This window comes from Eupeodes corollae, chromosome 1 (assembly GCF_945859685.1).
Source record: "Eupeodes corollae chromosome 1, idEupCoro1.1, whole genome shotgun sequence".
Lineage (NCBI taxonomy): Eukaryota > Metazoa > Arthropoda > Insecta > Diptera > Syrphidae > Eupeodes > Eupeodes corollae.
In genome coordinates, this window is record NC_079147.1 from 86,636,170 (window position 1) to 86,708,258 (window position 72,089).

At 31.3% G+C, this 72,089-nt stretch overlaps 3 protein-coding genes and 1 non-coding gene across 4 annotated transcripts; 2 read left to right on the forward strand and 2 right to left on the reverse strand.

Annotated features, from left to right (window-relative positions):
- Positions 1-2,520: 2,520 nt before the first annotated feature.
- LOC129943617 (U6 spliceosomal RNA) lies at positions 2,521-2,627 on the reverse strand. Its single transcript, XR_008781329.1, has one exon. It is a non-coding gene; the product is annotated as a U6 spliceosomal RNA (small nuclear RNA).
- A 22,455-nt stretch (positions 2,628-25,082) lies between these two features.
- Positions 25,083-26,244, forward strand: LOC129941963 (uncharacterized). Its single transcript, XM_056050744.1, has 4 exons — positions 25,083-25,173; positions 25,239-25,425; positions 25,488-25,681; positions 25,744-26,244. Exons 3-4 carry the CDS (start codon positions 25,507-25,509, stop codon positions 26,121-26,123), a joined length of 555 nt encoding a protein of 184 aa, XP_055906719.1. The 5' UTR covers positions 25,083-25,173; positions 25,239-25,425; positions 25,488-25,506; the 3' UTR covers positions 26,124-26,244.
- An 8,817-nt stretch (positions 26,245-35,061) lies between these two features.
- LOC129941104 (formin-J-like) lies at positions 35,062-44,510 on the forward strand. Its single transcript, XM_056049655.1, has 2 exons — positions 35,062-35,172; positions 40,555-44,510. Exons 1-2 carry the CDS (start codon positions 35,062-35,064, stop codon positions 41,539-41,541), a joined length of 1,098 nt encoding a protein of 365 aa, XP_055905630.1. The 3' UTR covers positions 41,542-44,510.
- Positions 44,511-45,368: 858 nt separating this feature from the next.
- Positions 45,369-47,424, reverse strand: LOC129941111 (uncharacterized). The gene is made up of 2 exons (XM_056049664.1): positions 47,371-47,424; positions 45,369-47,276 (listed from the first exon to the last, which is right to left on the reverse strand). Exons 1-2 carry the CDS (start codon positions 47,422-47,424, stop codon positions 45,369-45,371), a joined length of 1,962 nt encoding a protein of 653 aa, XP_055905639.1.
- Positions 47,425-72,089: the final 24,665 nt, after the last annotated feature.

The following is a 72,089-nucleotide window of genomic DNA, read 5'->3' on the forward strand; positions in this document are numbered from 1 at the left end:
TATCCATAACTTATAACTAACTTAATGGTCCCATACGGACACTCTAAGTTAAACTATAACACTTAAAACTAATGCCTTTCGGCCCTAAGATATATTTTAATTCATTTAAATTTTATTTATTTTTGTATTTATTAGAAAATTTGAAAAAAAAACCAATATTAATATCCTTTTTTATTTTTACTTACAAACTACTTAAAATAATGTCCTTAAATAAAACTTAAAACTAACTTAAACTACCTATTCTACCTATAAACTACTTAAAACTAGAACAACCACAGCAGCAAATCTAACTATCTAACATTTTTGTTTTTCATATTTTGTTGTCTTTTTTTTTTGTTTTTATTTATTTTTTTTTTAAAAGTTTTTTTAATATTTTTTTTTTGTTTTTTTTTTCGTATTTTTTTTCGTGCCACCATAAATATTCTACTCAAAACTAAACCCTAATACTATTAAACAAGTATGTAAGCCGGCCAAGGCTTAAAACCCCATCCCGACTACCCACTATCAAGTGCCGATTGAAGCCACCAAAACTGGTTCTCCTGCTTCACCCTATCAGTTCGGTCCCGCTCGGACACAGCCCTACTGAACCGAAGGAGCTCTGCCCCGCCTTGTGCCATGACTCCCCGAAAATTAAATTGTTGGTCGAAGACATAGCTCTTGCAATGTGACCTCGAACGAGTTTTATCTCGAAATTGTCAATTCTATTGATTCGAGCCCCGTTGTATAGGACCTCGTTAGAATAGTAATGCACATAAGAAGACTCGGCTGTTCGAAATAAGCCGGTACAGCGTCGTAAACACTGCCGCTCGAACACCCGAAACTTATCCATCTGGGAAGGGGCAACGTTGAACCACACAGGACAACCATAAACGATCATTGGCCGTATGAGGGCCATGTAGCAAATTACCTTCACTCTGGGGTCAAGCCGACTGCTAAAAAACAGCCGTTTCGTCAGAGCGAAGGCTCCTCTGGCCCTGGTCAGAGCAGCATTTATATGTATGTTGAAATATAAACACTGATCTAACCAGATACCGAGGTACTTCACTACACTTTTGCTCGCTTATGGCTGACTGTAAAGATCATCGATGACCATCTTGCGCCAATTCTTACACGTATCCCTCGTGGCCCTGGCCAACGGAGTCCGGAACAGAATTGTCTCTGACTTCTGGACATTTATTTTCAGTTTCCAGTCGTCGCAATATCGCTGAATCTTGTCGAAATCACGCTGCAAGAGAATTCTAATAACCTCAACCTTTCGGGCCGTTCTGTACGCAATTAGATCGTCGGCGTACGCAATTGCCTTTGTAAGACTACCTATCAGATCGCTGGTGTAAATGCTGAAGAGAATCGGCGAATTCACCGCTCCCTGTTGAAGACCATTTTTAATTAAGAATGTTGTGGTAGAAGTTACATTGCCACTTTTGACAACAAACTTTCTACTGTTAAGCATATCATAAAGTATGTACAACAATGGCTTGCTAATGCCAAGCCTGCTTAGTTTTAGGTAAAGACCCTCTAACCATACGATGTCAAAGGCCTTTTCCAAATCAACCAGAACAGCACCTGTGCATTGTTGTTTTGATTTATTCCATTTGATATCAGAAACGAGTTTAGACGCAGCATGAATTGTGTCATGACCCGCCTTGAACCCGAACTGATTATCCGGAATAATTTTGTTGTCCGCAGCCCACTTAGTCAGAGCCCTATTAATGATCTTTTCGAAAACTTTGCTGATGCTTGGAAGAAGACTTATCGACCGAAGATGTGACGGGTTGGAGTTGTCCTTTCCCTTTTTCGGGAGAGGATGAACCACAGCGGTCTTCCAATGCACTGGATAATATGCATTATTCAGTGCATTATTGAAGAGCGTGGTGTATATGTCAATTGCTTCCATCGGTAAATGTCTTAGTACAACGTTGGATATACCGTCGACACCTGCTGACTTTTTATTTTTTATTGAATTAAAGATGAGCTGAAGCTCAACCTTCGTCACTAACAAGGGACTTGGTCCCGTTTGCTCGGCGATTGTGGCATTTGCCAAGGAATCGTCATTGAACCGCATGAAACCGCAGTTCTCAGATCGCCAATGTGTGATTTCATTACGGAGGTAAAAGTGATTAAGTATTGCTCTTTTTTCCAGGTCACCTTGTACACTTGCTGGAAAGCAGCTCCCACAGCCTCCAATATTTCCTGCGGATCTTCAATTATCTAAAAGTCATCGTCAAAGATGACTTCTTCTGGATCTATTTGCACTGTCCTAAGTTCGTCTTTGTTCTCTTCGGTTCTTTGGAGTTTCAGACTCGGAAGGTCATTGTCGTTCTTTTTCCTGAATTTCTTGTTGATTTTACGAAGCATACTTAGAATAAGATTCACAAATTTGGAAACTTAAATGTCGAATATTTGGGATATTGATTATAAAAAAGATTCTATTCAAATATTTAGAATAATTTCTTATAATTAAAAATATATTTGAATTTTATTGTGTTAATCAATTTGTCAGAATGAATAGAAATTTCAAAAAAAAATGTGGAACGCTTCACGATTTTGCGTGTCATCCTTGCGCAGGGGCCATGCTAATCTTCTCTGTATCGTTCCAATTTTAGTATATGTTCTGCCGAAGCAAGAACAATGTTATATAGTTATAAGTAGTACTGGTTCCAATCTTTATTAAAAATAATACTGTGAATCATATTTATTAACTGCAAAATTTAATATAAATATTTTCTTCTATTCAATACACAAACCATATATAGTACTGATGATATAAAATTTAAAATCCCAATTTAAACAGTTTTCTCGCTTAAGGAGGAAAAATGTCAATAATTGCAAAAATGTAAGAATAAATAAGTTGTGTTTCTTTATTTTGTATTTAAGTTCGATTTTTGTCTTTGTCAAATTTTAAATCTGCTGTCCAAGCAATGTCCACATGTACACATAAGAGGAAAAAGGAAACCATAATGGTGGGCCTCAAGCTAGACTCGTTCACAAGAGAATGTAAGAAACTCTTTGACCGAGCCCATGCCACAAGCCTAGGATTCTTATAAGGGATCCTTAAGAAGTTATAAGAAGACGCTATAGAAGAACATTTCGAGGCCGCCGTCGCAATGTTTTAAACCGTTCCACTGACATCACGTTTTGATCATCCAATTATGTCAATATCATCGGCATATCCGAGTAATTGGATGGACCTTTGGAAGATTGTGCCTCTAGTGTTGACGGTTGATTTTAACACAATTCTTTCCAGAACGATGTTGAAGAAGTCGCATGACCTCTCGTCTAAAACATTTTTTGACATGAAATACGTTGAGATCTTTGATGACCTTAATCCTCATTTTGCACAAACGGATAAGTTTGACCGGGAAGCCAAAACTACACATTGCTGTGTAGAGCTCTTCCCTATAGATGCTTTCATACGCGGCTTTAAATTCGATAAAGAGATGGTGGGTATCGATTTAAGGTTTCTGCGTTTTCTCCAAGATCTGCCGTAGTGGGATTATTTGGTCGATAAAGGACTTTCCTTGTCTGAAGTCACACTGATAAGGACCTATCAGGTTGTTGACGAACAGGTTTACACGCTCACATAATACGGCAGAGAGGATCTTATATACAATGTTAAGGAGACTGCAGCGATGCTGTCAGCTCCAACAGCTTTAAGTGACTTCAGTTTAGATACAGCTATCTTCACTTCGTCAAGGTCAGGTAGGTAGAATCGCCTAGGTCGAGTGGTTCTATCTCCCTTGCAGCCGAATTGGGTTCGTCATCGCCGATATATAATTTGGAGAAGTGGTCTTTCCATGTTCTCAACAAAAATACTCCATTACCAAGATCGGAATCTCAGACTGACATTTCGGTTTGCCAACAAGCTAACTGCAAACTACATGTGAGAAAGTGTGCGTGAAATGATGCAAAAACCAAACACATTCTCACATTTAGTGTTCCGGTCCATCAAATGTTTTATTTTAGTCCTCAGGCACATCTAAATGCTCCATTTTGGCCTTCGTTAAAAAACGAAACAATCCCAACCAACAAAATGTGAAGTGCAGGTTGAAATTGAAAGATTTGTGTAGCTTTTTAATTTCAATCCAAATAAATGTTGCAAATGTATATTAAATAAAATAAGATTGACCAAATACATATTTAATGATTTATTAGTGCTGTTTTTTGTTTATTAAGTATAAGTGGGAATGGAGAAAAGTGTAACTCAATACTTTGTAAAACAACAAACATAACATTTTTTCAGCGGTAGTTTGCTTAAAGCAGCTTATAGCATTTTTTTGCCGAAGTTAGAAGTTCAGGTGGAAACAATAGGCGGGTGCCTCCGTATTTTTTTGTACAGACAATGCTACGAGAAACATACTTGTGAAGTTTCACTGCCAACTTTAGATAGTTCAGATTCCTCAATTAGATTAGTATTTTCATCATTTAAGCAGTTCGGTAATTGCAAGACCAAATTTTAGTTTTGTCTGTTGCAGAAATATTCCTGAAAGTTTCTTTTTGAGGGACTATGTAAGAGCAAGAATTTTATCTGTAGTTAGATTTTGGAATACAAATTTGAGGGAACCAAGTTTTAAAAATAAGTTGCTTTGTGTAAACCATCTTTAAGGAATAGAAATAGGCAATATGGTTACACACAATACCAACTAAATGAGTGCAATAAATAGATTTAAGTTACTTTTCTTATTCCAATATGGGGAAACCGAACACCCAATAATTGGCTGCAATTAATGCTAAATTTTTTTCTAAGAAGTTGATGAAGGTTTTCCGAAGCGGAAATTTCTTTAATGAACATGACTTAAATATTATTGGCTTTCTTAAAAATGTTTTTCTAAGCTAAACTCTACTTTATATCTGAAAACTATTGTTTATGTATATTTTCTTCGATGTTCTGCATTTATAAAAAGTAATCTACGGTAGTATTCATTATAATTAGGAAAAACAAAAACATATACGTAAAATTCATTAATTTGTTTTCATTATTAGCAGCATTTTTACTAAACATTAACTTTAAAAAATAAAAAGTATACTTGAACTTTGGTAACTTAACATTTTTAAGGAATGAATGAAAATTGTATTTTGCGTTAAACTGTGGGAATTCGCTAAAAGAAAGTTTTGTGCTTCAACAATAAAACATTCATGTCGATTACATGATCTATTGAATGAGTTGTGCATCAATTCAGAACGATTTTTTGACGTTTTCATTTTATGATAAACGTCAAAATTTTCATTTTATTTGCTCTGAATTTATTGAATAGGTTCGCTATAATCGTTCTGACTATTTTTTTTTCAACATTGGTGTTCCTTTGATGCATAGTTGTTTTTGATAGCAAAAAGATGTATGCTTCCATCAATCAAGAATGTTATAGATGAGGTATTTCTCGATTATAACTCTTTTTTTAAATTTAATATTTATTAGTCAAAATGGAATTGGAAAATAGTTGCAAGCTTAAACCACTAAAAACAAACTATAAATATACTTGAATTAATTATATTGATACAGTTTTAAATTACTTGCAAACAAAATATTTCAATTCAATAAATTGCGCTCGCACCTTTAACTTGATGGTTCTTCGAACGCATCTTTGATACAATAATCCGAAGTTAATTATGAAATTTAAATAAATTTCGTAGTGATTGCTGTAAATGAGTGAATGATATTAGACTGAAGTTGCACATGCTTTTTTCAAGAAAAATTTACATTATTTCGCTATCAAATGAAAGCTTAAAACTGACTTTTTCATCGGAAAAAATAAAAAGAAAAACCTGAAAAAAAACTTATCAACCTCCCCATTTTGTCGATAGCTTTCGGCGCCTTTTTTTCACATCTATTCATGGACTAATAATTGTCAAAATTACAAATCCAAAAATGTAAACAAACGGGTTTTGGAGATTGAAACGTGCGAAAGGTTCCCATCTTGGTAAATGGAGTACTTTTGCTGGTATATTAGTAGTACCAGTGGCATGATGGTAGTGCGTTGGACTATCATGCTAAAGTTTTTTTGGGTATTGTCCCTTGCGAAGAATTGACAAATCCTTCAAAAGTAATTTTTGTCATAAAAAGTGCTTTCCCAAGTTATCCGTTCGGATTCGGTTTAAAATTTTAGGTCCCTTCCATCCCTGACAACAGTACTCACAAGAATGGTTGAGATATATAAGTCACTAGGCCCTAGTTCTCAACGGACTGTTGATCCACCTAATTTATATATTTCTTACTTGTATGTTGGGAGCTTAAAAACATTCAATAATAATGCAATATTTAAAAAGTATTGCTGAAATCTATTACTTATACTTGGGGCTGGTCACGAGACGATAAAAGTCTCGGCCTCGTCTGGTGAAACCGAGAAGACACGATCCTTCTTAAAAAGTACTTTAGAAATGACTCGTATTTTAAGGTTTAATTGCTTAGTTTTAGTATATACATACATTATTTTAAATGTATTGTTAAATTGTTCCTTTATTAACTTTCCATAGGATGTAATCGGATCATTTGGCAAATTGAAAATTTTGACGTTTCAACGTCCCTAGAATCTAAATAAAAGATTTTTAAAGAAATGTCTGCGTGCCAGCCTTAAATTTTGTTAAACAGATAATAATGCAGAAAGATGTAGAAAATACTCTCAAGAAAATTAAGTGATTTTTTTAAAAAATTACTTCATCTCCAAAATAGTTTTACGCAACGAGAATAACGGTTTTGATATCTGGTAAAGTTTTGAAAAAAATCGAATTGACATTTTTTTTACAAACAAAATTAAAAACCTAGGACTAACAGTTGGCCAAAATTGATATTCATCATCACCTTAATTAGTTTATTGAAGATATAGACTTCAAACTTATTTGCTGTTATAAAAATATAGTTTTCAACATTCAGTAAAGTTATGGAAAAAATCGAATTGACAATATTTTTTAAACATAAAAAAATAATATACTAAAAGTTGGTAAAAATTTATTTTTGACTCATATTTCTCTTCAAAATATTAAGGTTTTTCACGTTTCACGTTTTAGAAAATAATGTTTTCGCGTTCAGTAAAAATTTGTATACAAATCCAACAGTCGGTTTTTCATAAAAATTAAAATCTTGAAATAGTTATTTTATTCTCGATATCTCGTGAATAAATGACGGTATTGCCTTAAAAATGATTTCATTCTGTGCTAAATATTGTTGTTAACGTAAAAAATTGGTCTTAGTAAAATCTAATGTGTATTTATTTATATATAACAACTAAAAACTTTCAAGAAATGCTACTAAAATTGGTGAAAATTGCAATTAAACTATTTCATCATATGCAAAATATTGAAGGTAATTTTTAGTTTATTTCTTAGAAAAATTCAGCCGATAACTTTTGTAAGAAAACACGAAGACCTACAAAAATAATAAAAAAACAGTTTTCTAATTAATTATTGAGATAACGAACGAAATATTGACTTCAAATTATTTTACCTGTTAGAAACATTTTGTTAAAGTTTCAAGCAAGACAAGACGACCGATGGGTTGAAAAGTTATCAGTGTAGGTTGCATCTGAGTCTCTTTTTTTTTAATTTTTTATTAAATTATTCGTTTATAAAGTGTCATTTTTAAAAGCTATAGGAAATTGTTTCCAAAAAAAGACATACAATTTATAAAAATGCATGAAATCTTTATTTGAATCGATAGTACGGTCCATATTATTTAATTTTTGAAGATTATTTAATGCAAATGATGACCTTGACTGCGCCTTAAATGATCCATCCGCTTATAGGTTTTTCACACCAAACCCAAAACCGGGTTTTCTTCAAAAAGTTTTCAAAAATACGAAAATCGTTCACACCAAACGTTTTCATTTGACATTAAAATTTGTTTAACGCCGGCCGACTGTCAAATTTTGTATTAATAAAAAAACATTTCAGAAAGAGCCGCAGAACTTTCGATATTACTCTGCAATGAACTAAAGTATCTGGAAATGTAAGATCTATACGAGCACCAAAAGAACGAATGGGATCCAGTCATTGAGTGGTTTTACAAACGTTTCGATACGAACATACATAAAACTCCCAGTATATCACCACCCACCGTCTGGGAAGCGGATAAAACGAAAATATCCATGTACTTGCTTTCACACAGTGAAAATGTTCTATATGCTATGTATTCTCTCAAGATTCATTTTTTTTTAATTCTCCTAAAGATTTGTCTTTGCCGTCAACACCCTTTAATCAATAATCCTTTCCTGTTCTTTGATAGAGCAGAAAAGGTCAATTCCTAGTTCCAGATTGGTACCAAAATCATAATCGCCTATCTTGTCCAAAGCACTGAGGATCTTCTTAATGTTGGCATCGCTGTCCATCAAGGGGCGACAAAAAGTAATAATTCTGATTTTGTAAGGAAATTGTATAAATAATATTACTTACCACGACGAAATTTATTTTAAAATGAAATACATATTTGTTTTGACAGCAGCCAACAACTGTTTTGTTTACATTAATTTGAGCGCTGAATTTTTCAAAAGGTTTGTTTGTTTAGTTCAACTTTAAATTGCAACTAGTTTTTGAGAGGTTTTATATAAAACTTGTTGTTTACGAAAACTTGTGGTTTACCAAAAATGTATGGGAAAACTTGCGTTTTTGACGTAGGTTTTCGGCCTACTAGTCCAATTTAAATTTATATGCCTCAATGTTGTCTTCCATGCGTCTATTGAAGCGGGCTTGTCTGTATAGGTACACTCAGAGAAAAAAATAGTTATGCCAAAAGTTTTATACTTTGTCTCAAGAAAATATGTAGGTTAAAACTTGCCCAACAACTTTTTATTTTAACTTAAGAGAGTAAAGTGTTATTTAAGTCTTAAAAATTTTATTTTAAAACCAAAAATAAGGTTCTCAAAATTTAATAACTTTGCTATTTAAAACAAGAACATTATTTTCAATACACGAAGAATAAACATTGTTGGGCCAAAAATTAATGTTATCGGTATCGTTACGTTTAAAAACGTACATTGTTGTCGTAAGAACCATTTCTTTCAGAATAGTCAAAGACCTATACAATTTTCTCAAAACCTCAAAATATTAAATACTCACCTGAAACCAAAATCATTTAGTCTAAAAACAAGCCCATAAGTAAGAAGAAATCCTATCCTTAAGAAGTTGCTGCAATTGGTCTTGAAGGAATAATGTTAAACACAAATTTACGGTTATTGTAAAAGGTATATTATTTATTGTCAATATTGTTTTTTTTTTATAAAAATGTTATTTACATATTACAGGTTTATAATACATGGTATTTAAACATTTTAATTAAATTAATAGATAAACAATCTTGCGTGACATTCAATCTCTTACTTGTGCCTGCTTCGCAAAGGGATTTTTTTCGCTTGTGCGCTACATTTTAATTCCGATCGAAAAGTTTGCCTTATGGTTGTTTCTTTCCGCATCTTGGTACATAATAGGTACGTTCGTCTTCAGTGGGGAAATATTTTTTGATCTCTTTTGCTGCATTTTCCATTGTTTTTGGACACATTTTCATATTTTTTAGAGCGAAATGGTCGACAATACTTCTTGAAATTGAAGTTTGGTCACTACTAGACAACATTACTTTTTTTCTACCTTTCTCCACCAATTCTTCTGCGAAGACCGTGCCTTTCAAAAAAGTTGCTAAGTCAAACTCTGAACTTGAAATGGCAGTGATGCTATCTGCTTTAGAAAGGCTCGACAATAGAGTTCCAGATGAAATCCAACTCGAAACCATGGACAAAGTACGGTCGTTTGCACAACATGCCACTAATTCACACTAAAATGACAATTTTGTATAGAAGATAATTTGCTTAAAATGCTTCTTAGGCGAGAAATTTTCCAAAAAATGGATTATCTTTTGTTTTTTTTTTATTCTACAATTTTATACAATAGTCACTTGATTTGGTATACTTACATCGTTTTGTTCTCGCCATTTATTAATATTATATATAAGCTTTATTTTCTTCGACAATAATTCCCTTTTGTTAAAATTTTCGATTTCATGAATTTTTGAAAAAGTTCTTGTTTTAAGAAAACGTTCTTGAGTTAAAAATTAAAATGTTAACATTTTTCAAGTGCGAGTTGTTAAGTTACCAACAATGTTTTTTTCTCTGAGTGTATGAACCTTAACATAGCCCCACAAAAAACCGGTCCCGAACGTAAAATTAAATGTTCACCGAACTCGCCTCTGAATAAATGGGATCATCTTTGAAGGATTACTATATAATGATGCCTATAAACCGCACCAAACTGTGACTTTTTCTGGATGCATTGGTAGCTCTTGCAATGCTGCTGGTTGATATTCACCTCCAAATCGACAATTCTGCTAATTTACGTATCCATTGAGGCAAAAAAGGGCTTAGTCGCTGAGAACAATTTTTCGGTAAAAAAGTGGATCTTCGTCCAACTTTCCAAGAGCCCATTCACCAAAAATTGTCCGTTGCAGAGTTTGTTCGGATTCAATTCTTGAACCAGCTGTATTTTGAAATCCTAAATCCTATCGCAAAATTTTCAACAACGTGCTGCGAACGGTGACAAATCGGTAATTGATGATCATCATTAAAACTGGTACAGCTGGGATATTTTCTTCAGTTCGAACTCTACGTAAGCGTGTCAATGGTTTAATGTCCAACAGTGTAAATTCGATTTGAAATTTAGTCACAATAGCACGAATAGCCACTTCAGTGGGTCGATTAAATTGACCATAAAATGCAAGAATCGCGCGATGAACTTTCTTAACAAAGCACGCATTTTGATAGTAAAATTCAATAATTTTCAAGCGTTGTTCGTTTGACGATTCATGGTTAAATTATAGACCAAACTGAAGATGTTTGACAGTAAAACAAAACACGAAACGTGCGTCAGCTATTTAAACCAGTGTTGCCAAAAAGATAATAGTAAAAAAATCACCCTTTATTTTAATAGTACCTACACAGAAAAAAAAGTTGTCATATTAACAATCGTCGATAGTCAACCTGAAATTTCGCCAAATTGTCGCATTGACTACCAAAATAGTCCATATGACAATCATTTTTTCAAAAATTGACTACTGGATAGTCAATAGAACAATTTTCGATTGTCAATTTTGGGTAGTCAATATGAAAACAAGAGTAGTCAATAGAACAACTTCGGTAGTCAATATGACAATTTGGTTGTCATATTGACTACCCAAAATTGACAATCAACGATTGGTATATTGACTACCCAGTAGTCAAATTAAATTTCGGCTTTCAACAAAAATTGTCATATTGACTACCGCAGTTGTCATATTGACTACCGTAGTTTTCATATTGACTACCGCAGTTGTCGTATTGATTACCAAATTAGTCAATATGACAACCTTAGTTTCAATTTCCTTCAACCAAAATTGTCACATTGACTACTAAAATTGTCATAATGACTACCAAATTGTAAAAAAATTTCGGATTCCAAAATTGACAACCGAAAACAGTATAATGACTGTTATCGGCTGAAAATTGACTACCAAATAGTCTAGTCATATTGACTACCAAAATAGTCATATTGACTACCAAAATAGTCAATAGGATGACTGTTTTCGTTCTGTGTATTAATTTTAGAGATTATTTACGGAAAGCTCTGCGTCCAGAGCTTGGGCAATAATTGTGAGACAACTTAGGATGTGTTTACTTACGTTTTTGCAGAAACACAACTTTTTCTTTTTCCATATTCAAATTTACAAACCATTGGAAATAATTTTCAAAATAAAACACAACTGATCGAAATGACATTTATGCCTGTTTAGTAGCTTACAAGTTGCACCATATCTCCCAAACTTGGACAAGTGCTACAAAGCTATGTTAAACGTTTTGTGATCACTTTACACAGAGCAGAGCCCCAGAAAATGTCTTATTTTTTTTTTATTTTACTCAACCAACAACGAAACGACTTTCATAGTCGTAGTCCTCGTCGATCCCGATGTGCTATGTTTGTAGTTCTCTTAACCCAATATTAATTCCAATTTTTCGGTGACAACTACCGTTAATAAACCAACGATGATTTATCGCCGGAGTCGTTTCGATAGCAATGTTGTTGTTGTTATTCTTTAATGTTTGTAGAAGTCATAGAGTTCATAGAGTCACATTCGACGGTGGGTATCATTTAGCCTAACAAGCTGTGATATTGCAATTTTTGAACCAACATAGCATATGTATTAATGCCATATATAAAAAAATATAGTAGTACCCGTGGCATGATGGTTAGTGCGTTGGACTGTCATGCAAGGGGTCTTGGGTTCAATCCCTGCCTGTGCAACCTTAATTTAAAAAAAATTAATTTTCGCGGGTAATGCCTCTTGCGAGGAATTGACAAATCCTTCAAGAGTAAATTCTTGTCATGAAAAAGTGCTTTCTCAAACTAGCCGTTCGGATTCGGCCTAAAATTGTAGGTCCCTTCCATTCCTGACAACAGTACTCGCACACAGGAATAGTTGAGAGTTGTAAGTCACTAGGCCCTGGTTCACAACGGACTGTTGCGCCACCCCATTTGATTTTTTGATAAAAAAAATATGTAAGAAGATGTGCATACTCACCACATTTAAAAAATATCAGATGTAGTCAGCTGTTTGGAGTTGTTCAAAGAATATGGATTGTGGATGATAAACTTTTTTAGTAACTCTGAATGTGTCCGATTTGTAGTTGTTGAGATCGTTCAAATCTTTATAGAAGAGTTCTCCTAGGAAATTCTTGTATTTTTAAGCTAGAGCAGGGCATGTAAGGATGAGGTGAAGAACTGTTTCATCCTCTTCCTTATCCATACAACTTCTACAAAACTGAAAAACTATCAGTGTGAATTTCTTTCCCAATAGAATCTAGTGTAGGCCAGATTTTTTGTGTGATATGACCTTTGGTGATGTTAGACATTCCACCTGATATTTGCATTCTTCAAAGCGTCTTGCATTACCAAAAGTTTGCAAGTTACGATTGGTATTTCAACATTAACCAAACGTTGTAGAATGGGTTGTATTGTACCATTTCTGGCGAGGTCTTTGTCCTACAATTTCCTGAAATGATGATCGACAGTTATGGAATGCATTAAATTTATCAACTCACTAGACCGGAGCGATTTCCAAAATTTTGCTATGAAATAAAAAACGTTCGATTTAATGACATTTTTTTTCAGCGTAAAAGCTGTTAAATTACGGTCCCATTTTTACTACCAACTATTTGGAATACCGGTGAAACTTAATTTTTTTGTAATTTAAAAATGCTTATATATTTTATTCGGCCCTTCTAAAAAAATTTCTTACTAAATTAAATAATTTAAAATCAACCATTCATTAATTCAAATAAATGTTTAAGATCTTAGTAGGCTCTGCATTTTGTGATTTTAAATCAAATTATTTTATTTTGTGGCTCTGTTTGGTTCTTCAACGCTTGTTTGCCTAGTGTTTTGTTCAAGACATTTTTATATTGTTTTTAAATATAATACTTTCTTTGTTAAAGAACTTTCGTTTTTGAAAGACCAAAGGTTTCAAAGAAAAATGGTTACCGGGAATATCGATGTTGCGGAATCCACCATGCTTCAAAATTCACTTAAAAGAAAATTTCCATGCCTTAGCCCTTCATCTTCAAGCACACTTGAAATTTCGAAATGTATATCACAAACGCACACGCACACACAGATAACAACGAACAATAATATATCTCTTCCGATGCCGATGAAGACATTGATACTGAAGCTACAACAAGATTACTTAAAAAGAGTGAATCCTCCAATGCTTTTCTTGGCCCAAATGCAAAATCCCTATTTAATGTAACGAAGGTAGCAGACAGATTCAAAATATCGGAACTGGACTATTTTGGTCTTTATTTTGACGGCCGCAAGGACGTTACAGAAAATGCACAAGGCTTTTGTACTGAAGAGCATATTGTCCTGTTAACAAAAACTGACTCGCGATACCTCGGGCATGTAACACCACCAAATGGGAAATCAGAAACCATAGCAAATACTATATTTTTTTTTTTTTACAGAATCTAAAGTTTCAACAAATAATTTAAAGCTTATTGGGTGCGATGGTACTAACGTTAACACCGAAATTAGAAATGGAATCATCCGAAAAATCGAAACAAAAATTAAACGACCTTTGCAATGGTCAATTTGCTTGTTCCACGCCAACGAATTACCATTACGACAAGTTTTCGAAAAATTGTATGGAAAAACATCTGGTCCAAACGCATATCCTGGTTATATTGGTAAGGATCTTAAGAACTGCCGAAATCTAACAGTGGCTGATTACAAAACCATTCAAGTGAACCTACCTGACATATCTTTACAATGCCTGAGTTCAGACCAAAAATATCTTGACAATAGCTAACCGCATTTTAAGAGTCTATGTTTCTAAACAACATCCATCAGAAGAGCCGTTACAACATATAGTTAAGTTTATTTGCCAAGTTTATGCAGTGATGTGGTTTAAAATCAAATCCAAGTCGTCATTTGTCTACGGTGCGAAACATTTTCATAAGGCCATTCAACTAACAAGATATTTGCCAGATGACCTGAAAATAGTAGTCGACCAAGTTTTCGCTCGCAATGGATACTTCGGACATTGTGAAAATATTTTGGTAGCCATGCTGCTGGATGATCGCCAAAACATAAGAGAACTTGCTGCTCGGCGCATTCTAAAAGCAAGGGCATTAACCACTAATGTTGAAAATCAGAGACAGTTTGAACTCCCAAATTTCAATTTTGAAGCCTCTGAATATTTTGAACTTATGGCAGATTGAGAAAAGTCGTTTAACTGAACCTCCGTTGGTTATGGATTTTACGGCAGAAGAGCTTTGGGATATTGTCAGCCAAACTAACGGTAACAAATCAAATTAGTTGGCAAGTTTCACATGCCACAGCCAAGCAGTAGAAAGGGAAGTCAAATTGGTCACCGATACTTCTCAAACTTTATTATCGCGAAAAGAACTTCCAAATGTTGAAACCAAAAAAGTTTATATAAAATAAACTATTGTTGGTATTCAAAATAAAAAAAAAAAAACAGTTAAACGAGAAAATCTGTTTTATTATAATTTTTTTTAATACAATGTGGATCGTTATTTGTATTTTTCGCTTGGTGTTATTTTTCAATTAAACTTGCAATTACGAAAAACAAGAGTTGGGTTTTAAGTAAATATATTTTTAAACATGTAAAAATTAAACCTACTGAGTATCTGCAACGGATTAAAAATCTTAAAATTCATTTTAGGGCCCAATGCAAATTTTTCGGTGGGTAGATTTTCCATTTTAGCAACTTTATTTTTTTCCGTACAACTGCGCTTCGCCCTACTACTCACATCATAACAGATGTTACCTTTTTTTTGACCAACTGGTGCAATTGAGTGTTTTTCGTTAAACTGACAAATGTATTGAACTTGATCAACTTAAGGAAATTATAAATTTAAAAACTTCAATAATCAGAAACTACTTGTCAAACTTTTGTGATACTCAGTTAATAAGCATTCCGACTTGGCTATTAATAAATTATAAAATATTATCTTCGTGAAAAGTGGTCGAACATGTTAAATCGAATGATTTGCTCACCTTATATGAATTCAAGGCATAAGTAGTTAATTGTCACAATATATCATGATATTAAACGTTTAAACAAAAAATATCAAATAAAAACTATCAGTCAAAACAACACACTGTAGAATAGGTGTAGCTTTCGTTATTGAGGGAAAGTTTGTAAACAGTTGATAGCTTGATAGGCCTAGGTAAATGAGCAATCAACCCATTAGCAAGTCTGAGCTTTATAAGAAAAAAAAATGTGTTTATGATCTATCCACCTATGTGCGTATATAAATTACATAACATGTTTTACCTTCCAGCTTACAGAGTGACTTCAACTCAAGCCATGGACCACCCAGAAGTATCAGCTACAGCATCTCATATGAACCGTCACACCTTCCTCTTGATGATTGCTTCCAATTAAACTATTTATATCTCCACTCAAGTCAAGAAGTAATTTCCTGCTTCGAGATCTGAGCTGCGATGGAATATAAAACAAAAACTAATTTTTCCCTGGAAAACCCCAACAAAATAGAAAAACAAAAAAGACGAAACAAATTTCATAGTGAATATACGATGACAATTAGGACAACCCAAACAACAGTAGTTCACACGACAACATTAAGTTTCTCCTCGAAGTCATAAAAAGAGGATAGTCTCAAAGAAGTAATGGAAATTCCAGAGTCGTTGTTGCCATCCCCCCTCTCTGATGTGGCTACAGTTTTGCACGATGATAAAGGTGCATTTTGTGAATTCTTTATGGAAATTTCATTCAAACCAAACCAAACTTTAAGCATTCAAAAGGACATTTTCTCCTCGAAAGATTGCCACAGATTCTACTAAATTCACAATTTAATAACAATAAATTCAAAATGTATACAACCACCAAAAAATGTCGTCTCGCTTCTCGTCCTCGTTGTCCAATAATAAATAGTAGTGTCGCCGCCACAACACAGGCGACAGGCCCTGGTAATCGGAAAGGCAATCGTTTTTCCTTAATTAAATTAAATATTCCACTTTCGTGAAATCAGAGTTAAAACCGCATGTATAGGATTTGAGGTAATATTCAAGGATTTAACTAATTTTGCGCTGCTCCTGATGCTTGTCTCATACTTTGATTGTGATGTGCTATGCGCGGTTTTAATTACATTGAATCTTATAGTGAAATATAATAAAATACAAAATTTGATTGTAGAAGCCTTTATATACTGACTCGTTGATTAGATTCTTAAGGAAAGTCGCAGATTGATTCAATGGGAGTTTTAGTTCATTGATTTTAAATAGTCTCATTTCGGCAACGGAGCAAAATTTACTACAACTCATGTAAAACTGATTTTAGGCGTTTTTCTTTTTAAGCTGTGGAAAGCTGTTTTTAATATTATAACAAATAATATTTTCTTATATCAAAAAATACGGCCTACCAATTTTGTTTTTTTTTTTTTTTTTAATCCATAAAACGTTAATGAACACATGTCAGAAATTCATTGTGGAAAAAATATTTGAAAATCGGATCCGATATTGACTTCTCTAGCTATCAGAAACTCAATGCTATATCATTGGCCACAAGCCATAACCGCTTAAGTCGATTTTTTTAACTTTTCAGGAGAGCAGTTTTAAGATTTAAAATTCCCCTGGAATAGGAAAATTTCAATTTGTAGGTTTTTTAAATGCAAAAATAAATAAAAAATACTCCTTTGTCGTATGTCAAAAGCAAATAATATGTTCGACTTTTTGCTTAGGATTTATTTAAGAAACAAACACTTAAGTTGTTATGGATTATTGCGAATTAAAAAAGATAGGTTACATATTTTTTTTTCGGTTATGTCGTTTTGGTTTATCTATTTTTTTCAAAATAATTTCTTAAATCGAGTTAGGTTGTTATGGCATATTCAATTTATAAGATTATTTTTAACTTCCCATAGGAAGTTATTGTAATGGGTCCGATTTGTCAAATTGAAAATTTTGACATTTCTCGACGTTTCAAATCTTTCCAAGATTTTTGGAAAGATGTCTGTGCGTGCGTGTGTACGTACGTTTGTACGTCCGTACGTTCGCGACGTTTTTTTCGTCGTCCATAGCTCAAGAACCAGAAGAGATACCGATTTCAAATAAATTTTGTTATACAGATAAATAAGGCAGAAAGATGCAGAAAGGGATCTCAAGAAAATTGCGTGGGTGTTTTTTTTACCATAGCAGTTTAAAAAAAGGTGAAAATTTTGGTTAACCTTAAATATCTTACGAACAAAAAACGCTAGAGACTTGAATTAAATTTTATATAATAAACTGTAATGTGATACCAAACAAGTATATTTTTTGGAAAAATTCCATTTAACGGCTTTTTTTATAAATCGAAAAAACTGAAAAAAAAAATTCGTACCTCCAAAATTTTAAGACTAAAATATGATTTCATCTCCAAAACAATTTTGTACAATGAAGAATAATGTTTTTGACATCTGATAAAATTTTGAGAAAAATCGAATTCACAGTTTTTTTTATAAAAAATAAAAATAAAAAAAAAACATACTAAAATTTTTAAAAAATTGAATATCGATTCAAATATTTTTTTAAAAACTTAAAATTTGGGCTTCAATCTTATTTTGTCTTATAAAAAATATTGTTTTTAACATTCAGTAAAATTTTTAGAAAAATCTAATTGACAGTTTTTTTTACAAAAAATAAAATTAATAAAAGTCGGTAAAAATTGATTTTCGACTCAAATATCTTTTCAAAACTTTGAGATATTAGCTTTAATTTACTTTTATCTTTCAAAAACTATTGTTGTCAACATTCAGTAACATTTTGAAAAAAATCGAATTGACAGTTTTTTTACAAAAAATAAAAAACCGAAAAAAATTAACAAAAGTTGGTAAAAAATGATTTTCGACTCAAATATCATTTCAAAACTTTGAGATATTCGCTTGAAACTACTTTTATATTTCAAAAAATATTGTTGTTAACATTCAGTAAAATTTTGAAAAAAATTGAATTGACAGTTTTTGTAAAAAAAAATTAAAAACCTAAAAAAAATTTACAAAAAGTTGGTAAAAATTGATTTTCAACTCAAATATCTTTGCAAAACTTTGAAATATTGGCTTCAAACTAATTTTATCTTATAAGATATATTGTTCTCAACATTCTATAAAATTTTGAAAAAATCGAATTGACAGTTTTTTTACAAGAAATAAAACTCTAAAAAGAAAACAATACTAAAACTTGGTAAAAATTTACTTTCGACTCAAATAGCTTTTCAAAAATTTAAAATATTGGCTTCAAACTTATTTTATTTAACAGAAAATATTGTTTTCGATATTCAGTAAATTTTATATAAAAATCCAACAGTCCGTTTTTTTACTTATTCTGTCCAGAACATGAATCGCTGTAAAATGTTATTTTCTTTGTTTTTTCTGGAATTGTGGCCAAAAGCTTGTAAAGACAAGATGAGATTTCATTCCCACCACGGCGACGCGCTGTCCCTTCATGCCACATAAAACATTTTGCTGCATTTGTTTCTAAGTCATGAATCGTTAAATTAAAAGTCCAAAGTTGGCGTTTGAAACTGATTGAATTTCTTAAAAACGGGGTCGGTAGGCATTGCTGGAGCTCAAAAGCAAACGTTTCCTCGTTCTCCGCAACTTTAATTTTTGACACGTACGCATCTTAGGTAGAGCATGTATCTATGTAAGGGGCTTTAAATTTTAATCCTATAGTCTTAAAAATTTGGGAATATTTTATAACACTTACAGTATTTTCGGTGTCTAGGCTGTATAAGCGATGCATAAATGCTAAATAAATGCTATTGGCCAAGTATTTTTGACACGTATCCCTACGACTGTAGTGACTTTCGTATGCCGAAAATTTTGAAATATGCCACCTTATTTCGTCTTCCTGAGCTGTAGAGCATTTGTTGGCAAAAGTATGTTTCCCTCTCATATTTTAAAAAGGAATTGCTGGAGAACCAATTTTTTTCTTTATTACATTTTTAACGGAACTCTCTGTTTCGTCAAAACATTGAAGGAAATTGTTCTTACATGTATTAACATTAATTCCATTGACTGGCAATGAATACTTCATGGAATGATCATGTTTCCTTTTTCTGTTCACGTCATTCACCAAAGTGTCACATTTTTTATCCCCAATGGTAATCAAGAAGCTGATATACAGGATTCTTTGATCGTAACTTCCCAGCGACCAATATTGGTTGAATAAAAGTTCAAAGTTTCCATGATCTATCTTTTCACTGCACCGGTTTCTGCAATTTTCAAATGTCTTTACAGTTCTAGCCTTAACGGTTTTTCCATTGATGGACTGGGACTTACCTAGTTGTAGAAAAATAATTCTCTAAGTATTTCTCAATAATATAAATATTGCTTTAAACTAATGTCTTTTAAAAGTAAATAATATAAAAATAGTTTTAGAAATCAAAAATATAATTTTCCACAGCAGCTTAACTCAAGTTTCGAAAATGTTGCATCTATTTTGCATTGGGGAATAACAGGCTAACTTGAGTTAAGAAAATAGAAAAAAAGAAGACAAAAAAATTCGTAACTCGTAAGATTTTACGAATTATTTTTTTTTTTTTCAAAAAAGTAGATGAATGTAGTTTATCTTAAGATAAGTTTGTATCTCAAATCAAACTATAGGTACTTAAAAAACTTAACTTAAGTTATGAAACAGTCGTTACAAGAAATCATAAAATGTTCAAGTTAAGTTTTTTTGGCTAATGACAAATCCAAAAATTAGGCTTAAGCTGTATGGTTTTTAACTTATAATTTTCGTTTGAGAAGAGATACAGATCTAAAAATTTGAGTGTCTATAGATCCTAATTTTCTGAACATACAAAAAGTTATTTTCGACTTAAACCGACTTAAGCGGTTATGGATTGCGGCCACAGATATAATTTGTCACCTTGTATTACTATAATTAGATTTGATTTACTTAAGAATGCATTACGTTTTGAAAATTGGAAAGAAATCTAAGAAGAAGATAATGCTTTTATAGCGTATGATCTATTTTTGTCATTATTACTGAAGTACATACGAATGTTTAGCCATAATTTTGTACTGATAAAGTAAGGCTCAAGCCATGGATTGATCGCAATTTACTAAAGAAAATTAGATTAAAAAATGAATTGGGAAAAAAATGTAGTAAACATCCACTTAATCATCAACTTAAAAAAACGTTTTAAAATATTAAGTAAAACAGTTAATAAAGATATTAGGTTGGCTAGAGAATGATACTATTACTCCAAAGTATACGGAGCTCTCGGTGATCCTACAAAAGAATGGAAAGCAATAAGTAGTATCATTGATGGCAAGTCTCAACGTTCTCCTAAATCTATAATTCGTAGAAATGAAAGTGTTGTTATTGATGGTCCCACAATTATATCGAATGTATTCAATGATTTCTTTTCTATGGTTGGTCAAATATCCCATGAGAATGAGTAGGCATTGTACAAGGACTCAACTAATGGCAGACAGTATGAGTAATGTAAGTTCCTTCTTTGAACAGATTTCTGGCCTTGAACTTTATAAAATTATAAATTCGTTGGATAATTCCTATTCCTGCGGTTGTGCACTTAATAATGTAGATATACTAGCACACATTTTTAAATTGAATATTCTCCCTGGTAATTTTCCTGACAAATTAAAGTGTGCTTATGTAATCCCTTTTAGAAAAATTATATTGCGTAGGTTTCCGGGATTTTATTTATGATTGGTTTAAGTCCTACCTAAAGGAAAGAAATCAAAAGGTTAAAGTCGGAGATATACTAAGAAACTCAAAGATTATAAATCAAGGTGTGTCCCAAGGTTCAGTCCTGGGGCCTTACTGAATTTGAATTCTAAACGAATAAGAGAAAGGGAATAAAGTGGTCGTTATCACTACAGAGTTTAGTACCTAAAGCCTTTTATATTAAACTTAAAGCCATTGACTTCCCACCCATTTTTATTTCATGGCTCATATCGAACCTTGAGAACCGACGATATAGAGATCTCCGGTCCCTCAAGAGAGCCACCTTGGTCCTATATTATTTGTCTTAACTATAAACGACGTTTTTAATGTCATTGATAATTCAACTGCCTCTATATTAACGCTGATGTCATGAAATTATTAAAGGTTATTTCTATTTTATCTGATATTCGTCTTACTCCAAAATGATCTTGACTCATTTCAGACTTGAACGGCAAAAATAGTTCAATGTAGCTTAATACCAATTTATAAAATTCACCCGTAAGCATTCACATCTTCCCTACCGAGCTTACAGTATGCACGATGTTTCCATTCATTCTTTCTTATCTATTCACGACCCAGGAGTTATTTGCGACATTCAGTTTTCATTATTAACAATTTTAACTCTTTCCTTGGCTTCATCAGAACCTGGTCTAAAGAATTCTCTTAACTTAATCCCTATCTTTGTTTATGAAAACCGTAGTACTCCCTTGGTGGAAGTCGAATAAGGCGGCATCTAGATATTTTTTTGTGGAACGTCTGTTGAAGACATTCATCGAGAAATCCATTTGCAGTCGGGAGACTTAAAAATGTTATACAGTAGTGGCCAAGTATAACGAACGATATAATGTCCAGAGTCAGTTCGTTATAACGAAACAGTTTTTACATACATTTGTATTTTTCATTAATTTATTTCAAACTTGTTGTTTTGGGCGTTGAATGTTATTATTGAATGCCTCTGCCCGTAAATTTCTTAGAACTAACACTTTAGAGTTTTCAATTCCATTTTGTTCTGCCCATTGGATGCAATTGTCAAAATTTCGGACAGCTTCGTGATGACTCATTCTTTGAACTTCAATTTCTGAGCTAGTATTTTCATCACTTTTATAATCCACAATTTCGATTTCTTCAACATTGTTGCAATCAATAATTTCGCTTTCAAAGATTAGGTACTCCATCTGCATCATTTCACGACTCCAAATCATGTGTAGTGAATTCAGTCTAAAAAAAATTATGTAAGACTTCATAGCTTACAATTTACAGTTTTTGCAATTTGAAATTGTGTTTACCTCTGGGAAAATATTTTTCATAAGAGCCACCGTATTTGCTACAGCGATCATATCGTCTTGAATACGGAGAGCTGATAGCGGAATATCATCGTTCTCATCAAATTTCTCATCTGAACTTGGAGTAATTTTATTTTACTTTTTAAAATTCGTTATTTTGTTCTTTGTAAAGAATACCTAATGGACTTGAAAAAAGTGTTCGTAATATCGATCATTCGTAGTATCGGCATTCCTTATACTGGACCACCACTGTAATTTGAAATAGAGAAAGACTATAGTGAATTAACGAAAGTCTGAGTGAATGAGGAAAACACATTTGTTTCTTTGTGTTTGTATTTTGGTCAATGGTTCTATTTTTTGGTTACATACTCAAAACGGTAGTCTTTCTATTCAAAGATGATAAGACAAAAGCAGATTGAATTGCGATTTCGTAAGGAATTTTATATTCTTGGTTGAGATTTTATATTTTTGATGATTTGAGGATTGTATTAGGGAATTATAACTTGAACTATATGTATAGAACTAAGGGCAAGTAAATATGTAGGTATTGTATTCTTATCCAATAAGCTTAATAAGTTTAAACAATTTGATCGCCTAAACCTCTCTTAAAATTTGTTTTCAAATCGAGCATAAAGAAGTTTAAATCTTCAAAGTCTTAGAACGATATTTTTTTTAATAAAAAAATTTGTCGATTGATACTAAACGCAATTGAAAAGCTGGTTACAAAATTATTGACAACTTATAGTAAAATAAAATATTTTGATGCATGTTTAATTTTGTACACATACATATATAATGATAATTAATATACGTTTTTTAATGATAGTGAATTTTTAAATGGGATGAGGATCGTTTAAAATCTTTTGTTTTAAAAATTAATACAACTCATTGAGTTTATTAAGTATGTAGTTATAACTTCCGGTCAAAAAAGTGTTTTAAGGACAAATTTGGAGACAGTTTTACTTAAGTAGGTATTTTTTAAAATATATCTACAATTGTAAGTTATCAAGGCTGTAAGGAAATGCTTTCTTTTATTTTCGTAAACTTATCTTTATTTTTAGAGAAATATTAGACTTAGTAATTATACTTACCTACATAAATTTGATAACTTTGTCTCAGTGGTAAGATATCTAAATTTTATCAAATGCAATTTTTGTATGTCACAGCAAAGTTTTTAAATTTGGGGTAATTTTTCTATAAATTTGAAATAAACATAAAGTTTTACTTCTGTTTTAAAATATAGGAAGGTACTAATAATAAAATTAAACTGGAGAGATATTTGAGAAAAAGCAGTTTTAAGCTTTTTAATTTTTAGACAAATCAAATTGACAGTTTTGTTTTTACAAAATATAGAAACCTACAAAAAATTTACAAAAGTTGTTCAAAACTTTGAGATTAGTGCTTTAAACTATTGTTTTTTTTTTAAAACAAAGCAAAATTTTGAGAAAAATCTAGTTGACAGTTTTTTCACAAAAAAACCTAAAATAAAAAAAACAATACTAAAACTTATTAAAAATTTACTTTCGACTCAAATAGCTTTTCCAAAATTAAAAACATTGTCTTCAAACTCTTTTATTTCAAAGAAAATATTGTTTTCAATATTCAGTATTTTTTTTATAAAAATACAAAAGTCCGTTTTTTTTATAAAAAAAATTAAATCTTCAAAAAGTATTATTCAAATTTGGTAAAATTTGATGTTCGGTTCTTGATATCTCTCAAATTAATTTCATTCATCCAACTTGTAAAAATTTAAGAAATGCTACTAAAATTGGTGAACATTTTTTTTCGACTAAACATTTATTTAACAAAACTAGATTTTTTAATAAAACTATTTCATTATATTAAAAATATTGGTTGTAATTTTGAAATTTTGAAGAATAATTCAACTGGCAACTTTTTTAACACAACACGAAAACCTACAAGCTTTTAAGCAAGACAAATCGGCAGACGGAATGGGAAGTTATCAGTTTGGTTTCATCCCAGCCACTTTTTTTTGTTAATAGCTTGCATTAAGCGTAAATAAAAAGATAAATAATGTACAAATTAAATACTAAACTACTTTATACGCTGATGAACCAACTTTAAGAAAAATGTCTCCATATTTTGAATTTACTATGAGCTAGGTACACACAAAAACGAAAACTGTAATTTTTCCATTACTATTTTTAGTTTTTATTAACCTGTAATATAAATAATACATTATGTCTTATTTCGAGAAACGTGGCCAGTATCCGCTTTTCAAAAATCCAGATTACAAAAATAATTTTACATCCAAAAACATTAAAACCAAATTGTTCTAAAGCTTATTCAAGAAATTAAAAAACACTAGCTCCTCACACGCTAGATCGCTTGTTCAAGCCCAGCTCGGGCAAAAGTTCTTCAAAAATTAAATTGAACAAAAAGCGATTAAGCACCACTAAAGGAGTCTGATGATCGGGTTGGCCCCCGTGAAATAGCTATAACTCCAGGGGTGGAATCGGCTAACGCGATTGTTGACTGTCGCGTTGTTGATAGTCGTTTTTGATTATCAACTCTGATTTGCTCTGTGTAAAGTGATCAATAAAACAGTTTAAGTTTTTGGCAGCACTTGCTGCGAGAAATGTCATTTTGCTCAGTTCATTTTTGTTGTTAAAATTGTTTTCGATTTTTAATTTTGTTTTCTATTAAAAATGTAAGTTAATCTTGAGAAATTTAATATTTGTATGCATAATAAAGAAATAATTGTTATTTTATAAGGTCGCATGCAACAAAAACACAAATTTCTATCCTCTCCACGCATATGGAAGCACATCCAGAGCTGGCGAGATCTTACAATGCCCTCTCAGCCACTGGGCGAACCTCCCAAAAGCAGCAATGGGAAAAATTGGCAAGATCCTTAAATTTGAATGGACCACCAACAAAATCCGTAGCGGAATGGAAAAGGGTAGATATTAAATAAATTAAGGAGAAACATCATTAGTTCTAAAATAATCATATCTTTATTAGATTTGGACGCTCCGTAAATATGCTACGAAAAAAAAAATTGACGGAAAATAAAAATTCCATAAAGAAAACGGGTGGTGGTCCATTTGAATCCAAAGAAATAGACGCAACTGATGAAGCCATAATTGCTGCATGCGGGATGGAAGCATCAGTGAGCGGTGTTGCAGGTGGTCTATCTTTCGGCAGTGAGACAAAAGGTTTGTATTAAAATACTTTTTATTGCTTATAGTATTCTATATTCGTTTTTTTTTTTTATAAGAAAACAGCGAAGATATTCAAGAAGTTGAGCAGCTTCTCGAGGATCTTATAAACTCACCAAACCGGGAGAGTCCAAAAGAAAATGTTTTTAAAAAGTTAAAAGTCAAAAATCGAAAAAGCATTGAGGACGATGCTTTAAAAAAACAAATAGATCTTCAAGAAAAATATTTTAAAAATCAACTTGAAGGTCAAAATAAAACAAACGAAATTCTGGCGGAAATCCGAGATGCTATTCGGCTACTTGCCAACAATAAACGAGAGGAAAACGAAGCTTCAATCTCAATGAAAAGAGAAGAGCTACATATGAGAAAAATGGAGCTGGAGGTGGCTAAGTTAGCCAATGAACTTAAGTTGATGGAGATGAACTCCAAATCCCAATAATTTGACTGATTTGACTGCAAAAAATGAAGTACAAAGAAATTTTTATTTTAAACGTTTAAACTTTTAATTTCATTATTTTTAAGAAGCTTTAGAAAAGCATTTTATTTTCTTGTGATTTTTATGTTCCTACAAACATAAATACAAAATATGTATGTATGATATTTTATAGTTATTTTTAAATAAAAAGCTAGACAAACAATTTGCTTTTTTATATTTATTTTGAGAATGAAATAATATTACCTACATTACGTACAAATCGTCTCTTATAGCATCACGAATTCTTTTAGCCTCTCTGGAAAAACTTTCTCCTGTTGGTGGAATTTCAAATCCATGGTTTCGAGAAGTATTAGGTATATTAACTTCAGGATGGGGCACATTGTGGGTACAACATATATTGTGCAATGCAGCACATACGTTTGCTATTTCCACAACTCTTATAGGTTTGTATCTGCATTTTCTTTCTTCTAAGATGATGCGCCATCGACCTGCACGAAACAAAAATTAGTATTTTTAAAATGTTAACTGTAAATAGTTACACAAACTTTTTAAGCGACCAATACATCGTTCTACGATGCATCTGGCTTGAGAATGAACTGAGTTGAAATTCATTTCTGGAGAATTTTCACTGGGGTTTTGTAGGGTGTCAAAAGGAAAGGTTCTAGGGGATAGCCACTGTCTCCTTGAAAAATAAGAAGGCGTAAATTACAAATTATGATATATTTGTTAAATCTTACCTAGCAGCCATGATGATGTGCTATTTGATAAGTGCTCTCTTTCCAATGCCACCCTTTCTTCACTTTGGCGCCACACAAAACTGTCATGTGCACTACCACCATATCTTGCATTAATAGCCATGATCTTTGTTTTTTCGTCGCAGATCTTAAAAAAGCTTTTTGAATTGTTGTAAAAAATATTTTTTTTTATAATAAACTCACAATCATGGCATTAAGGCTATGTCTTCCTTTACGGTTAAAAAACATATTTTCGTTTTCTGTTGGCCGGAGAATCATTATATGACTTCCATCAATGCAACCTATTACTACAAAATTGGAAAAAATATTGTTGGTAAATTAAGAATAAGTATTATTTACCTATGTATGTACATAGCCTCGTATTAATAAAGAAAACATAGTTAAAATTAATTATTTCAGATCCCGTGTTTAGGAAAACTACACAACGGAATACAAATATTCGGGACTCAAATGGAACAGTAGGCAACTGCCTTTAGTTTGAGTTCGAAAAATTCTCATTCCATGGTGTAGTTTTCCTAAAAACGGGAGCTGAATTAACTAATTCTAACTATGTATACTTTCTTTATAAATACGGGGGATAGTACATAATATTTATTATTATACCTCCAGGGATTCTATATTTTTCAAAAAAAAATTCCTTTGTTGACTCCATGGGCACAAACTTTATCATGAGCGGGCAAAGCACTGACTGCATTCTTTTAATAACCTTAAAAGTAATTTCGGCAATTGTACTTTGTCCCATCGGAGCAGCCCAATCGGAACCAACTTGTCTCTGGTATGCACCACCACCAAGAATGTTCAAAGTTGCAGCTAGTTGAAGCATAGGTGGAATATATGTCGACCTTAATCCAGACGGCAAGTCGAGTAACCTCAAAACAATCATGAAGGCTTCTTTTGATAGACGAAAATTTTTTAAGAATCTAAACAATGTAATTTTTAATAATATTTAGATGAAAAATTATTGCTCATATGTATGTACATACATTGGGTCAGGAAGTTCCAGAATATTTGCTTTATTTCGTAAAGAAGTTCTGAGCAATCGAACAGGCTCATAATTGTGTCCTTCATTTCTCCTATTCGCGTTATTAAATATTCTAATTGAAGTAAACATTCCGGTTCTCTTATTTACATATGTACTTGCTTTTATTTAACAATATTTTACACACAATTTATTTACTTTAAAAATGGAATCGAAACCAACGATTTTACTCACAAAAAATTAATGAAAACGATACCTAAATAGCTGTCACTTGAAATACAAGGGAAAAAACGATTGTCGATTTGATAATCACCTTACATGGAGCAAAAGTATCGTTTTTGATTATCAACAATCAACTATCAAGTTAGCCGATTCCACCCCAGCCTATGAACTAAGTGGTAGCACACACAAGTTGTTTTTGTTTCATTCTTATATTCGATATCCGTCATTGCCAGTTATTGTGTTTGAAGTCAATTGCCGTGGGTATCGTTTCGAACACTTTCCATCAATCATACATGGCGAATTCATATTTAGTTCACCGCAGGGACCATGTATCATGTTTTTAACGACAACGCGAAATAACTCAGGATCGACAGTTTGATCAGGAATGTCAGCTGATATAACGTTATCGATTTGATACGGAGTTATTTTATGTACCAGCCAAGTTAATATATGTGCGTGCGACAATCCCTTTTTTTGCCATTCGATAAAGTACATGTGGCAACGAACCTCTCCAAATACACATAATTTTAAAATTAAATCCATAAGTGCTTTCAATTTTTGCTGAAAAACACGTGCTGTGATGTCATGACGATCAGTTGTAGACTGTCCTTCAAATAAATTGTTTTTGATGTCGTCCCACTTTGGATTACATGTAAATGTAATGAACTCATCCGGTCGACCGTATTTTTGTACATAAGACATTGCGTCTTGTGCATATTCGTTCTTATGCCGCGCCGTGGGCTACCAATATACGACGATGGCAATATAGTTATACGTCCAATGTCGTTAGTTTTAGCATCATTCATATATTCCTCGGATCTTAATTTTGCTGGGTTGAAACGAATAAAATTAAGACGTTCAGTTTCTATTTTGGCATACATATCAACGATGTACTGATGATATAGTTTACCACATCTCAAGATATAATTTTGTTCTTATGGACGAACCATCAATCGATACGAATAAAAGTTCATGGCACTAACTTTTTTTCTGACATGTACACCTGAAAATAAGTGCAAAACCTGACATTAGAAAATTATACAAATGAAATGTTAACACACTAAAAATAGATCAATTATTCACCTGTTCGTGGATCAATCATTGTTATATTGATATGGTAGCCATCGTCACCTTTCCAATGCAATATTGGATCGAAACTGATCATCAAGGATAACAATTGCAGCCACATCAATTGTCGGTGCATTGAATCGCCTTGCATGTTCTCCAAAAGGTGTTCTATCAGCCCTTATTACAATTTTGTGGTCAGATGGCATACGATCAAGAGCAATTTTGAACAATTGAACTAATGCGTTATGCTGATTGAAAAACCTTTGTAGTTCACGAATAATTTCTCGTCTTGTATTTGATATAATTGCACAACGTTGAATTCCAATTCACGATTTTCATCACCAATAAAATAAATTTGCAAAAATTGATGATCAGCGTCGGGGTATGGCAATAACAAACCAGCTTAATGATAAATCTGGCCCTGAATCTGTAAAACATGTAAGCAATTTTAGGTAGATGTTGAATCAGAATTTTTAAGACTTTATGATTCAGATTGATATAAGCATGAAACAATCCTGTTCAGGTACTTACCTTAAAAGTCGGCATAATATTATCTCTAATAATTTTAGTAGCACCAAAAGAAGTCATTTGAAATGCCGAATTGAATTGCTGAATATTACTCAAAAACTATTTCGACGTTTGAGATGTCCCAAAAATAAATGAATACAATGGTTCGGGTGGAGTTTCTAACGGTGGCAATCTTACTTTACCATTAGCACAACACATGCCTGGCGTTTCACCTGGAAAGTTAGCCGCATCACAATGTGGACATATTGCGCCCATCATTCCAATGTATCCGTACATACTATAATCAATCTGACTATTGTAAATAAAAGCAGCGCGCAGCATTTCATCCAAAACAGCACGACGTATTCGTGATCGCCGTGCAAGATTAAGTACAGGTACAGGGTCAACAGATCTATTCTGTGCAGTACGTTCACTCTGCGATGCATTAGCTTGTGTGCGTTCATCTGTAGTCTGAGACCGTCTTAATAATGCCACTTGATTCGCATTACGCGTTCGCCGGCCTATGTTTAGTCGTCTTGCTCGTGGCATTGTAACTTCACTCAATAATTTAACAATATTTTGGAAACTATAAACCCAACAAAGCTATAATTACCGCTTATAAAATGACATATGATCACATTAAATTTGTTTGACAATACTAACATTATTTTCTTCGATTGTTTTTCCAAAGGTTCAAATTGGCTTTTAAAAATTAGTACAAATTGTTTGTATATGGGGGTATAGAAAGGCGTTGGTTTTACACTTTCTCAAGATTTTTTTTTAAATTTTCTTTACGTACAAACCTTCTCTGGACTTCCACAAATAATTCAAGACCAAAATTAACCAAATCGGTAAAGGCATTGTTGAGTTATAAGATTACAACGAAAAGTGGCATTGATTTTTATATATATATAGATGTATACATATGTATATAATAAATTGTCAATATTTATTGAAAATAATAATTGAAAAACAAAATAAATAGGTATGAGTAGGTATACTTTTGTTGATATTTATTTTATTGGATTCTTATTCATGATTGAAATTTTTCAATGATCTTAGACAACTCTACTCGAGCATATTTTTTGACGTTAAAAGAGTAATCCAAACTCTTACAAACATATTGACAATTTCCTTTTTCTCTGAAAGCATTTTATCTCCACTCTTCAAATTTGACATTTGACCAGCTTTTTGTGAGACAAATGTCTGGAACACAGCTAATACTACAAACTTTGTATATGAACACCATATACTCTCATTAGCAGAAGCTTTTAGGGCGACCACTTGCCGCATTATTGGCGTTGGTGTCGCTAAGTGGAGAGATACACGGAAGCGAGAGAAAATATTATGTTCATTCTCATAAGCAGCCAGTAGAGTAACCGAGATAATTAATTCACCAAACAAAATGACACACAAAAAGTTATCATATTCTCATTGATTCCTCACAAACTCTAAGAAAGTTTTTTTTCTGTTGTTTATAGGAGAATATTGAAGTAAATAGATTTGTTCATATATGGTGTACAAAGTTGGGGATGAAAGCGATGGCTGCGTCGACTTCCTTGACAGAATTTTTTCACATGCAAAGATACAAAGGTCTACACTTATTCCCAACGGATACAATTTTATTTCTTATTGTACTTAGCATATATCTGAACCGTTCGTGTGTACAGTACGATAGCAAATTTTAATGTTGCGTTTTGTATGCTTTTACCAACAGATGGCGATGCAACAATTTCCGGATGTTTAAATTAACGGAACAAAATAATATTTTTAATGTTAATTAATATTAGAGTGAAACTAAAAAGCATAGAAATTGAATTTTTAAAAATCAATTAAGATTATATACATTTAGATATCATATGTTAAAGTAAGGATTGCAAATAAATGTATGTCGTAACAAAATTCAATAAGTAGGCCATTGATTAAAAAAGGATAAAGCTACTTTTAATTTTTGTTGTGGTTAGAGGTACCATAATACATAACAGGGCTGCAGATTGTTAAATTATTGTCTTTATTGTTTTATTCTTCTTTAACAAAATAAACAGTTTATTAATGTCAAAAACAAGAAAGAAGCTGATAATAGTTTTGAACGGTTGAAAAAGGTCCTTGGAATACAAAGATTCATCCACAACAACACAAATTACATCAAAGTTGCAATAAAACAATTTAACAAACCCACCGCTTGAATATTTGTCATCATTCTTTTTCGTTGAAAATGAAAATATATTTTTTCATTATTCATATTTTATTTTGCATCATAAAACTAGAATGTCCCGGAATAATTCCAGATAGTAAAATACTCTTTTTATAGGTAAATATATTTTTTTGCATGATGTCCACCTACCTACTTATGGGAAAAAGAAGGAAGAGTTGTTATCCTTGTAAAAATTTCCATTATACAGAATTACTACCTGTCTGCCTACCCCTGTCTTGTCCCTAACCATTTAACCAAATTGTCCGTTTTTTTGCTTAAATTTATGTTTAATATTACGTGCACACATAACAGAGCTTGCAAATACATAAATATACAAAATGTACCTATGTATTGTAAATGCATGCATTAAAGGACTGAAATATATGTAGGTATGTAAACTTTATCTTGCATTTTTATTATGGAATGTCCAAACATTTTATGGCACGTGTTAACCATTTTTCGCGGATTGAGCTCATAAAATTTTTGAAAATTAGGGAGGAACGGGAAATTTTAGAAAAAAGTTGTCGTGACTTTTTTTCTTGGAATAGGTACGATACGAGTATAATTCTTGGTAAGAAACTTTTCCTTAAAATGTTTAAGAAATAACATTTTATTTTTTTTAGTTTAAAATTGTAAATTTGTACGCAAAAATACAAACCTATACTTAAATTTTATAATACGTAAACCCATAATACGTAAGATACAAAAACACGAATCCATATAATTTTCTGAAGGAAATTCTTTATAGTATTGAAACGAGAAGACCTATTATTTAAAATATCGAATTCTATGACTAAATTTGATGAGAAGGTAAAATATTTAGCAACTTTGGAAACAAACAAATTATTTAATTATAAAAGGTTTACACGAACTTCCTCTTAAAGAGGAATTCAAAATTTTAAAAATGTTTGCATTGAAGTTATTTATTGTATTCTGTGTTTGAAGGCAAATAACAGTTTAAAATGTTTTATCAATAATGAGATAGAAGCAAGGCTTTTGTTGCTTAACATTCTGGGAAACACTTATGTTTTTGAACTTTTTGGTGTCAGAAATCTTTATACTTGCCGTTTTTAATAATTTTAGTTACATGTTTAGAAATATTTTGAGACAGTTTGTAAACACAAAGCAATTTCATCATTTTGTTTCAATATTTGAAACTGATGGAATAATTTGAATTTTCTGGAAGCATTAAAGCTCCAGTTGGAAGAAAAAAACTTCAATTGCTTCTGTTGGGAAAAAGACCACTATTTCTTCTTTCCTTATAATTTTTATATAAAGTCTCACTAAAATGTCGATTTAGAAAATGTTGTCTGTTTAGAATTTAGTTATATTGAGCATATATAAAATAAGCTTAATTTATTTGTTTAATTCTGATCAGACTAACTTTTTAAAACTTAATTATATTAAAAATATTTCAATCGAATAAGCATATTCTAAACAATATAAATTTCGAATCAGACAGTTTCTTTTTCAAATAGTCGCGATGGCCGGCGTTAAGTTTCTTTATTTTATCCACCGAACTCTTATCAGTTTGATTTATGCTGAATATTTATAGACCAATACTACTCATATTAGAAAATATCAGTAACGTTTTTATTATTTCTCATTACATACTTTGCCGCTGATCTGAATAGGTTCACTGTTTTTCGTACCTTATAGCCTTTTCACACTAAACCCAAAAAAGAGGCTGAGACCCACACTGATAACTTCCCATCCGGTCGATCGATTTGTCTTGATTAAAAGTTTGTCTATATATGTACTAGTATCAATTTTACCAAATTTGCGTACTATTTTTTGTAGATTTTATTTTGTATGAAAAAACGGACTGTTGGATTTTTATATAAAAATCATTGAATATTAAAAACAATATTTTCTGTAAAATAAATAAGTTTGAAGCCAATATCTAAAATTTTTGAAAAGATATTTGAGTCGAAAATCAATTTTTACCAACTTTTGTTAATTTTTTTTCGGTTTTTAATTTTTTGTAAAAAAACTATCAATTCGATTTTATTCAAAATTTTATTGAATGTTGACAACAATATTTTTTGAAAGATAAAAGTAAATTAAAGCCAATATCTCAAAGTTTTGAAAAGATATTTGAGTCGATATTCAATTTTTACCAACTTTTGTTATTTTTTTTCGGTTTTTAATTTTTTGTAAAAAAACTATCAATTCGATTTTTTTCAAAATCTTACTGCACGTTGAAAACAATAGTTTTTGAAAGATAAAAGTGAATTTAAGCCAATATCTCAAAGTTTTGAAAAGATATTTGAGTCGAAAATGAATTTTTACCAACTTTTATTATTTTTTTTTTAGGTTTTTATTTTTTGCAAAAAAAATGTCAATTCGATTTTTTTCAAAATTTTATCGAATGTTGAAAACAATACTTGTTATAAGATAAAATAAGTTTGAAGCCTAAATTTCAAGTTTTTGAAAAGATATTTGAATCGATATTCAATTTTTACCAACTTTGAGTAATGTTTTTTTTTAGATTTTTATTTTTTATAAAAAAAACTGTCAATTCGATTTTTCTCAAAATGTTATCAGATTTCAAAAACATTATTCTCCGTTGCTCAAAATTGTTTTGGAGATGAAATTCATTTTAGTCGTTAAATTTTGGAGGTGACAATTTTTTTTCAGTTTTTTGGATTTATAAAAACACCGTTAGATAGATTTTTTTCAAAAAATATACTTCTTTGAGATTACGTTACAGTTTATTATATAAAATTTAATTCAAGTCTCTAAAGTTTTTGGTTCGTAAGATATTTAGGGTTATCCAAAATTGTCACCTTTTTTTTAAACTGCTATGGTAAAAAAAACACCCACGCAATTTTCTTGAGAGCCCTTTCTGCATCTTTCTGCTTTATTATCTGTATAAAAAAAATTATTTGGAGTCGATATCTCTTCTGGTTCTTGAGCTATGGACAACGAAAAAACGTCGCGAATGTACGTTCACACGCACGCACAGACATCTTTCTAAAAATCTTTTATTTCGACTCTATTGACCTTGAAACGTCGAGAAATTTCAAAATTTTCAATTTGACAAATCGGACCCATTACAATAACTTCCTATGGGAAGTTAAAAAGGTTTCGAAAACCCGAAAATCGTTCACACCGAACATTTACACGTTTTCATTCGATATTTAAATGTCAAATTTTGTATTGATGAAAAAATTTATGAGTAAAAAGTTTTGTTCTTCTCAAATTATTTGGGAAATGTTAGTAAACGATGATGAGTATTTGAAACAACATTTCAGAACGAGCCGCAGAACTTTCGATGAACTAAAGGATCTGGAAATGCAAGATACAAAATTTAGCCTTATGGAGGTACTTATCAAGTTGATTTACAGGATGACAAAGATCTATACGAGCTCCAAAAGATCAAATGGGATCCCGTCATTGAGTGGTTTCGATGCGAACATACAGAAATACAAGCTCGCTTGGCTGCAGCTATCCTCTTTGTTCACTTCAACCGGTCCGAACAATTCTCTAAGGATAAGGTAATTGTCTAGAAAATATATTATAGAATCAACAAAAACAAAAAAAACCTTTTGCGATTAAAATTAATTTTATTTAAAACATTTTCTTCTTCTTTCACAACAAATTCAATCCAAAATACTGAGCTTATGACTATTGCTTCTGTTGGCCAAATGTGCCTTCAGAGTCGCCAAATATTGTGGCCGTCCGAGCAACTTAAAGGCGGGGTTGAGAATATTCTGAACGATTTCGTGTAGGTCCTTATGGCCAGAGCAGAAAAGTTCAACTCCTAGTTCCAGATTCGTACTAAAATCACACTCATCCAAAGCTATCACTGAAGCTGTTATAATGGGCTGCAATTTCTCCATGGCTATCTCTTTAGCTTCCTGCTTTAAGGACTCGCCTGGCTTGTCAAAAGCACTTAGGATCTTCTTGATGTTGGCATCGCTTCCCATCAAGGGGCGATATCCCACTGTTGTGGTTTTTGGCGCAATGTTTGGAATGTTTTGGCGCAAATTTTTCTAGCTGCGACTTAGCCTTCACCAGAGATTTTGTTTCATACTTATTCTCCTCCACAAATGAACTTATCGCCTTTCTCAATTTTCCCAAAAACTTGTGATTGAACGAAATTACCGGAAAGTCTTTCTCCAGGTAGTAAGCGAAAGCGTCGAACATATTTGTGGTGGACGCATTTCTTGGAAACGTCATTACGAATTATGAGCAAGTCTTCCTCGTCCTTGGGGTCGTCACGCCAATAGCCATAGTGAATCGAGGTTCCTCGCTTAACAAATTGCAACTAGTTTTTGAGAGGTTTTATATAAAACTTGTAGTTTACCAAAAATGTATGTGGAAACTTGAGTTTTCGATGTAGGTTTTCGGCCAATACCGATAATTTCGCGAAAACAGTGTTTTTGGTTTCGTGTGAAAAGCCTATACTTAAACAATCTCTGCACATCTATGGCCATAAAATAACTTTTCTCTTAGTTTGGGATAACCTATTTTTTATTAAAGCTTGCCTTTATTTTCACTTAATTGATATTCAAGGGTTATATGAACTAATATTTAAATTTTTTAGGTTAATCGAATTGTTTGAAAGCGTCACAGAAAGCAAAGGTGTAGCGCAGCGAGGAAAATACAGGAAAAATCAAGGTGTTTTATGAATTAGGGTTAAGAAGCAAACATTTAGTAGGTAACAATTTGCGGACTAATAACATTAAGTACGGAACAGATATAAAAGGTGGAACTTATAGGGCCAAATCAATGACCGCACATTGTCAAAAGTTTGACTTTAAACTGGTCTTAAGTACAGTTTGGCGACGAAGAAACAAGTTATCAAGAGTGCAACAATTAAAAAAAAAAATGAGGAAGAACCATCTCTGAACGAAAAACGAAAAGAAAATCGTCTCCGATTTAGGAAAGAATACTTGTTGTGCAAAAAAGATTGGAAGCGAGTAATCTTTTCTGATGAAAAAAAATCAACTCAGAAGGACTACAACTATTACCTTTATGACCTTCGCAAACTAAAACTTTATTTAAACCGTCTGCATATCTGTGAAGGCAGTGTCAGTGCAATTTCCTATTACGAAACCTTTGAGCTACAATTTCTTAGATCGCGAATGTTTATAAGGTTATATTGCAAAAGTCCTTCCAACAAACGTTTTACCTTTTAGGACCAATAGAATTGCAATTCAAGCATGATAAAGCTCCTATTCATTCAGCGGGATCGGTAAAACAATGGATCGAGAGTCAAAATGTAGAAGTGTAACTATGACCTCCATACTCACCTGATGTTAACACCGTTGAAAATGTTTGTGTGTCGAGGACAACATAAAGATGAGGAATCTTTAATAGAGGGAATTAAGAAAGCGTGGGCAAACATTTCTCTGCTGAAACAATTTTGATAAAAGGTAGCACAATCATTAGTTTTTTTGTAAGGAACGGTAAGCTTTAAGAAACAATTATTTTACCCATTCAGGCCTATCAGCGCGTGCTAACGACTTTACACATCTACACAGAAAACAATTAAGCGGCATCGTTAAGTTCTACGATCTTAGTGGCCAATTCTCGGGTACCTATTCGGTAACCAAACTTTTCCTTTGTTTTAACTTCCCATAGGAAGTTATTGTAATGGGTCCGATTTGTCAAATTGAAAATTTTGACATTTCTCGACGTTTCAAGTTCCCTAGAGTAGAAATAAAAGATTTCCAAAGAGATGTTTGCGCGTGCGTGTGTACGTGTACGTTAGCGACGTTTTTTTCGTCGTCCATAGCTCAAGAACCAGTAGAGATATCGACTTCAAATACATTATACACAATCCTAAAACAAAAATTAATAAAAGTTGGTAAAAATTTATGTGAGTACCCGTGGCATGATGGTTAGTGCGTTGGACTGTCATGCAAGGGGTCTTGGGTTCAATCCCTGCCTGTGCCACCTTAATTTAAAAAAATTAATTTTCGCGGGTACTGCCTCTTGCGAGGAATTGACAAATCCTTCAAGAGTAATTCTTGTCATGAAAAAGTGCTTTCTCAAAACTAGCCGTTCGGATTCGGCCTAAAATTGTAGGTCCCTTCCATTCCTGACAACAGTACTCGCACACAGGAATGGTTGAGAGTTGTAAGTCACTAGGCCCTGGTTCACAACGGACTGTTGCGCCACCCCATTTGATTTTGATTTTTTGGTAAAAATTTATTTTCGACTCAAATATCTTTTCAAAAATTGTAGATATTAGCTTTAAATTATTTTAATCTTTCAAAAAATATTGTTGTTAACATTCAGTAAAATTTTGAAAAAAATCGAATTGACAGTTTTCTTACAAAAAACAAAACTCTAAAAAAAAATAACACTAAAACTTAGTAAAAATATTCAAAAATTAAAAAGATTGGCTTCAAACTTATTTTATTTCACAGAAAATATTGTTTTCAATATTCAGTAATTTTTATATAAAAATCCAACAGTAAAATCTACAAAAAATAGTACGCAAATTTGGTAAAAAATGATACGAGTACATATAGACAAACTTTTAAACAAGACAAATCGACAGACGGGATGGGAAGTTATCAGTGTGGGTCGCATCCCAGCCTCTTTTTGGTGATGAAAACACCTTCGAAAACAGCAAGTATTTCAATTCAACGTATCAGAAACCTTCAAGGATGAAATTTTTTTCTTTACACATTTAATAATTTTAGTTATTTTCCAAAAAAATTTGTTAGACATTTTGTTTTTAAAATAATTGTTGTATGCACTTTAGACACAATGCAGTTTTATTAGATTTTTGAAACTGATGGAAAAATGTTTGATCTCCTGTTAGCATTAAAACTTGAATTGGAAGAAAAACGTTGGAATTTCTTATGTTGAAATGGGAAGAAGAAGGATCCACTGTTTCCTATTTCCTTATCATTTTATAATATAAGTCTGACTAAAATTTCGAGTTAGATTATCTTTTCCCTTGAGGAAAAACTCGTACCTGCCTTTATTTTGTAGAATTATCCAATAAACTTAAGCAAGAAACTTAAGTTTTATTTAACTCTGATCAGAGTAACTTTTTAAAAGTTAAAATAGTATTATAAACGTTCAATTCGAATAAGCATGTGAATGATTTGATAATACTATCGAATCAGACAATATCCAGATTAAATCGTGCCACGGCTCCCTCCGAATTAAGTTTCCGTATAATCTTATCATACGAAAACTACTCATATTAGAAAATATGAGTAACGTTTTCCTTATTTCTTATTATATATCTATTAGTTTGTTTCGGGATATGAATTTTAATGGGGCAAAATGGAATAGGGCCAAGTTCGGGAAACCCTTTTTCTGCCATTTATCAAAAAACAGCAAACATAAATGTTGTTCTACAAATGATGAAGTTTTTATCCTCTAGTAATTTGTATAAGAAAGTCTTATAGACAGGTTTTGTACATACATTAATTAAGGTCGTACCTAAAGTATTAGTACATTGATTTAACGCCTCGAACATCTGGTCCGAAAACGGCTTTTGATTGTATATTTGTTGATATTCCTTAAACGTAGTCTCTGTCACTCACAAGAAGAATGCTTTGCATATTTTTAAAGGTTAAAATGTCACCGCCACGGCTGGTCTGGACGTAGGATAATCTGGAGTTTCAATTTTCTAAAAGAACTCGTTGATTGTTTTCCTTCAAGTGGTCAATCGGTATTATCTTGGAGGACAATTCACGGCCCGTAACTTGCAACTATTTGGTTACCAATTTTCCTTCAGTAAATCAATTATGGCACAGCAGCGCGCTAGCTTGTTGAGACCATAGGTCCTTTACATCATTGGTCTTCAATTGATGAACGAAACACTCATTTCGTTTTCAAATTCCATAGATATAGTCCTGTCTTTGATATTTAATCATTTCAATTTTCCGGAAATTTGGAAAACAGCAATGATTTTGACAATAGTAAAGACCAAAACTACGAGAAAAGTTGAACTTTAGACCTATATCATTTCTTTATTTCAACAGAACATGCCCTGCTCTTATTCCACGATTAGATCATTCATAATCTTAAAAATGAAAAGTGTACTGTGAGCTTAGATATTGAACTTGAAAAAGCTTTTGATTCGCTTTGGAATTTACAAATAATTTCGTTTGAACTTTCCGAATTGGCTCATTAAGCTCATTTTTAGTTTTTTTTTTACAAATAGATCAACATTCATTTTTATACGATCTCAACACACAGATTTGTTTCCACTGAACTCAGGTATTCTGCAAGGATCAATGGATACTGGGGCCATTTTGTTTCAATACTTTTCTGCAAGGGTTTCCCCTTTTCAGACCGAATTTTGTTTGAACCTGAATCTTCGCACTATGCTGATGACACAATTATATGCCCAGCGACCGACGCTCGGCTTATGCTTTTAGAAAAAATTAATTTAAGAAAATATAGATTGAAAATCATTACACTCAAATGCGGATTGACTTGTTTTAGAAACGCCAGTGGTAAAGGAGATTATCTAGCGGTGAAAGAGAAAAAATCATTAAGGCTAAAATTAAATAACGTCCAGATTCTATTAAGATAGGAAAAAAGTATCTAGAAATAAATTTTCAAAACCGATTTCTTTTTAATAAATACTGTAGAGAAATTCTCAAAAAGGCGAAAGGTAATTACATTTCAACTTCTCTCTGAGACGGTTGTAGATTGATATCCAAAATGTCTAAGATTTGTGCTAATTGCAATCTTGCTATAAAAAGATCTAAAAGTTCCGAATAGGTCGAGTGCGGGTTTTTCTGCGGTCGTCATTTCCACAAAAATTGTATTGATCTATCCGATGACATTCATAAATCATTAATCAATCGTAATTTATTCTGGAAATGCAATTCTTGTGTGAATATAAACCTCTCAACCTTCATCAATAATTTTCACGATCTTTCTCTGAGTGTAAGAGAGATTAAAAATGATCTAAGTGCTCTTAAATTAGTGTTCTCAAATAATTCACCACCTCGTAAAACAGCAAAAAAAAATTCTAAATCTGCGGAAAGAGGCAATGACTCAAGTTCTTTAACCAATTTTAATATTGAGCCAAATACAAAAAATATTCCACCTCCTCCCCTTAATATATCTGAAGAATCTGAAATAGCAAAAAGTGTTACAAAATCATCTGCTTCAACATCCGAACATAATTCCATCATATCAGAACAACCCGGTGTATTCAAAAATACTACTGAATGGACCGAAGTTCAATCTAAAAAAAAAAAAAATTCTAACTCAACTAATACTAAAAAAATAATTGGTACTGACTCTTCGGCTACTCTCTGTGCTCTCGCCGACTATACGTGGATTCACTTATCAAAATTTAGTAGAGACACTAAGCCTGAAGATATAATAAATCACATTTCTGAGAAAACTAATATTTCACCAAACCATTTCAAATGTTATGCTTTGGTTAAAAAAGATACTGATACATCTAAACTAAAATTCGTTACATTTAAACTAAGTGTCCCAGCCTCAAAATATTCTATCATAATGGATTCGTGTTTATGGCCGTGCTTTGTTCAAATAAAGAAATTCGTATCGCGAGAAAGCAGCAACAACAATAAGAATAAAGAATTGTCTCTTCAAACATCTTCATCTCTAAATATTTCAACGTCTCAGACACCTCCACCACCACCACCGTTACCAACCTTACCACCTCAGCCATTACCATTGCCAACTCCACCTACAACCCAACAACAATTACAACAACCAGCGCTCAATTGACAATCAACATCATCATTTTCTCAATCTCCGATTACTTCTTTCTCTCACGAACACCTTAACAAACGATCTAATCTCTTCGGTTATTATCAGAACGTAGGGGGAATGCGCACAAAAATGCAACATATGTTCTTGTCTTTGTCCTCTGCTCGATTTGATTTCATTGCACTAACTGAAACATGGCTAACAAGAAATCATCATAATGCAGAAATTTGCAGCAACAACAATTATGCTCTCTTTCGCAAAGACCGATGTTCTCAATCAACTGGATTAGAAAGAGGTGGAGGTGTTCTCATTGCAGTAAGCTCGTCATACACTTGCACTGAATTAGATTTACCTTCTTCTTCTTCTCCCTGTCCATATGACATAGACCAAATAATTGTAAAAATAAACTTCGCAAATAGATATGTGATTGTTATTGTATGTTATATTCCGCCTAAAAGCCCACTTGATCTTTATAAAGTACATGTAAAAAATTGTGAATTCTATCTAACAAAGCTTAAATCGGAACATGTAATTATTCTTGGAGATTTTAATCTGTCAAACATTGAATGGGTATTCGATCCCGAGGAACTACATCTCTTGTCATTTAATGTAAATTCAGATATTGAATGTGAAGTAATTGATACTTTTTCAAGTTATGACTTAATCCAAATTAACTGTTGTGTGAATAATTTAAATCGTATTCTGGACCTTGTTTATGTTGACAGAGAACTAGCTATATCTGTTAATAAATCAATATATCCTATGTTTTCTAACTCTGTTCATCACAATGCTTTAGATATTTGTTTCTCTTTTTATGATTTTATCAAATCTGACAATTGTGTGAAATTGAAACTGAATTACAAAAAAGCTAATTTCGAAGGCATAGCGAGTTACATGGTGCATATTCCGTGGTGTGAGTATTTTTGTTCTTTGGATTTATTACATTTTTATGACATTTTTATTGATAACCTGAAATTGGCAATTGATATGTATGTTCCTAAAGTTGAAATTAAAGCAAATTCTAAGCCACCTTGGTTCAATAAAAAGCTTAGTAACTTAAGCAATAGAAAAAACAAGGCTTATAAACGCTTACGGATAGCAGAAAATAAAGATGAACTACAAAATATTTATATCCAATTGGAACGAGAATTTAATGTTCTTAGCAAATTTTTATTTCAAAATTATATTTTATCAATTGAATCTAACCTAAAAAAAAATAGTAAGTCATTCTGGTCATACATCAAGAGTAAAAAAAATTCGGTTGGTATTCCCAGGTGCATGAATTACCTTGGGTCAACATTTTCAACTGTGTCAAGTATTTGTGATTCCTTCGCACACTATTTTGAATCTAGTTACGCTAATTCGAATGCAAGTTCAGCATGGACAGACGAATATTTGTCTTTTGAATGTAAGACTGATATTGGTTGTTTAGAGTTAAATATTTCCGAAATTGAAGATGGTCTCTTGAGTTTAAATGATGACAATAAACCAGGTCCAGACGAAATTCCACCTATTGTTCTTAAAAAATGTGCTGCTTCTCTAGCTGAACCACTTTTCCTAATTTTTAATAGCTCTTTGAAGAAAGGCGAATTTCTTCCATCATGGAAGAAATCATTTTTAAACCCTATTCACAAATCAGGGTCTAAACAGCAAATATGTAACTACCGTCCGATTTGTAAATTGTCATGTATTCCAAAACTTTTCGAGAAATTGATATATGAAAAACTAACATTTTTAGTTAAGGAACACATTTCACCGTTACAACATGGTTTCGTTGCAGGAAGATCAACAATGACTAATCTTTCTATTTTCTCCAATTTCATTTTAAATAATCTCGAAGAAGGACATCAAATTGATGTAATTTATACCGATTTTTCAAAGGCATTTGATAGAGTAAGTCACTCTATTTTAATTAAGAAATTAAAAAACTTTGGATTTCATTCTATGTTTTTGAAATGGTTGGAATCTTATCTTAAGGGTCGAGTTCAATTTGTTTGCATTGACGAAGTTCTCTCAAAACCAATTTTGGTTTCATCTGGTGTGCCCCAAGGTAGCCATCTTGGACCACTTCTTTTCCTAATTTTTATAAATGACTTACCTAGTATTTTCCTTAATTCTAGTCAACTTCTTTTCGCCGATGACCTAAAGTTTTTTCGTTGCATAAAATCTATTAATGACTGTCATCTCTTACAAGACGATATTTTGAAACTATCCCAATGGTGCAAGAAAAACCAATTATATTTAAATGTAGCTAAATGTCAATGTTTCTCTTTTTGCCGCAACTTTTCTGAAATAATCTTTGAATATAATATTGAAAATCAAGTTCTAGAAAGAGTAGGGGAGAAGAAAGATCTTGGTGTTGTTTTTGACCCTAAACTTAACTTTGTTAAGCACATTGAATTTAGTGTAACCAAAGCTAATTCCATGCTCGGTTTTATCAAACGCAATAGCATAGACTTTAAAGACCCTTTTACTCTCAAATCGCTTTTTACCTCTTATGTAAGACCAATCTTGGAATACTGTTGTGTTATCTGGAACCCTTTTTATAACGTTCAATCTAAAAGAATTGAAATGGTCCAAAAAAAATTTACAAGATTCACTATTCAAAAATTTGGTTGGAACATCGAAACACCATCATACAAAACTAGATGCCAACTTTTAGGTATTCAATCACTTGAAAATAGACGTAAAATGTTTTCTGTGATGTTTATAAGTGACATTTTATCATACCATATCAAATGCCCTTTTTTGTTGTCTTTAATAAATTTGTATGCTCCATCGCGACAACTTCGAATACGTTGTTTGTTTCGAGAAGATGTACACAGAGTTAATTACGCGAAAAATGAACCTTTAACCCGCTGTGTCAAAGAAACAAACTTAATTTTAAATTGTATTGATTTTGATTTTCACTTAAGTAGATCTTCTTTGAAAAGTAAACTATTATTGCATTTTCATTTTAATTGATTTTATATTTTGATCATGTATGAACGAATTAATTATGTATATATTTTTATTTATATTTTATTTTTATATACTTCTTATATTAATTATATTTTAAGTATTAAGTTAGTTAAAGTTTATTTAATAAATGTTAAACATGTAAATATTTATCTAGTAGTCTAATTGTAGATTTTTAAATCTCATATTGATGAATAAATAAATAAATAAATAAATTCGGAATCTATGTTAGAAAAAAAAAACTAAATTTGTGGTGTACAAGACGATTATTAGATCGATCCTAACATACGGTTTTTTGTACTTGGTTTACAATTTCCCCATTTTATCAAAAGAATTGGTGATTTTTGAATGAAAATGTTGGGATTTTAATGCGGAATGTTTAGAAAGACAGACAAGAAGTGGTTTTCAAATAAAACTATATATACGAAGCAATTCAGGTTACACCACTAATGTAGTACCAAATAGATCTGTTTTCTAAAAAAAAATGGAACGAATACTTCTCCATGCAAATCCACTAGTAAGATCCTGAATTGACTTAAATGCCAAGTTGATAAATATTACTTATCACCATTTAATATTCTCAATGTGTTTATAGTTCCGTTTTACGAAAAAGTTTCCCCTTTGTAAGAATGGGAATAGACTGTTTTGAACTCCAATGCCAAAGTAATGCAACAAAAGTAAGTATTGCATAGTGACTGAAAAGGTATCCAAAAAACTAAACTTGGAAACGTAAATTTCAATGATTAAACAATAAATAATGTACAGAAAGTTTAAATTGTTTTTTTTTTTACAATTTTGCTTTAATCTTAAGGAACACTATTTACACTGGTACATGATTGATATATTAAAATTCATTTGTCTTATTCGAATTTAAATCTGATACCATTTTAAAAAACCGAAACTTTTGGTTGTTCGCCACAATCCATTAAGTTTTCAAATGAAATATTGACGAAATTAGATGCTGATAACATTGAAAAATTCAGCAATTCATCAATATCAACGTCATCAATATCCATTGGTTGATGTGGTTCAGTTTTGATAGCATTCATCGATTGATCATTTTGGGACGATTTGAAGCTTTCGCCAACTCCAAAATTTTCTAAGTGTTCTTTAAAATCAATGAATGAGCTACCTTCAAGTTCGTTGTATTCGTATTCATCAAGTAAATCCAATATTACAGGAGATATTGGTTCAGATTTTATAGGTTCCTCTTCTTGTTTTCCATCGAAAGATTGTTCAACTTTTATCTCAGAACTTGTTGATGCTCCGTTGGGATATCGTGGGTTTTTGTCGAAGTTTAAAAATTCTCCCAGATCCATTGATAGCTCAGTGCTGATAGGCTTATCGCATGAGTCATCTTTGCTAGAAACCTCATCTTGTTCTTCAGTCTTGATTCCCATCAATGAATTTAGCGTGGAAAGAAGATCGCTGTAAAGTTCTGAATCACATGGCAACTGTTCAGAATCCTTCGACATGTTAATGTCAGAAGAGTAACTAGCCAGAAGATCAATTTGTGAATGATTTTGGTGGAAGACTTCAGGAACTTTATGCTCTGAAAACTCCAGGTGCTCTTCGTATTGTTGTGTTTCCATTGGTTGATGAGTCTGCTGATTGAAATAATATTCTTGTTGATAATGTGGAAATAGTTCTTGTGGATTCGACTGATATGGTTGATACTCCACGCCGCATGAATACGGGACTTGAAGCTGCTGGCTCAAGTGCTGTACAGGATTATTTTGCGGCTGCCACTGCTGCACGGACTGAGTTGGAAGATTTGCTGAAACTTGTTGTTTTTGTTGAGACAGGACTATCGGTGGAGAAGTTATGGTTTTAATGGGTTGGATTGGTGAAGAAGTGATGGTTTGTATGGTCTGTATGGGTTGAGTTTGTGGCTTCATTTCATGGTCAGGAATAGGCATCGCCATTATTTGTTGTTGAGGTACTTGGCGAGGAAGAACTAAAGTTGCGGGTGCAACAATCTTGACTGGTTGTATATAAGGCCTAGTGTGATTGATGATGGTCGGCATCCGAAGAGCTTGATGAGTATGAGATGTGGTAACAGTTGATGTGGAAGTAATGGTTTTAACCATTTGTAATTTTGGCTGAATGTTGTTGGTGACATTATTCATCACGCGGACAAATTGTTGTGGAACTTGATTCAATGGCTTTGGCATACGTTCGATGTAAGCTTGATTCGAACCAGTGGCCGCTGATGGCATTTTTACAATAACCTGTGGTTTAAACGTTCTAAGAGCTTGATTTTTGACTGTAAGAGGTTGGATCGTTTGGGTTTGTAAAGGATTTGTTACAACCTTTGCCACCAATGGCTGAATCACTGGAAGATTTTTTAGTTGAATGACTTCTTGTGTCTTCGGTGACATTTGAATTTGATGATTATGATTACTGGAAAAAGCTTCTGAGCCGGGTGTTTTATTGACTGTCATTGGCTCGTATGTCATCAACTTTTTCACAATCAGATGATCTGTGCGAAATGTTTTCATGGCTTCTGTTCCATTTGCAGAAGTTGTTAATTTCTTCAACTTCATTCTACGGTTTTGAAACCACACTTTGACTTGCTTTTCGTTTAGACCAAGTCGTTCGGATATTTCAATCCGACGTGATCGATGGAGGTAAATGCATCTTGAAAATTCACTTTCGAGCTCCAAAATTTGAGAACTTGTGAAGGCGGTCCTCACACGACGGCCATCGTTCTCTTCTTCTTGTTGAAAATAGTCAGCGAAATGTTGTTTGTCTGTAGTTGTTGGCGTCGATGTTAATGGCTGAGTTGGTTTACTCTATAAAAGAACAAGCAATGATATACATTTTTGACATTTTTTGAAAAAGAATATAATATGGAAAAAATAATCGTTTTGATATTTCTCAACTTACCATAGCAAAATTTGTGTAGGCTTGTTGATAGTCTTTTGTACTCGTAGGGTACATTTTTCAATATTATATTTAACCAATCAATCTTATAAACAAAATTTTATCTTAAATGTAAAATAATATTTTATGTATAATAAACGATCTTCCTTGTACAAAGATCTTCATAGTTATGTCGCAAATTTAAAACAAACTCAGGCTTTTATAAACTTCCCACGCTCGTTCTTTTTGGCGGAATATCTAAATGTTACAGATACATCCAAGCTCAATGTATAATAAACCCAATTGATGCCTGCTTTGAAAAATTATCTGAACCAATCACAGGTCAGGATCCTTTTAACCAGGTATCGTACAATGACGATAATCCGTGTCTGATTTGATCCTTTTTAAGATTTCACTTTCTACCTTTAAACCACACCTACACAAGTAAATGTGGTATGTATTCATTTAGGTACCGAACTAAAATCTGAAAGTGTGAAAAGGTTCTTAAAATGGAAGGAGAAGTTTCGTATGATTCACGATGCAAGGACTTGAGTTTTGCATATAAAAATGAAAAATAGGAATAGAAATATTGAAACAAAAAATATTTCATACTTTCACACAGAAACAAATTTTCAGATACTATCTAAGCAATGTAGATAGAAGTATTGGTGACGCTGCATCCGTTCTATCGCAACAAACATAAAGGTGGAAAAAATGGCCGGATATTATCTTATATCTTTTCCAACCCATCGATCTGATAAACAATACAATAGTTGATATTTGTTTCAATTATGTTTTGAAAGGATCTATATCTTAGATAAGGAGCGCTTATGATGACTCAACATAGTTTTTTTTACTTATCATAGTTTCTGAATTCATATTGTATTAAAAAATGTTTTTCAGTTTTTAATTTTTGTTCCTCTTTTTTAATGAAATTCTGACCTACCCAGTTTAACAATTTTGAATTATTAAAGAAAAAAACTTGGGACTTCAGACTAAGAAACTCTTTTAAAAATTCATCTTCATATAAAATATTAAACAGCCTTTAAGAAAAAACAATAAGTGAGGCTGTCAGAAATACGAACTTTGTATTAGGAATAATAAAAAGGGGTCCAAAAATGCAAGTCAGATTTTAAATTAACGCAAAAACGAATAATTTTACAAAGATTGGGTTGAAAAAAGACTTCACCGCTGCCTTTTCCAAACGTATGCATACGATGATATATAAATAGTTCGTATCAACATTTCAAATAAGTAACGCCATCCTTGAAAATGAGGTCTAACTCTATTTCGTATTACCCATGGAGTGGAACGTCTCGTTTACTAAGTCAACGACTTTTTGTGCACCACTAGTTCGTCGTAACATTTTTACAAAATATGTAGTTAGCATTTTTCTTAAAATGTATCTTAAAACTTATAAGCCTTTCTAAAATTGAAGTCCTTTGCTGTCTAGGAAAATATTAATTTTGTTTTCTTTTTTTGAAACCTAAAACTGGGAAATGGACCTTTTAATTTTAAATTTCCGAAACTTAGAAGTCATACGGATTTAACAAATTACTAAATGTCAAAGTAAACATTTTTCCTTTTTCACTGACGTAAATTCTTAAGAAGTTGTAAGATTCTAAAATGGCTTAGAAACTTATTAAATGATCTTAAACATTTTTCTATAAGTCCTTTACTCTAATGTTTTTGTCAGTAAGACTTACTACACTGTTAAATTATTCGAAGCTGACGTCATTTGGAGAGGTTACATTTAAGAACAATGTTTCGGATTTTCCAATTTTGTTCGTATTTGAAACTGTGCTAGGAAACGTACCCATTCGTAACTTACTGTGTTCTTTCCATTCGCCCATGTGAAAAAAAGTAATTTTATTGGTAAAGCTATGTTTTGAGATTTGAGTGAATATAAATATGCTTAAGCTTTCTATAAAAGATTTTATTGAATCTATATTTCAAGATGCCTAAGGGCAAGTAGCTTAAGCTAATTTTTGCCAACTTAAAGCATTCGAATATTATAGTTATGCTAAACAGATAGGTATCATGAGTTTTCCAACCCTTTCTATAGATCTTTGATTACTTATTTGTAAAACTTATCCTTCTCCAAAACGGTACAACGGATTTTTATGAAATTTAGTGTGTGTATTTGGTTTTGGTAGGAATGGAAATAGTTGGTAAGAATATTTCATACCACTAGCTCATAAGGAAGTCCCCTTGAGGAATGATTTCATTCAATTTGTTTGACAAATTGTCTTAGATTATATTTGTTAAAAATACTTATACAATCCTTAATTTTTAACATTTTATTTTTATTTTCGATTTTGATATTTTTGTTCATACATAATGAACAAAAACCGATTTAAAATCGATCTAATTAAAAAGAACAACAAATTTATCATTTTTGATAAATTTATAAATTGTATAAATGTTTAATTATGTTTTGATTACGTTTTAGGTATCAAAAATATTGCTACAAATTTAGTCCATAAGCCTTTCTTTATTTCTGAAGATAGTCCGACCAACATTTGAAACTTCATTTGCCGTCACAAAAGCTTTTAAGTCTGAATTTTTCTTCAACCTTTTCGAAATCATACGCATCTGATTTGGCTTAGCGTCATTGTTTCCTTTTTGTGTCATTTAGGAACAATCAGTCCTCATACGTAAACTTTTACTTAATGATTTTTCGTCATCTGAAATTTGTTCGACCTTTTGGCGTTTAAATATCATCGACTTTCAACGATTGCATCCCAAATGGGTTGATCTATAGGAAATAAAAGAAAAATTATAAATGGGTGTATAATGAAGGAGGATTATTACTTACTTTACTGAAATTTTTAGAAATTTCAAATTTCTGGATTCATACTTAGGAGTATGTAGGTACTTTAAGTTCAAAGTACTTGATTGTTATGTTGTACATATATATGTATATCTAATATGGATCATAGATTTTATAAATCCAAACACTTAGCCCTAATGTGCGAGGATTATATTATATTTTGTATTAGTCCTATCTACCCGTGGGGGTTTTTAGGTAACTAGATCGTACTCAAAATCCTCTTAACCAATCAAAGCTCGCTATTTGTAATTTCTTGTGTGTGAGTGTGTATTTGAATGCGTACCTGTCCTGCAGTTAAGGATTAACAGCTAAGTGAAAAAGTATTGTCATCGTTTTTTTTTTTGGGATCATTGAGCTTATTTTCTATTTTTGTACTTATATAATTTTTGAAAAGAGCGCTTCTGTTTTATTTAACACATCTGTGTGCCTGAAATACCAAGAAGCTACAGCTAAGGGGGTAGATTATTTGTCATTCTCAGAAGATAAAAAGCCTGCATTTTGTTTTAGAACAATATTCCAGGCTTTCACCTTTTGTTTTAAAATATATCGATAATCCAACAGGTCTCTTGCATAAATGGTTATTTAGAAAAATGCACATTTCTTTTCGAGATGTTTAATTCAAGCTGAAGATAAGCTTGTTTCAGCTATTTGCCCACAGGTGGCGAAGTTGATGAAAGGGAGACAGTGCAACTGATGTGGGCTGACTATGACTCCATAGTCAAGAAAAATAATGGAACATTTCAATTTATATTTAAATTTTTCCAAATACAACTCGGGAATTAATGGCCCCGACTTTTAATTGAAGCACTAAATTCTGAAAGATGCGGTTTATAACCACAAGACGATGGATACAATTTGGTGATGTAATTAAAATAAAATGCACGTCAGGGTCGCACGAATAGTAATTATATTTTAAGATTAAAAATAGGTTTATCTTCAAAAACGTCAAAAAGTCCATTGTAACACTCTAAAAGACATTCATTTATTTACTTCCCATATAGGAAGTTATTTAATTTATATAATTGCGTTCTTTTTTATTAAACCAACAAATAATTCGACTTGAAATAAATTTCAAAAGATTGAGAAAGGACTTTCGTTTAAAAAAAAAAATGGGTTGGCCTCAATTATCTATCTGTCGAACCAATAACTCTAACGACTTCAATTACATTTTTTTAAATTTTACATGGTGACATGAATCCGAATTGATATAAAAACGGTTTTGTTTTAAAAATCTAAATAATATTTTTAACATTGAATAAAAAAAAAGTAATATTTACTCCAAAATAATTGTATGCATCGAAGAATAATGTTTTAAACATGGACACAAATTTGGAAAACTGGTAATGGCTGTTTTCTTACTATTACTACTTTTTACCTACTAAAAGTTTGTTGGTGTTCTACTCTTAAAAATTCTTCCAGAAATTGGCTTCAAACTAATGTTTTCTTATAAAATAAATTATATTAAACATTTAGTTAACATTTTTAAAAATCAACTTTTATGCAAATTTTAATCTACAAAAAATACTTCACAAAATTGGTAAAAACTAATTGTTGACCAAGATATCTCGAGAATAAAAAACAATTTTTTTCATTTTATACACGAATAACTTTTAACATAAAACAATTTTGTTAGAAAAAATCAATAGGCATTTTTTTTATTATCAACACTTTAAAATAAATCGACAAGAATTTAGTAAAAATGGGTTTTCGACTAAAATGTCTGGAGAACAAGAAGAGATATTAAATTAAAACTTATTTTATCATATCCAGAATATTGTTGTTAACTTTTAGTTGAATTTTTCTTTATAAAATCCAATTGTTAATTATTGTTACAAAGAACTCAAATATGCAAAAACAACTTAAAACTGATAAGATTTGGTTTTTGCTGAAGTATCTTGAGAATGATATTGACTACATTTTTGTATGTAACCAAAAATATTGATATTAATAATTTGTAAAACTCTTAAAAATATTGACAGAAGGGCTCGAATGTGAAGTTATAAATTTCGTTCATCGCAGCACCTTTTTAATTTTTGTAAATCAAGTTTTTACACATACAAACTTTAAATTTTTTTAGAGAAGTTTTTTAAATAAATTAGTCAATAAGTTCCTACCGGCACTTTGAATTGATTTTGATGGTCTCAAATTAAATCTAACTTCAAAATTGGTGTATACCGTCCTGTTTTTAAGATATTACTTTTTAAAATACGAAAAAATAGTACTTTAGGGATTTTTAGGCTATGAACTAGCATTTTTCTAAAAATCCAAAATCCTTTTGTATCAGTTAAAATACTTATATTATTTTTTGTAATACTCGAAAAATCTTTATAAGTTGTTAGATTTCACCTGTCTAACAAAAGTCTGAAAGAACTTTATCAAGTTCTTGAAATTTATAAAAAAAAAGAGGCTGGTATGCAATGTCTTGCTTAAAACTGTAAAAAATTATTTATAACAATGTTCTGTGTGAGATAAATAATATAATAATATCTAATTTTTATATTATTTAAGTTGAAAACCATTTCCAAAAAGTTGTCAGTTGAATTTTTCTAAAAAATTAACTACAAATTACCAAAAATATTTTGCATGTGATGAATTAGTTTGATCTAAAATTTTTTTAAAGAGATTTTTAGTCGAAAATCAATTTTTAACAATTTTAGAACAAAAATTTATTTCTTATATAAACAAATACAAATTTAATGAATGAAATTAATTTGAAGTCAATATCTTCTATTGTTCACGTGATATCGAGGACCGAACATCAATTTTTTTTTTTAATGAAAAACGGATTTTTTTAAAAACTTAAGCCTACATTTTTACCAATTTTTAGTAATGTTTTGCTTAGGTTCCTATTTTTTTGTAAAAAAAAGAACAATAAATTAAATTTATCTTTAATAACATACAAATTGATTTGTCAAATTGAAAATGTTGATATTTCTCGACGTTTCAAGGTCCCTAGAGTCGAAATAAAAGATTTTTAGAAAGACGTCTATGCGTGCGTGTGTACGTACGTTCGTACGTTAGTACGAAAAAAAATATGTTTTCAAAAATTGTAGATATTGGCTTTAATCTACTTTTATCTTTCAAAAAATATTGTTGTTAACATTCAGTAAAATTTTGAATAAAATCGAATTGACAGTTTTTGTACAAAAAGTTAAAAACCTAAACAAAATTTAACAAAAGTTGTTAAAAATTGATTTTCGACTCAAATATCTTTTCAAAAAATTTGAAATATTGGCTTCAAACTAATTTTATTTTCTAAGAAAAATTGTTTTCAACATTTGAATTGACAGTTTTCTTACAAAAAATAAAACTCTAAAAAAAAAAACAATACTAAAACTGGGTAAAAATTTACTTTCGAATCAAATAGCTTTTCAAAAATTAAAAATATTGGCTTCAAACTTATTTTATTTCACAGAAAATATTGTTTTTGATATTCAGTAATTTCAGTAATAATAAAAAATAAAATCTACAGAAACTAGTACGCAAATTTGGTTAAAATTGATACGAGTTCATATAGACAAACTTTTAAGCAAGACAAATCGACAAACGGGATGGGAAGTTATCAGTGTGGGTCGCATCCCAGCCTCTTTTTTAAATTGCTGTTGTTTGAGAGTCCTATCTTTATATTTCTGCACGCACAGGCACCTCTCTAAAAAATCTTTTATTTGGACTCCAGGGACCTTGAAACATCTAGAAATGAAAAAAAAAATTTAATTTGACAAATCGGAACGATTACAATAACTTCCTATGGGAATTTAAAAATAAATATATAATATTTCTCCAAATTCTGAAAGTATTAAATTTAATGTTTGCTCAAAACTTGATATTAAGTCAAATAAAAACTAAGGTTCTTAAATGATTAATATTTTATCGAGAAGAGAAAGATTTTTACTTTGCATTTTTTAAAATAATTGTTTAGCATTTTAAAAAAACTGATGTGATTTACAAATTCAAATGTAAGAGACCTTTTAGTCCAGTCAATGAACGAACAATATTTCTTTCGAAAATAAAATGGTGGACTGTTAACAGTCGAATTGTTTGTTCCTGAAAACCAATTATTTTTAAAAAATATGATTTAAAATCATGAAAATGACATTTTTATTTTTAATATCATGAAATGAAAATAAAAATAAACCAGCATAGATGTTCTTATACGGGTTTCGCCCTGATGTAACGGTTGGGCTCATCAGAAGATGATTTTAAAAATAAAAATTTCATTTTCATGATTTTAAATCATATTTTTTAAAAATATTTCTTTCACCTCGAATCCAACAGGTTTGAAACTTGGCACACTTACTAAGGGATGTCTGGTGATGACCAAAAAAAAAGTCCCCAAGAATCCGACGTGAGCTCTAGCGGCAGTAAAGTGAAACACGGAGTTTGTTTCAATTTTTCAAAAATGTTTGTTGCACAAAATCAAATCTCATTAAATTTTATAAAAAAAAGCTTTCAATAATTTTTTTTCTATCTAGCGGCATTGAAGAGAAACAAACGTTTTTTTTCGGGTTTTTGATCTTTAAAAAACAATTTTTAAAATGTCATACACGAATCTGCTTAAAACCTTCACTTTCAAATTTGAACTCAAAAGATCAAATTGTATTAATGTTATAAGGTACGAGTACCCTCTAATGCTTTTAAAGTATGAATTGAAAAACAAAACAATACAAATTGTAAATTTTATGGCACAATTAAAAAGAATTGTTAGTGTATGTCCTCATTTTTAAAATAATTTTGAATTTAAATGCATATTTTTATTATAGATAAACATTGGCACGTACATATTGTTAAAAATGGAAAAATGTTTTACATTAATAAACGAATTCTATTTAAATTTAAAAAAAAAACTTAATAAGATCATAACTTTATAGTTTATTTTATGAAAAATTGGTGAACTTGGGACCAATTTCATGAGAATTTTAAAAACAGTTTAATTAGCAATATATGTAAAACTTTTACATCAAGAAGATTTTTAATACCGTTTTTCAAGAACTCAATAGATTTTTACTTTCTTCATAAATAATATTTTTTAAGAAATATGGGAATACATTTTTCGAAATTACTGGTTCTATTCCTCAGAATATTTTAAGCAAATCCTCCCAAAATAAAATAAGTCCACTTTTATAACTTAATGTTCTCGATTCATAGAATTTTAGGAAAAACCCAACGAATTGGTCTGCACGTGCCATAAAACTTTCAAACTAAATAATAAACTGAAAATAAAAGTTTTAAAACGGTTTTCTTGAATATTAAGGTCAGGGAACATCGATAAACGTAATATTGAGTATTTTATTAGTAAAATTTCGGTACTGTACATCTGTTCACCGAGTCAGGTAGTTAGATAATCCAGATTTGGAAATTTTTGCAAGAATAAAATAACTCTTCTCCCGTTTGTTACTTACTTCTTACCTGTTTTATTTTATTACTTTTGACTTGGGACAATATCAAGATGATATTTTTCTTTGTTTTTATGACGAGGTATGGAATTTTAGAAGAACAAAATTCTGGGAATTTTTGTTTGAACATCCTCTAAAAATTGGTGGATTGATGGCTTGGTCCACCAGGGACTGTTTTTAATCCATTTATGACACTTTTATACCTAACCTACCTATGATCGGTGTGTTTGTGGAAGATGTTGTTTTTCAAAAATTCTAGCTGCTCAAGGTTCATTGTGACAGACTGTTTGTTTGGTCAAAAAATAAAACAATATTGTAATAGTAGAAAAAATAATTTATATCCGCTACTTAGAGCTCATTTATTCTTCTAAAACCGACAACGTATGGTCTTAATGATTTATGCTTCCGGTGGCTCTTATTTTGTTATTTACTTATGATAATCATTTCCTTTAAAAACTAATGGAATTTCTGAAAGTTATGTAAGAACTTCATTTTCATTCCTGCTTCCGGATATTTTTTTTCAAAACTTAAATAATTTATTTAATCCTTACATCCTTATTACATGTCTACATGTCTACTCACGAATTTGATCTTAGGTTGAAGTCGATACTGAATAAATATAACAGTTCCAGAATTAGTCTTAAATATGTCTAGAAATAATGACTTATTTTCACTTATTAAATATTTTTTTAAGGAAGCCCGAATACATATTTGATCGAAGTTGATAATTAGCTATAAGCTTTTATTAGTTTTTTGTTGAAAGTAGCTTACATCATTCTCGGTGATGCTTTTCTAGATATGCAACTAAAATTTCCATGAACTTTCTGACAACACTTTTTTTTTGGAAATAAGACCAAGGTTTTATTTTCAATTAGATCAAATTTAAAAATCTAAGCTAGAATCAGCGAAAAAGAGGTGAGAGGTGGGAGGGCTCCGAATTTCTTAAAAACGCTTAAGTAAAATGCTGTCAGAAATGTTTAAACATGTAACAACATTTTTCCTTATATGGTTAAGGGTTAAGTGAATATAAGGGCCTTGTTTGCTAATTAAGAAAATAAAATTAAGGTTAATATCAATATGTACAGCGAAATCTACTCTTAGTTTGGTTAAGCCGAATTTTAAATTTGATTTTCGATCAAGTTTTTTTTCTATTCAATACGAAGTATTGCCTAATATCTTTTAACCTTTTGAATTTTAACAAACAGCTAAAGTATTGATTCGAACTAATCGTTAAGAATACAACGTCAAGTAATTGACCAATGCTTTTTGATAAAAGGACTGTTGGATTTTTATATAAAATAAAATTACTGAATATCAAAAAATAATATTTTCTGTGAAATAAAATAAGTTTGAAGCCAATATTTTTAATTTTTTAAAAGCTATTGGAGTCAAAGGTAAATTTTTACCAAGTTTTAGTATTGTTTTTTTTTTAGAGTTTTATTTTTTGTAAGAAACCTGTCAATTCGAATTTTTTCAAAATTTTATCGAATGTTGAAAACAATATTTCTTATAAGATAAAATTAGTTTGAAGCCAATATTTCAAAGTTTTGAAAAGATATTTGAGTCGAAAATCAATTTTTACCAACTTTTATACATTTTTTTAGGTTTTTATTTTTTGTAAAAAAAAATGTCAATTCGTCTTTTTTTCTTCAAAATTTTACTGAATGTTGACAACAATATTTTTTGAAAGATAAAAGTAAATTAAAGCCAATATCTCAAAACTTTGAAAAGGTATTTAAGTCGAAATCAATTTTTACCAACTTTTATTATTTTTTTTTTTTAGGTTTTTATTTTTTGTAAAAAAAATGTCAATTCGATTTTTTTCAATATTTTTCAGAATGTTGAAAACAATATTTCTTAAAAGATAAAATAAGTTTGAAGCCTGAATTTCAAGTTTTTGAAAAGATATTTGAATCGATATTCAATTTTTACCAATTTTGAGTAGTGTTTTTTTTAGATTTTTATTTTTTATAAAAAAAACTGTCTATTCGATTTTTCTCAAAATCAGGTGTCAAAAACATTATTCTTCGTTGCGCAAAATTATTTTGGAGATGAAATCATATTTTAGTCTTAAAATTTTTGAGACGACAAATTTTTTTCTTCAGTTTTTTTTGATTTATACAAAAAACCGTTGAATGGATTTTTTCAACAAATATATTTCTTTGATATCACGTTTCAATATATTATATAAAATTTAATTCAAGTTTCTAGCATTTTTAGTTCGTTAGATATTTAGGGTTAACCAAAATGTTCACCTTTTTTTCAAACTGCTATGGTAAAAAAAACACTCACGCAATTTTCTTGAGAGCCCTGTCTGTATTTTTCTGCCTTATTATCTGTATAACAAAATTTATTTGAAATCGATAGCTCTTCTGGTTCTTGAGCTATGGAAGACGAAAAAAACGCACGAACGTACGTACACACGCCCGCACAGACATCTTTCTAAAAATCTTTTATTTCGACTCTAGGGAACTTGAAACGTCGAGAAATGTCAAAATTTTCAATTTGACAAATCCGACCCATTACAATAACTTCATATGGGAAGTTAAAAATAGGAAAAATCAACATTGTTACCAGGGACTTCCGTCACTAGGAAAGATTTTCAGATTTGGGGTACAAAAGAGGCCATAAGTGTAATGTAATTCGGAAAACGTATTTTTTTCTTCTTATATCAAAAAAAGTTACTTAATTTCAAGTCTATCAGTCTTATTCTTTAAACTTGGTACTCAATTTTTTTGTTTTTAATGATGAATAACTGTTTAAGAAAAAAGTAAGTAAATTATAGTTATTATAAACTATTAAACTAAGAGTTAAATTTTGAATATACAAAACTGTGCTTACGTAAGAAAGTTGATTTACATAACAAGCAAGCTCGCTCTCTATGATTTAAAAAAACTCAAAAGAATTTGAAAAATGCATCTTAGTTCTTGTATAGGTGCTAATATCTCTGCAGACGATCTATCTACACATTTCAAACAGTTGTTCGTGAATAATTCAAATCTGTGATTTTAATAGCTCAAGAAATATCTTGAAGATCGAAAGCTTCTTAATGACCAGCAATACGGCTTTCGTAGCAATAGATCCACTGGTGATTTCATGGTTCATTTCACTGAACAGTGGACCAAATCTTTACATCGTTTTGGAGAAAGTAAGATTATTCCACTTGATATTTCAAAAGCATTTGATAGGGTTTGGCGTCAGGCTCTCTTGCGCGCTTTCGGTTTTCATGAATCCCTGCTTCATTGCATTAGTAATTACCTTTCGGATCGTTCAATACAAGTTGTTTTGGATGGATTCAAGTCTGAAAACCATAAAATAAATGCTGGTGTGCCCCAGGGCTCTGTTTTATCTCCAACACTCTTTATCGTTTTTATTAATGATTTCTGGTCTGCAACTTCTAATCCAATACATTGTTTCGCTGACGATAGTACTCTTAGCTTTTCACATTCGTTTTCAGACTCACCACATCCCTGTTCTTCGGATGGGGAACGTCAACGATGAAATGTGATAAGCTCATTTAATTCCGACCTAAACAGCACTGTACAATGGGGAATAATAAATCGCGTGGAATTTAATGCTTCGATAACGCAATGCTGTCTTGTATCGTTAAATCGAGTTAACTCCCATTGCCATTATCCATGGATGGCACTTGCATCAATGAGACTGAACAACTCGATATTTTCGGTATGTGGGTTTTTTTAGGCGATGCAAGAAATATTTTACCCCTTCTGATCCGTCTATTATCTACAAGACTTACTTACGTCCAAAGCTTGAGTACAACTCCCATCTCTGGGCTGGTGAGCCTGCAACTTACTTAAGCCTCTTGCATAGTATTAAACGTAGACTATTTAAATTGATAGATGATAATATCATCATAAGTTCATTTACTTTGCTTGAACATCGTCGTAAGTTCTCTTGACTGACCCCTTTTTACCGTTACCGGCTTATACTCTAGTGAAATAGCCAGTTGCATTCCTCCCCTTAAACAGTTCAACCGTAATACTCGCGCTTCTAGGAATGCTTATCTGTATACCCTCGAGCCCAATTTCGGCCGTACTGTTAAAAACAGAGATTCGTTCTTTAGCCGTACTACGTGTATGTGGAATGGCTTAATACACTCTGTCTTTCCAAGTTATTGCAATGTTCAGGAATAAGGGTAGTACCTACGTTGAGAACCCGTGGCATGAAATAGAAATATCTACTCGCAGCTCAATCACAATCTTTCAACTTAAAATTACTTTCGCGATAATATACGCGAGGAAAGACACCATACTTCATCAGGATTTGTCCAATTTTAAAGCACCAAAGGCATTCACACCTCGGAGAAAAAACACTTACATACATTGACTGAAAAGATCAATATCTTGAATAAAACAAATTAGAAATAAAATCAATTCAAAAATCTTATTATCACTGAGTATTATTAAATTTGGGCTGGGATGCGACCCACACTGATAACTTCCCGTCCCCACTGTCGATTGGTCTTGCTTAAAAGTTTGTAGGTTTTTGTGTTGGCTTAAAAAAGTTGTCAGTTGAACTATTCTTAAAAAATTAAAATTACAAACACTATTTTTCTTATCAAATAACAGTTTAGTTTGAAAATCTAGTTTTGTTAAATAGATTTTTAGTCGAGAAAATATTTTTACCAATTTTAGCAGCAATTCGTAATTTTTACAAATTGCGGATGAATGAAATTAATACAAAAGATATCAAGAACCGAACATCAATTTTTACCCGATTTGCGTACTGTTTTCTGTAGATTTTATTTTTGTATGAAAAAACGGACTGTTGGATTTTTATAAACAAAACTACTGAATATCGAAAACAATATTTTCTGTGAAATAAAAAAAGTTTGAAGATAATAATTTTAATTTTTAAAAAGCTATTTGAGTCGAAAGTAAATTTTTACCAATTTTAGAATTGTTATTTTGTTAGGTTTTTATTTTTTGTAAAAAACTGTCAATTCGATTTTCTCAAAATTTTACTGAATGTTGACAACAATATTTTTTTAAAGATAAAAGTAGTTTAAAGCCAATATCTTTATATTTGAGTTGAAAATCAATTTTTTCCAACTTTTATTATTTTCTTGTTTAGGTTTTTATTTATTGTAAGAAAATTGTCAATTCGATTCTAATTCGACCTGAAGGCAATTGCAGACTATATTGTCAAAGTTTTAAAGAGATGTGATAATAATCTTCAAAGAAAAGTACTCATGATTGCACTTCAGCGTTGTTACACGCCGTTCAAAGATTGGCAAGAATTAGCTGCTAAATATAATACGGCATTGACTTTAGCCTCCAATAACTTTGGTTCATGGAAGGATGAATTCTATGACTGCATCTCAGCAATTGACGAAAAAATATTTCAAAATTCTCTGAACAGTGCAAAAGAGTCCATGTCAAGAACGATATACAGCAAACTGAATCATTGTTCTTATCCGGTATGTTACTGAAGCTATCGCTTACAGAAATACTTATGTTAATCTTTTTTAAAATCAATCTATTATTTTGTTCTAGCTAAACTAAAAGCTCATCTTTAAGGTAATGTTGAATCCCTTAATCTTCTATTACTCTTTCATCGATTAATTCATCAATCTTTTAAATTTAAAAATGTAACTTTGGTAATATATTTATATTAATTTCTATTAGTTTTAATTTGAGTCTTTAACTCAAATGATATTTTGTTAAAATATGTCTATGTTAGCTGGCTAAATTATATTTAATGTTGAGATACTCTACACTTTTTCATTTTCAATTTTCTTGCTGTTTTCGAATTGTTGGTATGAACTTTACTTATCTGGAAAACGAGAGAAGCACTCAAATTTTTTGATATTACATGTCCTTGAAACTTGCTGATGTGCAAGAGCTTGATCATAGCGAATGAGGTGTAGCAAATCGCACCATCTTTTGAAAAATAGTAGCTTTTCAGACCTTTGCTCCGCATTTGTTGACAGATAAAGTTCTTCAATAATAGAAAAACGGGATAAATCAAGATTGCCGCTCAGTGCAACCTCTTACTAGGAAAAATTTTTAGGATTGGAGTAGAGGCGAGGCTATAACTGTATCTGATATCGTAATTTGTCTGCAAATATCATACGACCATATCTAATGGTAAGTTGTTTAAATGAATAAAATTTCGAAAAATTAGAATTTATGTCCAATACTTTTGAAAATATGTCTTTTTTCTTTAATCTTTTTGTTTTTAAGGATGATTAATAACTTTTTAAGAAAACAAGTAAGTAAATTATAGTCATTATTAAACTATGGTATTAAGAGTCAAATTCTGAGGATAAAAAACTATACTTACGTTAGACACAGTACAAGATTCAGAAATTAATCTGCATAAAATACAAGGTGTCATCAACAAAACCAAAAACAAAAAGGCAACTGAAAAAAACTTGGCTTGCTCATAACAGCTTCGGTTCCTGATAAGTTTAAAAAATCAGTTATATTCACAATTCATAAGAAAGGAGACGCGAACAATTCCTAAAATTACAGTGCAATATCTTTTATGAACAAGATAGCAACTATGTCGTGTTCTTGTAAGTAGACTGGGAATAGAATCCTAACAAACTTCCAATATGGCTTCAAAAGAAATTATTTACCAGGTAACCAAATATTCTGGTAGGTATATCAAGGCTTTTCAAGATAGTTAAAGGAAGGTGTACTCGCTAATACATTTAAAGCTTCACTTGATTTAGTTAATCGAAATGCGTTAATGTGCAACCTTTCTCGAATGGGTGTATCTTCCAGATTCATAAAGCTTTTGAAAGAAATGTACAAGGATAAAAAACGTTGTGGTTTGGGATGGGTCAGTTACTCAATATGGACTCTGGAAGGAAAACTGCTTTTTTCATTATTCACGAGTGACATATGTGTTTGCAAAGTGGAGGCATTTCAAAGCACTTTTCAAAAAATACGCTAAATTAAGATAATCGACTATCAAAAAAATTGATAATCGAATTTTCAAAACATGTAACAACTTAAAGAAGATCATTACACCATTATACAACAGCAAGGATATGCAGCTCGAAATAATCTAGTTTTTGAAACCCGTGTATCTGAAAGCAGAATTATCTATACGCAGCTCAATTACAATCTTTCGTCTTAAAATTACTTTCGCAATAATTTAAGCTTAACGAAATCACCCCCCTATTGAAAAAAAAAGATGTGTGCTCTGTAAATGTACGCGAGGAACGACACATTCCATTTCATCAGGATTTGTCCAGTTTTAAAACACCAAAGACTTTCACACCTCGAGAAAAAAAAAACACTTACATCGACTGAAACCATCGATTTCTTGAATGAAACAAATTGAAAATGTCAATTCAAAAATCGTATTATCACTGAGTATTATTAAATTAATTTGTATCTATAAAAATATGTATACATAGATATTTTTCCAATCGAGCTGACTTCTTGGTCAACTTAAATTATTATTAAAAAATTTCAAACTTTAACCTTTCCTTTTTAAATTATTTAAGCGATTAATACAAAATCTAAAAGACTCGTCTTATATAAATTGATATCACCTTCCAATCGTTATTTCTAAAGAAAATTTAAATAGGGTTTTCATTATTGAAAAGGTGTAGATACCTTAAATAAGTTCTGATGACTCGAAAAACTTGAACCTTATAGTAATTGTATGTATTTTCTTGAATTTATTTTCTCAAAACTGTCGGTCTTCCTTTTTGACATCTCATAACTGCATCTTTCGCAGGCAAACTAGGATTTCTTTTTTTGAAATTTGATAAAATATCAAAATAAGTTGACGCTGAAAAAAACCCAGAGTAAAATTTTCTTGTCTGCACAAAATTCTGTACTGTATTTGAAAAAAGTAGGATTTCCTCACATAAAATTTTAAAATTATGATAAAACCCAACTTGGGTACTTTTGGAAACTTACCAGAAAAATTAAGATATACACACAACATTCATCATTTCACAGGTCAGAAGACTTTACTATCCTTTTGCATTGAATCTTAGCTCAGTAGAACGAACAAATAACAACAATAAATGATTTAGGTATATAATAATTTAATAGGTGGATTAATTTTGCATACATATAAGCTTGATCACTCAATAGATTAAGCTCTTATAGTCTACAGCTCTACACCAGTTAGAAGGCAGGTATTATTACAGGTCTCTAAGCATTACTTCCAATACTTTTCCAGATTAAAGTTCTTTAACCTTGGATTATTTAAAGGGATACTTAAATCTCTTTTATTTATATCTTAAAAGTAATTAATATTGTAATTAGTTTAGTTTGGAGAGAAGAGAAAGAAAATTAATTGAGTATGAGTTGGAATATAAATTCTAATAAAGCATAAAACGGTACTCAGTTAAATATTTTTAGTTAGTCCAATATGAGCCCATGAACATAACATAACAAACATATTGTACAGAACCATTTTAAAGTGTGTTAGAATAGTTTTAAGATATTGTTTTCTTTTGGATGAATCACATCTTTTTTTCTGTTCTGATATTTTACTAATACATATGATAATATTCATATATCTATTTCAATTTACATATCTTTTTCTCTTCTTACAAACATCTTGGATTTATTTTCAAAAACAATTCAAGCGGACTATTTCGTCCTTCAAATTCAGCCCTTTTATCATGTATGTACCAATATCGCAGACAGCTTCACAACACCATGAATCATAGACTTATTCTTTCGCTCAATATATTAGATTCCGATCATCCCCTCCACTCTTCAACAATAAGGTATACAAAAAGGATCACACACCAACCACGCACACAGGTGATAACGAATATCAGGTACCTGTTGCGAAGGATTATGACCTGTGATTGGTTAGGAGGATTTTGAAAAGCAGGACAGCAATTGGGTTTATGACACTTTAAGCCTGTATTTGTACCAAACAGTCCTTAAAATGTAGTTCACATGATTGAAGTTTATAAAAATAAGGGTATATTTCAAATTTGCGACATAACGATCAAGAACTTGTCACAAGCAAGATCTCGTCTTAAAATATCAGTGAAAAAATATTTCACGTTCGATAAAGAAAAATAATTTTGTAAAAATAAAGTTAAAATATAAATATAAAAAGTGATTACGCAACAGTTAAAAAATTCATACAAAATGAATAACGCTAACCCAACAAATTACCAACTGGCCTACGCCAATTTCACAATGAAAAAACCACTTCCTGAGTCAAATACACCAGCCGAACCACAAAACATGGACGATGACGACGAAGTTGATTATAGTAACGGCCGAAGACCGAGGACCGCATTTACAAACTCCCAACTCATGGAATTAGAAAATGAATTCAGCCGTTGCATTTATCTTTATAGAGCACGTCGCATTGAAATTTCTTCACGCCTGGGTCTGAATGAGAAACAAGTCAAAGTGTGGTTTCAAAATCGACGAATGAAGTTCAAAAAATCAAATCTCCTTGCAAATGCAGATGTAGAAGGGAAACAACTAAGGACAGATCATATGATTGCCAAAAAGCTGATGATCAATAAGAAGATTGCACCAGAAATAAAAACAGTCACAGTACCAGCATCAACTTCATCAAATACTAATAGTCTTCCGACGATAAAGACTCAGCAGATTATTCATTATAAAACACTTCCAGTGATTCAACCCTTGGTTGCAAGGGTCGTAACGAATCCATCACAAATTCAATCGAACCATCAGATGAACTTTGTGTCCAATCAAGCTCCAAGACAATTTAACCCACAGGTAATTGTGAAAATGCCACCGGTCACAGCCTGTTTGCCTCAAGCATACATCCCTGCTTCTTCAACATCAAATCAAGTGCCATCTACTATCATGCATTCAAAGCCACAGATACAAAAGGTTGAAACTATTATTCCTTCTTCAATCGCTCTATCTCAGCAATACCAGAAAAGTCAGCAAGTTTTTCAGAGGCCAGTATCTTTCATCCAACAAGAAATGTTTCAACATCATCAACAACAACAGCAGCACCAAAACAGGCCTGGATTACAGGCTAGCCAGCAATATTTGCCACCAACGAATCAACAGCATTATCAAACGCAGCTTCAATACGGAATGCAATATCAGCAACAAGGGTCCAAGATGCAAGCATACCAAGTGAAGCAACACTATCAATACCATCAGCAGCAACCTCAGTTAATCCAGCCCCAACAGCAACAGCCACAGCATCAACTTCAACACCAGCAGAATACTACTTCAATCTCCAATAAGGAATGGCAGCAGAAGGCATTCGATTTAGAGCTTCAGCAAAAGCTTTCTTCAATCTCCAATAAGGAATCGGAGCCGAAGCCTTTCGATTTAGAGCTATACGAAGATCTTCTTTCAACGCTTGACGAAATGATTTCACCAAAACTCGATCAATCATCAGCAATGGTTTCTAATCAAAAGGAAATATCAATGGATTTAGATGAATTTCTAAGTTTCAATAAAAAACTGGAAGCACCAATTAACGAACAATCAAACAACGAACAAAAATCAAATGAAGAAACATCAAACAAAGAAAACGAAAACAGCAATTCAGAACCAACAATATCTGAATTATTGGAATTACTAGATACAATCCAATACAACGAAGATCAAAATCAGAATTCAAGCTTCTTCAACGAGAACTTTGACATAAATGAGTTTAGTGATAGTTTCGAAGCATCAACAGCAAATTTCTCACTAAGTACAACAGCAATTGAAAAGAATTTAAAAATGGACATTGATGATATTGATATTGATGAATTGTTAAATTATTCTGAACCTCCTGTTCCGGTAATAAATATTTCATTTGAAAATTTGACATCACAACCGAAAATAACGGTTTCTTAATAATTGTAATTTTATTTATAAGATTTTTATAATGTAGACGTAAGTTAACAAAATCCAGTGTTTAAATAATATTGTTCCTTAGTTTAAGATAAATTGTAACAAATTAAAACTTTTTTCAATAAATTGTAACCAAGAAAAAAATCTGTTATTTTTTTTATTTTCCCAAAATTTAAACTTCAATTTAATTTGGTTGGAATTGGTCAAGGCTTGCATTTCCAGAGAATATTTAGTATGAGATTTTATATATTTTTAATTTTGGGGTTATTTTCAAAATTTATAAATCTTACCTGATTTACGATTTAAAAAAAGTGACAGACTTTTAGGATTAATTATTTATTGACTCAGGTAGTTCCGAGAATTACTGGTATTGGAATTGATAGAAATAATAAAAAAAAGGGTTAACAGTTTATAATTTAAGCCTGGATTAACTAATTTTTCTTGAAAATTCTAACAGCTTTACAAATCAATGTTTTCCTTTTTTAAAAAACCAGGGTTGCATTTTAAAGTAATTAAACAAAACTTTTAAAGGTTCTGACATTAATCATTTACACCGGGAGATAACCTTAATCCTTATAACTAGTCTAGAAGATTTTGTTTCTAGCAATCAAATTGCATTTTTTCGATGGGCTTTATTCAAATCCAACTACAAAATCACTTTATCACGTCAGGTTTTTAAAATATTATTTTTTTAAATTAAAAAAAAACCTAAACTTTTTTAAATTCACGAAATGTCAATAAAATTTCTGATGGTTTCCAAATCTTTAATAATTGCAATCTTCAATATTTAGGTAAAATGGTCATAGTATTTCATTCAATTTTAGAAAAATCTTCAATAGTTGATTAATTGCAACTGTCTTTTATGATGTTGATAAAACGCTAAACCTTTTATAACAGAAAAACAGTACGAATGTAATTTTTACTAATCGTAACGACAACAAGTTTAAACAATGCTGTCAAATTAAAAATGTTGACATTTCTCGCCATTTCAAGGTCCCTAGAGTCGAAATAAATGATATTTTCAAAGAGATGTCTGCGCGTGCGTGTGTACGTACGTACGATAGCGACGTTTTTTTCGTCGTCCATAGCTCAAGATCCAGTAGAGATATCGATTTCAAATAAATTTTGGTATACAGATAATAATGCAAAAAAAATACAGAAAGGGCTCTCAAGAAAATTACTGGTTTTCTTTATGAATCAAAAAACTGAGAAAAAAAATATTTGTCACCTCAAAAATTTTACGAATAAAATAATTTTGTGCAACGAAAAATAACGTTTTTAACATCATCAAACATTACTCAAAGTTGGTAAAAATTGAAATTCGTCTTAAATATCTTTTCGAAAATTTACGATTATGGCTTCCAACTTGTTTCATCTTATAAGAAATATTGTTTTCAACATTCGGTAAAATGTTGAGAAAAATCGAATTGACAGTTTTTTTTACAAAAAATAAAACTTAAAACAAAAAAAGAATAAAAGTTAGTAAAAATTTATTTTCGACTCAAATAACTTTTCAAAACTTTGCGGCATTTGCCTTATACTAATTTCGTTTTTTTTTTTAAATATTGTTTCCAACATACAGTTTAATTTGGAGAAACATCGAATTGACAGTTTACAAAAAAAATAAAAACCTACAAAAAAAATACACAAAAGTTAGTAAAAATTGACTGTCGACTTAAATATCTTTTCAAAAATTTGCGATATTGGCTTCAAACATATTTTGTCTTATAAGAAATATTGTTTTGAACATTCGGTTTAACTTTGAGAAAAATCGAATTGACAGTTTTTTTTTTTACAAAAAATAGAAGCCTTAACCAAAAAAATAATAAAAGTTAGTTAAAATGTATTTTCGTCTCAAATAACTTTTCAAAAATCTGAGACATTGTCCTTAAACTAATTTCCTTTTTTTTTGAAATATTTCTTTCAACATTCAGTTCAATTTTTAGAAAAATCGAATTGACAGTTTTTTTAACAAAAAATAAATACCTTAAAAATCATTACTAAAAGTTTGTAAAAATAGATTTTCGACTCAAATATCTTTTTTAATACTAAAAATATTTGCTTCAAACTAATTTCATTCTTTTATTAAAATCCAACAGTCAGTTTTTTTCATAAGAAAAATAAAATATACAAAAACAAGTAGGTACGCAAATTTGGTAAAAAATGATGTTTAGTTCTCGATATCTCCTGAGCAATAGTAGGTGTTGACTTCAAATTCATTTCATTCATCCAATTTGTTTATTTAAAAAATAAAAATTGGTAAAAATAGAATAAAAATCTCGTTACCAAAAATAAATTTGAAATCAAACTTTTTCATTATATACAAAATGTTGTTGGTGATTTAAATTTTTTTTAGAATAATTTGACTGATAACTTTTCTAACAAAACAGAAGAACCTGCAAACCTTTTAAGCACATCAACAGACGGGATGGGAAGTTATCAGCATCCCACCTTCTTTTTTAAATTATAGCTTTGACAATTTTTTTTTAAATGTGCAACAAGAAATACAAGACGTTTCTTTTTCATAGGTTTTTTAAAAAGACAACTTCAATTTCTGTGTAAAGTCTCCAAATAATTTGTTCTGCTACTGCCGCAAGGACCTTTTTATAAAGTGTAGATCTACTTACTCAGTTCGTTATACGTAATGAATCCGTTGGCGATGCCTAGCTTGAAATAGAGCTCAGCATATTCCTACGCGCCATTGTGTTTCCAGCTTGATCTCCCATCAGCTCTTCCTCAATCTCTAGTTACTATTCTTTTTGGCTGTTTTTCTCCGCGTGCTGGACAATGCAGTCATTACTCTTTGTCTTTCGCAGCGTGTGTACTACCACTTGCTCCTTTGTATAGTATTGACAATGGCTTCCTTAGCTGTTATCCTTTATAGAGCTTAATTGGATAACAAGCATACATTACCCGTGTTTTGTTGGAAAATCTATCCATAGTATAGTAGGAATTTACACGAATAACAAAAACAATATTCATAGTATGAATAACACCGATAAAAGTTAGAGTAGAATCTTACTATGGATGGGTTTTTGATATTTATACGAGTCTCGAATGGATCTTATGTGATTTCGTTCTAAATGTTGGTACGTTTGATATTGCATTTGTATCTCGATAGCTGTGTTTGTTAAGTAGTTGTGCATTTCGAATTATGTATGTGTTTTCCATTGGGAAAAAAATCAATCTGTTACTATTAATATTATTTAGTTTTGTTAGTGAAAATGGACTAACTAGGCTTATTTTGCAAGAGAAAACAAAAAAAAAGATATATATGTTTTGCTATGTTTCCACCAAAAGTTTAACTCAGTTTAGATTAAATAAATCTTTTTGTTGTTCCCATCACACAAGAAGATTTAAGATTAAGTATGACAGCACTTTCTAAAATGCAAATGGCGTTTCGATGTTTTCGATGTGTGAAGTGCAAGTGAGATAGTTTGATTCGGGTTAAACAAATAAGAACTGATTAATTCAGGACCATATAAGAATATGCTACCTACATTTGTGCATTTTTTAAAAATTTGATTAAAACAAAGCATGCAAATAAACAGACCATAATGCATTATCTGTTAAAACAAATTATCCACACAGGTTTTTCTTCTCAAATTTTGACTCGATTCCCGTCGGAGATCGGAGTCATTTCAGCTCGATTCACTTATATAAAGAATTGAGGCGATGTTCAAGCTCGCTTCAACACCACATGTTAATGTAGTAGTCTACGAACAAACCGCCTCCTTGAAGCAATTGTTAAATTAACTTTTTTTTATAGAATCTCAATTTCCAGATGTTTGCTTACCATTTCTTCTTGAAAATTGTAGATCTTATTAGTTTTAATTAGTTTTTTTTTTGCTAATTTTGATTTTCGAAAAACTTTAATTTATTTTTGCGTTTTATTTTGTTATTATTCTGACAGATCTTCTTTCAGTTGTACCAATTTTTAAATACAAAAATCTGGCTACTGCGGGTCGTTTTGTTGGCAATTTCTCACTGTACTATATATGGAATACCAAAAAAACGTACTTCTTGTCTGCGGACTATGTTGTTAGAGTCCATCTTATTCCTTCTTTTCAAGGCTGCCCGCAGCACATCACTGGTCACCAAGAAGAACATAATTGGTGACAATAGGCAGTCTAACTCCAGTAGGGACTTAAAAATCTTATGAAAACCTACATGCATGCAAAACGTGACATTTGGATCCCTCAAAAGTCGCCTTTATAAGCTTTCTCCAAAAACCCTTTGCCAAAGCTATGTATATGTAAAACATTGTTTGAACAGTCAGAGTGTTGCTGAACGTTTTGGTATGCTAACTTAATTGAATAAAAAACACTTAATTAATTAAGGAGTAAAGGGCCATTCACATGAGACCCACCAACGAAATACGAATGAATGAATAAATGTGATTTTGAAGAATTTATGCACCTAAATTCTGTGCAAATTGTAAACAATAAGGTAGAAATAAAGCTTAAGCTAATCTTAAAGTTATAAGAAAACATTTAAGAAAACAAATTGTTCGTCGCAAATTGCAATCTGATTGTATCGAACTGTCAAACTCAATTCACGTTCCGCACTTCAACGTTCCACATTTAAACGAATAAAACGTTCGCGTGACTTATTCCCTTAGTATCTTTCAAATGAAAAGAAATAAAACAAAAGACTTTTCAATAAAGGTTTATTTTGGAGGTGGTGGCAAATCCATGTCTTCATAAAAGAGGAGATCTTTCCTATTCCAATCGTAACAAAAAAGAAGAAGAATGGACAAATATTGCTATAATTTTAAATTTAAATTGTAAAATACAACATAATATTGTTGTTTTTACATTTATTGTATACAACTTTTTGTATTTCAGTAAAAAAAAATATGCAAGTAAAAGCAAAAAAAAACTAAATTGATACCTTCACTAAAAATTTGAAGAAGGAAAATTGTGTTCGAGTCACTCACGGGCTTTTCCAAAGAAGACCAGGGTTTCTTCTGCTACTTCGAAATTATAAAATTCACTCTCCTAAATATTAAAGTTCCACCGAAATTATTTAAAATGTAGTCTTTTTTGGCGTAATTATCAAAACTAAACGAACCCAATTCTCAGCCTCTTCAGAATTTATCTTTTTTGTCATTGGATCAACGTTTTATTAATACAAAAATAACCGTAGTTGGCTATAAACAGAAAATTGGAACTTTTTCAAAAATTTTAGGCCGAATCCGAACGGCTAGTTTGAGAAAGCACTTTTTCATGACAAGAATTACTCTTGAAGGATTTGTCAATTCCTCGCAAGAGGCAGTACCCACGAAAATTATTTTTTTTAAATTCATTAAAATGAACCGGTAGTTGTCTTTAAAACTTTGTCTAAATTTGTTGTTCTTAATTTGGCTTTTTTCTGGAAGAAAAACATATTTTGGTATTGCTCCAGAAGGGTGCTCCTTTTCCTTTTAAAAGTGTTATTTTGTTTTTAGGTTTTCTCAAGAACTAATGAACCGATTTCAATCATCGTCTCTGCAAGGTCTTGTCGATGATCAAATTGATAAAAAAAAATAAAGTTAATCTAGGGTTTTTGAGATATAAAATGGGTTTTAAATTTTCGAGAAAAACTTGTATTGCAGGTACATTTTCAAATTTTAAAATATATATTTATAAAATTTGAAACAGACTTTTTTGAAGATATTAGCAAGTTCTAGTGACCCATTCGTTAATTTTATTTCTTTCAAAATTGATTTTTTGTTGA

What these genes read in the sequence shown, in the direction of transcription:
- LOC129941963 (XM_056050744.1), top strand. Translation starts at nt 25,507, where the DNA reads ATGCTACGAAAAAAAAAATTGACGGAAAATAAAAATTCCATAAAGAAA. An exon ending in TTTCGGCAGTGAGACAAAAG is followed by an intron (nt 25,682 to 25,743) that starts GTTTGTATTAAA and finishes TTTTTTTATAAG; the next exon opens with AAAACAGCGAAGATATTCAA.
- LOC129941104 (XM_056049655.1), top strand. Translation starts at nt 35,062, where the DNA reads ATGTTAGTAAACGATGATGAGTATTTGAAACAACATTTCAGAACGAGC. An exon ending in CAAAATTTAGCCTTATGGAG is followed by an intron (nt 35,173 to 40,554) that starts GTACTTATCAAG and finishes AGTTCCGAATAG; the next exon opens with GTCGAGTGCGGGTTTTTCTG.
- LOC129941111 (XM_056049664.1), bottom strand. Translation starts at nt 47,424, where the DNA reads ATGTACCCTACGAGTACAAAAGACTATCAACAAGCCTACACAAATTTT. An exon ending in CCTACACAAATTTTGCTATG is followed by an intron (nt 47,277 to 47,370) that starts GTAAGTTGAGAA and finishes GTTCTTTTATAG; the next exon opens with AGTAAACCAACTCAGCCATT.